Source organism: Rhinatrema bivittatum, chromosome 19, assembly GCF_901001135.1.
Source record: "Rhinatrema bivittatum chromosome 19, aRhiBiv1.1, whole genome shotgun sequence".
Classification (NCBI taxonomy): domain Eukaryota; kingdom Metazoa; phylum Chordata; class Amphibia; order Gymnophiona; family Rhinatrematidae; genus Rhinatrema; species Rhinatrema bivittatum.
The window spans coordinates 19,272,827-19,344,287 of record NC_042633.1 but is presented as its reverse complement, the minus strand read 5'-3'; the positions used below and the strand labels follow the sequence as shown (position 1 = coordinate 19,344,287).

The 71,461-nt window shown below is 49.8% G+C and overlaps 2 protein-coding genes across 5 annotated transcripts in view; both read right to left on the bottom strand.

The window, feature by feature from the left end:
* LOC115080861 (serine/threonine-protein kinase SBK2-like) overlaps positions 1-4,261 on the bottom strand; it is a 5,986-nt gene extending 1,725 nt beyond the window's left edge. The window contains exons 1-3 of one of the 2 annotated variants that reach the window (XM_029585316.1): positions 4,109-4,261; positions 1,423-1,604; positions 516-718 (exon numbers count right to left, since the gene is read on the bottom strand). In XM_029585316.1, coding sequence (XP_029441176.1) covers positions 516-718; positions 1,423-1,588 — 369 coding nt within the window. In that variant the 5' untranslated portion in view covers positions 1,589-1,604; positions 4,109-4,261. The remainder of the gene's footprint in view (positions 1-515; positions 719-1,422; positions 1,605-4,108) is intronic. The other variant, XM_029585317.1, reaches the window with a different exon arrangement.
* Positions 4,262-43,610: 39,349 nt separating this feature from the next.
* LOC115080854 (serine/threonine-protein kinase SBK1-like) lies at positions 43,611-68,621 on the bottom strand. Of its 3 annotated transcripts, none has more exons than XM_029585305.1 (6): positions 68,034-68,621; positions 64,047-64,132; positions 56,599-56,676; positions 46,894-47,093; positions 45,506-45,708; positions 43,611-44,727 (listed from the first exon to the last, which is right to left on the bottom strand). In XM_029585305.1, the coding sequence occupies exons 4-6, from the start codon at positions 47,057-47,059 to the stop codon at positions 43,639-43,641; spliced, it is 1,458 nt and encodes a 485-aa protein (XP_029441165.1). In that variant the 5' UTR covers positions 47,060-47,093; positions 56,599-56,676; positions 64,047-64,132; positions 68,034-68,621; the 3' UTR covers positions 43,611-43,638. The 3 variants fall into 3 exon arrangements, with proteins under 3 accessions (XP_029441165.1, XP_029441164.1, XP_029441163.1); XM_029585304.1 differs by lacking the exon at positions 56,599-56,676 and adding an exon at positions 49,437-49,610; XM_029585303.1 differs by lacking the exon at positions 56,599-56,676.
* Between the last annotated feature and the right edge of the window lie 2,840 nt (positions 68,622-71,461).

Here is a 71,461-nt window from a genome sequence, read left to right as displayed (position 1 = left end):
GGCAGTGGGGTTGCTGCATGTTCAAGATGGCCCATCCTACTTTTGGTCACCACATGCCTCCAGCAGTCTGAGGCAGGGGATAGATTCAATCAATTCTATTTGGGTGCATTTTGCTTCTTGGATTGGCCAGGGCCGAGTATACTTCTGAGGCAGCATTCTCAGCCAATCCCGCTCCCGCCCCTTCCCCCCCCCCCCCCCCCCCAAGGAAAGTGCGTCTCAGCCAATCCCCAACAACAGCAACTAGCTCAGCAACCAGACTTGTGGTGCTGTACATACTGGACTCTAGAAGGAGCAGCGGGTCGATGACCCTGGACAAAGACTGTTGCAGCACAGGCACTAAATGATGTGGGGAGGGGAATTACAATGGGCATTGAAGATTCATGGTACCCATAGCCCAGTAGCTGCTGGTTCCAACGTAGGGAGCTAGTAGGAGATTCCCATCAATCTGAGGCTAGTTGCTGGCCTCCTTGGGGCTCCTGGATCACTGCGGGGGACTGGGGCCCCCCCATACTCACCCTGGGTTTGATGATGGAGATGAGGTCGCTCTGCAGGGCAGCCTCATAGAGGAAACCATAGTGGGTCCCAGACTCAAAGGCAATCCCGAACATTCCGACAATGTTGGGGTGGGATGAGAGGAGGAGGGCCACGCAGTACTCGTACAGGAAGCCACGTAGGTCGGTGCTGGATTTGGGTAGGAGCTTCAGCGCCATGGGGGTGCCTGCAGAATAAAGAGATAAATAGAGGGGGGGGGGGGGGGACACACACATCACAGGTGTCAGGAACATATGATATTATTACAGCCCTGAGTATATGATATTTACATTTTTGAAATAATCCAGTCCTGTGTACATGTTTTATTATAATCCTGAATATTTATTTGACTAGATATTATTTATTTCTGTGTTAGCCATGTCTCTGGCTCTTCCTCCTCCCAGTTCATGTGCCCCTGTTTTATTGTAACTTTTGTTCACTTGTTCTCTCTTCACCTATTGTTCATGTTGATGTTAATGTTTTGCACCATTGTTTCTTGTAAACCAATATGATATGATTGGTATCATGAATGTCGGTATAAAAAAGCCCTAAATAAATAAATAAATGTGCTCCCTCTCTCCCTCCCCAGTCTTTCTGTCTTTCTTGGTCTCAGTTGCCATTTCCCATCCTGTTCTCTGTCTCTCTTGCCCTCCCTCCCTGTTCCTCCCTCCTTCCCTCCCTCTCCCCTCCCTTTTCCCACTCTCTCTCTTCCTCATCCTTCTTCTCTCCTTCACCTCCTCTCTCTGACTCTCCCTCCTTTTTTCTCTTACAACCTCTCTTTCTTGTCCTCCCTCTCCCCATTCCTCCAACCTTCTCTTTTACCCTCTCTATTCGCCATCCTTACTTCTTCTCTCCTGGTCCCCCTCTCCCTCTCAGTCCCCTTGGCATTACCTCTCTGGCGGTGCGTCACCAGTGACACCTTCCCATATTTGCCCTTGCCGAGCTCTTTGACGATCCGGTACTGATCCGCCACCTCCATGCGGGTCAGGTTCTGGGCAGTGAGCTGCATCATGTCCTGCAGCACCTCGGCCACCTCAAGGCCAGAGTTCAGGTTCATTGTCTACCCTTTCTGCCTGGTTGGAGAGAGGACTCACGTTGAGCATGGGAGGGGATGAAAGAGAAGTCTAACAATAGAGGGAAATCCCAATATTACATCAAAGTGCATCTTCACGTGGTGGCAGCTGGGGTCCCCATGACCCATCATCTCCTTGACCTTGTAGAGGTATTAGGTACCCGGAATTTCTGTGCAGGCCGAAGGACCCTTGATAATAGCATTCAGCACTGTACAAGGCCAGTCACACAAGGTCACTATGTCTCTGCTCCTTACAGATTGCCATATAAGATTAAGCATGGGCCAGTCAAAAGAGTTTCTGAAGGTGTCAGAAGTGGGATATGTCCAGTACTTTACTTGGGCTCCTGCCCTAGATGGGTTGAGTCTAGGGCCATTGTCTACAGGTTTGGGAGGGAGCATGGGAATAGGCCTGAGTGAGCATCACCATAACGTGATATCCACTAACCAACATGGGGTGGACGGGGGGGGCGCGGGGTGTACCTGCACCAAACTATGCATGAGGTAATTCTTTGGGCCCTGAGCTGAATGTGAGAGCTGGGCTGAGATAAAAAGACTGAGGCTATGGGTGAGGTGGGGATGGAGAGAATGGGAGAAGGAGGTGTCGGGCAAGCTTTGCCTGGGAGAGATCATCATGGCCGGGGAACAATATGAATACAAAAACAGAAAGCACATCTATGGTTACTGACCAGGGGGGGGGGTTTGGAATCCCCTTCTGTGTAAGGTGAGGCCGACTGCCACTCCTCTCCCGCTCCCATCATGGCTTCCCCAGGGAAAAATGCAGGAGAGCTGCTTAAGAAAGCTTTGCAGGATGGTAGTTGCTTCTTAGCAGTTTTTCTTTCACTTGGTTACTGCCTAGACTCAATGGCGGAGGAAGCTCAGGATGTGTTACGGCTTAAGCCAGTGTGTGACAGTGATCTGAATGGGTGATACCTGTGTAAGCGCGTCCCTTCCTTCCTTAACCCCACCCTCACCCCAGAAAATACCTGCCCCCTGCTCGCTGCTTCAACTTATTTTATTTTTCACAGAGAGGACATGGAAAAGAAAGGCCTTGGGCTGTACATCTCTCTCTCCCTCAAGCCACCTCCTGATGCTGTCGCTAAAGGCACGAGTGAGCAGCCAAACACAGCCCCAGCGTCCAATGTCAGCTTCTTTCAGCAGGAGCTAAGTGGAAAGTAAGCGAGCTCAGCTGGCAAACGGAGGGCGATCTAAATTGGCAGCCACAAGGTCTCACCCGTAAAGCCTGGGAGGGGCACAGAGGATCCTCAGGGGTGGGGGAGTGAGGGGTAAAGCCTGGGAGGGGCACAGAGGGATCCTCAGGGGTGGGGGAGTGAGGGGTAAAGCCTGGGATAAGCACAGAGGATCCTCAGGGGTGGGGGAGTGAGGGGTAAAGCCTGGGAGGGGCACAGAGGATCCTCAGGGGTGGGGGAGTGAGGGGAAAAGCCTGGGATAAGCACAGAGGATCCTCAGGGGTGGGGGAGTGAGGGGAAAAGCCTGGGATAAGCACAGAGGATCCTCAGGGGTGGGGGAGTGAGGGGTAAAGCCTGGGAGGGGCACAGAGGATCCTCAGGGGTGGGGGAGTGAGGGGTAAAGCCCAGGAGCAGCACAGAGGATCCTCAGGGGGAGGGGGGAGTGAGGGGTAGAGCCCGGGAGGGGCACAGAGGATCCTCAGGGGTGGGGGAGTGAGGGGTAAAGCCTGGGATAAGCACAGAGGATCCTCAGGGGTGGGGGAGTGAGGGGTAAAGCCTGGGAGGGGCACAGAGGATCCTCAGGGGTGGGGGAGTGAGAGGTAAAGCCTGGGAGGGGCACAGAGGATCCTCAGGGGTGGGGGAGTGAGAGGTAAAGCCTGGGAGGGGCACAGAGGATCCTCAGGGGTGGGGGAGTGAGGGGTAAAGCCCGGGAGGGGCACAGAGGATCCTCAGGGGTGTGGGAGTGAGGGGTAAAGCCTGGGATAAGCACAGAGGATCCTCAGGGGTGGGGGAGTGAGGGGTAAAGCCTGGGAGGGGCACAGAGGATCCTCAGGGGTGGGGGAGTGAGGGGTAAAGCCCGGGAGGGGCACAGAGGATCCTCAGGGGTGGGGGAGTGAGGAGTAAAGCCCAGGAGCAGCACAGAGGATCCTCAGGGGGAGGGGGGAGTGAGGGGTAGAGCCCGGGAGGGGCACAGAGGATCCTCAGGGGTGGGGGAGTGAGGGGTAAAGCCCAGGAGCAGCACAGAGGATCCTCAGGGGGAGGGGGGAGTGAGGGGTAGAGCCCGGGAGGGGCACAGAGGATCCTCAGGGGGAGGGGGGAGTGAGGGGTAGAGCCCGGGAGGGGCACAGAGGATCCTCAGCAGTAGGGCAGTGAGGGGTAAAGCCCTGAACGAAGCTGAGGAAGCTACAGATCTTTCTGCCGGAGTGTGATGGGCACCCTAGTAACTGAATCTCCCGTCTCTCACAAGCCTTCCTGGCACATGCATGACTGGGGTGGGGGTTATATTTACCTCTGCCTGCCGTAAGAGACCAGCACTTACCGCTTCAGAGAGAGGTAGAGAAAAAAGGGCTGTTGACCCGCAGGCAGACAGCTGGGCCGGATGGATCTGTGCTCTACGTTTGATTTTGCCAGTGTAGCTGGGAGATGGCTTGGCTGCTTTGCTGGCCGGGCTCTTGGACTCTCTCTGGCTTGGGTCGTGTTCTGCCTCTGGCTTTGACTTATAATGCCACGTGTGTGTGTGTGTGTGTGTGTGTGTGTGTGTGTGTGAGTGCAGTTTGGGACGCTGCCAGCTGAGTCTGGGGACCAGTTCCAGAGAGCAGCTCCTCCCTGCCCCCAAGCTGCTGCATGCAAGAACCACGATCTGCACCCACCCCACCGCCTAACTCATATTCAGAGCAGGGATTAGAACTCGCCCACTTCCCTAGTCGCTCCGATCCGGAAGCATTCCTTTTTTTTTGTGCAGGAATAATACATTAATACACTAATAATATTGCTGGCTTCAATAGGGCCTTGTTTCAGTTTTGTCTCCTCCTGTTTTTCCGCATCCCCTGAGTTTTATTCCTCCGATCTTTTACGGTTTCCGCGCTTCCCATAGCCGTAGGATAATACAGTATGTAAAGTGGCCTTTACCTGTACTTATCTCTAGGTCACAGCTTGCTTAATTTACCAGTATTTTCCAATGTACGTACCCCTTACCACTGTACCCTTAACATGTTATTTCCCCATTGTTCCCTCAAATTTGTACTGCTTTGGAATAGTTATTATTATCGTCCATATCCCAGGACAATATTTTTATCTTGATCTCATAAGAGCGTTTTTTCTTTCTTCACATAATAAGGTTACTCACCGCCTGTACCTTACAATGGTACTGTTCCTATCTTTTCGTCCTTAACTCGCTTATTTTCCCGGCTGCCGGTTTCCCTTTTCTCTTCTAGCCTGCTCCCCCTTTCCCCCTCCCTGTTCATGGTACTTTCCACTCTTTCCCAGTTTTATTTGTAAACCGGCGTGATGTTCCCACGAATGTCGGTATAAAAAAAAGTTTATAAATAAATAAATAAATAAATAAAGAAGTCAGTCGACGTCACCTTTTTTTAAATGACCGGACTCCGATTTTGTGTCCGGGATTTCAAGCCTGACCCTTAAAATCATTGGCTGTGCCTAAGATGGGCCACCTCAGCCCAGGTCAATCGAACAGGCTGGTCCGGGTCTGGCTTTGCCCCCATTGCATGTTGAGAGAGGAGACCAAGGGGGGGGGGGGGGGGGGGGAAGAGATCAGAACTACAAGTGCCAGCATGCAATGTGGGCCAAACAGTCACATTTGGAGCCGCTCGCTCGGGTGGACCCGGCATGAAGTGGCCACCCTAGCCACAGGCACAGATTGGCAGGGGGACCGGAGAAAGCGAGAAGGCTTAACTCCCGGAAAGCTAGGGGCGGACCAAGTGGGGCTTAAGCCCATCTGAAAAGGTCTCGCTTAGAGCTTGCTTGTTGACTTTTATTAGTCCTCTGTATTTAAGCGGATTACCACGGTGAGGCCCATTCAAGGACTTGGATTTGCAAGGCTTAAGTAGCACATGCGCCCCCCCCCCCCCCTTTTGCCCTTCTCCTCTCTGACCCATACAGAGATGCGGAGAGGGGGAGCACAGATCAATACACGAAGGCCTTGGCTTGCTGTTTTCCTCAGCGAGGCCTGCTGAGAGCCATCTATTGCCTTAATTGGCCAGGAAGCCTGCTTCATTCTTCTTCTGCAGGGGGACAGCTCCATGGCATGTATTTAATGCGCTGAGGGCAGCGTCTGCTGTGCCCTGACGCCCCCCCTCACCCTCCTTTCTTCCTCTGTCTCTCCAGAGTGGAATGCAGAGGCCCTTGTAACTCAGTACTCCGGAGATGAGCCGGGGTGGGGGGGGGCGCCAGGAGAGTTAAAGCTTCAGAAGGGATGAGTTTCCTGGCTGCCATGGAAATTGCATGACACGCGCTGTGGAGTCAAAGCGACACCCGGTGTCCAGCAAGAGGAGATGAGAGGGAGGCTCCGGTCTGGAAGATGGCAAATATCAACCCAGAGGGGGTAAGAAGAGAGCAAGGCAGTGCTGGGGGGTGGGGATCCTGTCACAGCGCAAAAAAGCTACCCCTGCCACCATGACCCTGTGCCAGTTTTCCCGCCAGTGCTTTGACTAACATTTGACAAGTGGGTTGCCACGTCACCCAGAACAGGAAGAGCTGGTCCAGATTTTGTCCCACCCGCCCCACTGCTTGGAAGGAATTGCCATTCTGATTTTTTTTTCCATTGATTTCCCTGGGAAAAATCTGAACTATGACTGTCCCCCCCCCCCCCCCCCCCCCCCCCGCATCCATTGCAACAAAACTAGGATCTGGCAAAGCCTGTTCAGTTGACCTGGCACGAGGGGGGCAATTCTACCTGGCAGTCTCTCGTAGACTTTAGCCAAGCCTGGGTCCAGCAGTTCATGAGACTTCAACACAGTGTCATGGGTTAAAGCCTTGATGAAGAGCAGTGCCAAGGTGCAAACATTGGGTTAATACAGCCATTGCTTCTGAGTGATAATTATGTGCCCAGAGTACGATGTGTGGATTTGCAGCTTAGTTAGTTGGCTGAGGGAAGCCAACGGAACACGTGAGTGCTCATCAATAATAGTTTTGTTCCAGCTTTACATTGTAGTCCGTTTCGTGGACAGATGACTTCATACATCAACCCTACTGCTTTCAACGTCATGCTGGAAGAGTATTCGGTTCCCATCTGAATAAAGATATCTGCTGTCACCTTAATCCGTGTATTTGGAGGGGATGGGATCTTTCATCGGACCCGTGAGACAAATTTATATGCTTCAGATGTCTCTGGATGTTTCACTGCTGGAATCTCTGGATACGTTTACAGTATATATCCATCGGCATTGTCCTCAGACACTTTTGATGGACTATTTCCCCCTGTTTTCCAATTTTCTTCAGCAATCTACCTTCCTTTACCCTCCTGCTCTATCCCAACCCCTCACCCTGCCTGCCTGCCCACCCACTAGCTCCCTTGGTTGCCCACCATCCAAGCCACAAAGCACCAACTGGCCCCAAAGCCCTGCTCTTGAAACCCCAGGCAGAATTCATTGGGCCCACTATCATAGTCTGCACTAGATTCCTGAATACCAGAGGAATACGTACCCAAGTCCCTGAAACATCACCAGGAAGCAACACAGTGAACCATTAATGAGGGAGATGGTTCTGATTTTCTAATATTTAAGAGGGAGACGCCATTGAGGTCTATGGGAGTGAATGATGTGGGGAAGAGATATTTAAGAGGGTGATACCATTGAGGTCTGTGGGGGTGAATGGCATGGAGAAGAGATAATTAAGAGGATGACACCATTGAGATCTATGGGATGAATAATGTGGGGAAGAGATATTTATGAGGGTGAGGCCATTGAGGTCTGTGTGGGTGAATGACATGGGAAAGAGAAATTTAAGAGGACAACACCATTAAGGTCAACGAGGGTGAATGACGTGGGGAAGAGATATTTAAGAACGATGTGGGGAAGAGATATTTAAGAGGGTGACGCCATTGAGGTCTACAGAGGGGAATGTGTGACTCTTTTTCTGAAAGAGTAATTTGAGAGATACATTAGAGGCAGCTGAAAAAGTTTGGAGATAATGGACACTTGATCCACACCAAATCTCATTTACCATGGTACTATCAGTGGATGGGAGGCACCCAACAGCACACTACATCCTTGATGAAACAGTGATTGATGGATTGTACAGGTCTGTGTTATTATCAGCCCCTTCCCTCTCATGCTGGCTAAGAGCTTTCACTAAAAACTGCATCCAGTCTTCTTTTGGCCTGACCCGGCATAGCACTTATGTTTTCCACTTGATCCTGACATCTGGAGCCCTGAGTAATGTTTCGGCAGGCTGTCAACCTAACCCATTGCGCCTTTCATCCCAGCGGCCCACAGCTGGGACCTCAATGGGCCATTCATCCCCTCACTACCTCATCCCAAGACATGTGGGAGAGTGGAATTCCTTACCTCATTCCAGCTGGTGCATCCCGACATTAACCGAGAGACGGCGGGGGGGGGGGGGGGGGGGGGAGGAATGAGGGGAGGTAGAAGATCATAAATCTTTTCCTGCACTCATCTACCATTCATCTCCTGCACGTCGGGCTTCTCCTGTGCGGCTGACTCTCTGACATCGAAGCCTTCCCAGCTCACCCAGTATAAAGTGCCGCGCTTGGGACTAACAATACATTTCTTGACTGGCGTTCGGGAGCTAATGCTCCCTTTCCTTGGGTCTGACCCGAGGAAGGGAATAATAGCTTCTTCTATATTTCCTGCTCATCCAGATCAACCCAAGTAGGCCGGTTCCAGTCCTGGGCTTTGCCCCACATCTCTGAGATAATTTGATCTGTGCATACAGTTGGGGCGGGGGTTAAAGTCTGGGCTGGATCGGTCTCTTTGGGTTGGCTTGGGTGAACTTGGTGACCCCCCCCCCCTGGTTGTCAAGGGGTGGGGGAGGAGAGGACAGAGGGAGAGCATGCCCCCTGCCCACGTCTCCTGGGCTTGCAGCTCACTTTGCGCCACGTTACGACTGGTTCCTCAGTTGGATTGCCGTGAAACGTCACACAACGATCGACCGCAGGCCTCTCCAGTAATCGCAGCCCGTGGCTTTGTAGGCAAAAGCTGGAACAGTTGCACAAACCCTCCCCCCCCCCCCCCCAACCCCCTCCGGGATTCTCCCATCCCTCTGGTACGGCAGGAGACGTTCGGAAAATGTTCTGGACTATTTCCCCAGGAAAGCGAGAGAAGCATTCTTTGCAATTCCATAGCACCCCAGGCACGTCTGGGGTAAAAAGCAGGAGAGTGCAGTTTATGTTACAGGTGATAAGTCTGGTATGGCGTCAGCAGTGAGAAGGTTTTGTGGGCTAGTTTAAATAGTCCCATCCTCAAACAGCTTACCCGCTGGGTTTGGCTATGGGGAAAGGGTTGGGGATTTTTTATTTTTATTTTTTGTCAGAATAAATAATTTATGAAAAGTAAAGCAAACGTTCGTGGTAGTGATCAGATTGGAACCAGGTCTCAGGTACCATATCTGTGTGCTCTAATCAGAGGATCACAGAGTGAGAGATGGTGAGAGAAGTGGGATTGGAACCAGGTCTAACTTCAGGGTATCGTGCTCTAACTTCAGGGTCAGACAAGGAGACCCTGGTGGCAGTGGCAGGATTGGAACCTGCATCTCAGGTATCACTTGCATGTGCTCTAACCACAGGGTCACACGATGAGGGGTGGTAGTAGGGATGGGATCGGGACGGGGGGGGTCTCCAGGAATCACCACTTTCTGCTCTGACAGTTTGCTACATAATTGCCAGCCTGAAGAGGCTCAAAGAGAGTCTGGATGGGCAGCAAAGCTCCTCTAATCCCCGCACTAAAGAGGACCTTTGAAAAGGCCCCTGAGCGGATTTGCATATGATTCACGAAGCACGCTGAAAGCAACTTTCGTTTGGCTTCATTTCTGAATAACTTGCCAGGGATCAGGTTCCACGCGGCTCATGGCTCGGATCCCACCTCTGCTTGTGTGGCTGCTGAAATAGAAGCCCAAAATCCTGCCCCCCCCCCCTCCTGCCCTCCCCCTCAGTGAGACCTGGGGTGCAGCAGGTCAGCGAGTTCCTGTGGTCCAAGCAGTCCCTTCTTCCCCCTCCCACCCCACTAACAACCCCAGTCAGCCTCACCACATTCCCCTTCCCCGCGTCCCGGTTTGACTTTCTTGTTCAGACCAGGGCGCAGCACCAGCCGGGGGGGGGCCACGGAGAGCATTCGTTTGGCTCGGAATGGAGTCTGTAGGGGCCCAGAACCGGAGGGGGGTGGGGGGGGCTGCCTTACCCCATTTCCAGCCATCATCGTTCACTTTATTTATTTATGCATTTATTTAGACATTTTATATACCATTTTATATACCATCATCCTCTAGACACAGATCCTTTATTGCATACTATGTAAATATTCACTGTAAATGCGTTTTACTATGTAAATATTCCTGTCCCTTTTCTCTTTTTTCCTCCTATCCCAGTTGTCAACTTCCTTGTTCATTGTAACTATTATTTTCTGCACCAGTTCAATACCTCTAGTTCTATGTTCAATGCACGACTTGTTAAATGTAAACCGACTTGATGCAACCTCTGGTAGTGAAAGCCGGTATAGAAAATAATAAAATAAATAAATAAATAAATCATTCCATGTCAAGATCACGATGGTTTACGAAAGTAACATTCATACTATAAATCAACAAATAACGGCTGGTTACAGTTTAACATCTATCAAATGAAATGTTCCAATCTTAATGGTCTACAGAGAATAGAATAATGTAACACATTTCACATTTTAGACAGTAAGGTTGAAATGATTCTTGCGTTCTCTCTTCTGGGAGAAACCTTTGATGGGTGGGTGGGCTCTTTATTTTATTTATTTATTTATTTAAAATTTTTATATACCGGCATTCATGTTGCAAACACATCATGCCGGTTTACATATAACAGGGGTGTACAGTAAACAATTCAATAACCTATTTGTGTAGAAGGAAGCAGTTACAAATAACAAGGTAATAGAACTGGGAGGAGAGAAGAAAAGAAAGAGAATAACATTAGGTATAGGTATTTACATTAGTAATAACATTTTTACATGTGGAAGTGGTAGAATCTGGCTGAATAACACGAACATGAAATCCTGCTTGGCTTACACAGCTTTCTGTGGAATTAAGGGCCTTCCAGACGCTGCGGTGGGGCGTAGCGAGAAAGAAAGGACAGAGCTGCAACCCTGGAGGCATGGTGTGACCTTGGGCAAAGCACTTAACCTCCCTGTCCGACCCTGGGGATTACCGTGCACAGTGCTGGGCAGGCATGTTTATTATATACAAAGCAGGGATGCTGAGGCAAGGGGGGGGGCAGGAGCTGAGAGCTGAGTGCGAATCGCACCCCCCCCCAGCACTTGTGTGACCTTGGGCAAAGCACTTAACCTCCCTGTCCGACCCTGGGGATTACCGTGCACAGTGCCGGGCAGGCATGTTTATTATATACAAAGCAGGGACGCTGAGGCAAGGGGGGGCAGGAGCTGAGAGCTGGGTGCGAATCGCACACCTCCCCCCCCCCAGCACTTGTGTGACCTTGGGCAAAGCACTTAACCTCCCTGTCCGACCCTGGGGATTACCGTGCACAGTGCTGGGCAGGCATGTTTATTATATACAAAGCAGGGACGCTGAGGCAAGGGGGGCAGGGGCAGGAGCTGAGAGCTGAGAGCTGAGTGCGAATCGCACCCCCCCCAGCACTTGTCATGACCTTGGGCAAGTTGCCTTCTCTCCCGTCACCTCTGCTACCTGATTAGATTGTAAGCTCTTGTGGGAAGGGTCTCCTTATAGAGTGGCTTGGTTTAGGGCAGTAAATTAAAAGCAAACCCCTTTCTGAATATTTCTTATTTTCTCTCTCTCATGTTTTTGTTGTTGTTTGGTTGTAATCTGCCTCCTCAGCTCTTGGGGTTCCGGGGGCCGCTGGAAAGCGCCCCCCCCCCCCCCCCGGCGATCGGCTCAGCTCCTCACCCTCCTACTTGCTGGCAGGGAGACTTGGAGCCCGTGTGCCTTAGGAATAGTACTGCGGACTACATCTCCCAGCAGGCACCGGGGGAAGGTGCTGCTGCATTATTTTTTTTTCTCTCCCGCCTGCCGCTGTTCTGGCGTCCCTTTTGCGCCACGGTTTCTGTGTCCCACCGCCATGGGGTGGCGGGTCTAACGATTCAGGCTCCGGCCCTCTAACCCCCAACCAATGAGCTTGGGGGAGAGGGGGGGTGTGAAGGAGGACTCGGCGCTGCTAGGGCGGTCACCTCAGCCCCGGGTCCGCTGACTAGGCCGAGCGGGGCCTGGTTTTGCCCCATTGCATGCTGGGAGATGTAGTTCCTGATTTTCTTAAAGGGGTGGGGGGGAGGGGGATTTCAGAACTACAGCTCCCTGAATGTAATGGGGAGGGAGGAAGGACGAGGCTGGATGAGCCTGTTGGGTTGGACCCGGGGTGAGCTGTCTCAGATCCTGAAGAGAGAGAGAGAGAGAGAGAAAGGAAAACGACTCCGATCCAGTCCTGGGTTTTCCAGCTTCCATCCAAGGAAGAGTCTGGTATCACTCCGCCCTGCGCACGGACCGCTGTCCCCCTCCCCACCTCCGCAGTAGGTGAATCACCACCAGCCGAGCCCCCCCCCCCCCCCCCCTCCGCCACCTGTGTGGCTGTCAGCACCCTGTCACTGGCACCCTCTCTGCTTTCCAACGCCTGGCCGCTTGGGGCTCATTATACCCCAGTTTACCTAGATACCGTCCTCAGCGGGATATCAACAAACCACCAATTATCGCTGCCGCCGGTATGTGCTGGAGAGCTGATCCCTCCTGAGCAGGGGGACCAGCTGTCCGGAGGCTTATTGGGGGGGGGGGGGGAACGTGGCATCTGCAGCTGGCTTCACCGTCAGCTGATCGGCGATGGCAGGGCTGGGATTAGAGCTCTGCAACCGTCCCTGCTGCTGACAAAACAGAAGTAAACCATTGCCTTAAAACAAAACAAAAAAAAAAAGCTTTGGACGAGAGCAGCACTTCTCTCACTTTTTGGCCAACCTTATTTCACATCTGCTGGTTTTCTGACTTTTAACGGCCTAAAAGTTGTGCATCTTTTATTACCACCAGGTCTCCTTATTTAAAACAAAACAAAACAAAAAACCCGCCCTCCAGCTGTAGGTGCTGCAGTGGCATAGCCAGAACTGATTTTATGGGTGGGCTGTAGGCATGCAGGTCTGAGACCTACTAGTTGTTTTCTTATTGATAAATAATGCCATTTACTGCACCCTACAGTGGCCTCCTTTGTAGGTTGCAAAAGCCATTATGCATCATGCCTGAAACTTTAAAACATTTTACCTCAATTATTTCAAGCCCTTACCAGCATTAAAGAAGTCCTTATTAATCATTTATTTTATATTTATTGCACTTTATAAATGCACAAGTATATCATGTAAAAAGCAATGTAATAAAACAAAACAGCAATGCATTCTTTCATGAGTCCCCTTTCCAGAAAGCCTGAAATCATCATAACTACAATAAAATAGCATTAATCATCAGAACAGGTGCAGAGCTGAGCTAGGACAATTCACAATACAACCAAAACAAAACAAAACAATTCAAATTCTGGTGACACCTCAGTAAAAAATATCCCTCCACTGCTAAACAATTTGTGAAGCAACACAAACTCCTGCAAAAAAAGAGACATCTAGAACCTTGCCATGCCATACAGTCACAGAACTGACTCTCAGGACTCAAATAACAGTAACCTTTGAAAAAGCAGCAATGCAAATACTACACCAGGCCCTAGAACATTAATACATCACCTACTGGAGTAACAGAACAAGCTGGACTGCTACAGAGAAACTGCACGCTAGCAGAAATACTGCACTTCAGTCACATACAGGCAAAACAGGGACGGAGCCATACCTAATGGCTCGCTCTCCCGCGATTTTTACTGTATCGGCTTGTATACAAGCCGATACAGTAAAAATCGCGGGAGAGCGTGTCCCTAGCGCCTCTTTTTTAACAGGAGCGGCGGCTGTCAGCGAGTTTGACAGCCGACGCTCAATTTTGCCGGCGTCGGTTCTCAAACCTGCTGACAGCCATGAGTTCGGAAACCAGACGCTGGCAAAATTGAGCATCCGGTTTTCGAGCCGCGGGCCGATTTAAAATTTATTTTTTTTAAAATTTTTAATTATTTTTAACTTTTGGAACCTCCGACTTAATATCGCTATGATATTAAGTCGGAGGGTGTACAGAAAAGCAGTTTTTACTGTTTTTCTGTGCACTTTCCCGGTGCTGAGAGAAATTAACGCTAGCCTTTGGGTAGGTGCTAATTTCTGAAAGTAAAATATGTGGCTTGGCTGCACATTTTGCTTTCTGAATCGCGTGGGAATATCTAATAGGGCCATCAGCATGCATTTGCATGTTGTGGGCGCTATTAGTTTCAGGGGGGTTGGACGCGCGTTTTCGACGCGCTATTACTCCTTACTGAATAAGGGGTAAAGCTAGCGCATCGAAAACGCGCGTCCAAACGCGGGTTAACAGTGCGCTCCGCCGGAGCGCACTGTACTGTATCGGCCTGATAGAAATAAGAGACCACAAATTAGAAACAGAAAGATGCACACAAAACCGAAATAGAAAGCCTGAGAAACAAGACTCTGAATAGTGAAATACTGAAGAAAGCAAAATACACAAATATGAGAAATGCACATTCCCAAAGGTGGCAGATTCCGATTGCTAAAATCTCAGTATATGTATTTTCTTACCTTTGTTGTCTGATCCTTATATTTTTCTAATCAGTTGGTCCCAGTCTCTTTTTTCCCACTCTTCCCTTGTTGGTCATGTCCTAATTCCTTTTTAGGGTCTCGTTCTGTTTCTTCTCCTACTCAGAGCATACTAAAAAGGGGGGGGGGTGGGTGCCATTGCTGCCAGCAGGAAGGTACTGCGATGGCACGGAACAGTGACGTGGCGCGGGAATGCCTGGAGACGGCGGCAAAGAACAGGTCCAGCATTGCCGCCAGCGCTCCCGGTGCCGGCGGCCGAAGAAGGGAGAGACTGGCCCTGTGAGAGTAAGTGCCGGTGTGTGTGTGTATGAGTGTGTGTGTGTGTGTGTGTGTGTGTGTGTGTGTATGAGGGGGGGTGGGGGTTGGGGTATGTGTGTGAGAGGGTGCCTGTGTGCGGGGGTGGGGGTGGGGATGAGAGAGAGGAAGCGTGTGTGTGTGAGTGTATGAGGGGGGTGGGGGTTGGGGTATGTGTGTGTTTGAGGGTGTTTGTGGGTGGGTGGGTGGGTGGCTGTGTATGAGAGGATGCCTGTGTGTATATGAGTCAGTGAGTGTATAGAAGATTGAGTGTGTGTGTGCCTGTGTATATATATGAGAGGGTGTCTGTAGGTGCGTATGTGTGAGAGGGTGCCTGTGTGCGGGGGTGGGGATGAGAGAGAGGAAGCGTGTGTGTGTGTGTGAGTGGGTGAGACAGGAATCGTGTGTGAGAGATACAAACGAAGCGTATATGTGGGTGGGGGTGGGGTTAGAGAGGAAGCGTGTGTGTGTGTGTGAGTGGATGAGACAGGAATCGTGTGTGAGAGATACAAAGGAAGCGTGTATGTGGGTGGGGGTGGGGTGAGACAGGAATCGTGTGTGAGAGATATTTACACTTTCGAATCATAGAAGGACTAGGGGGCATTCCATGAAGTTAGTAAGTAGCACATTTAAGACTAATCGGAGAAAATTCTTTTTCACTCAATGCACAATTAAGCTCTGGAATTTGTTGCCAGAGAATGTGGTTAGTGCAGTTAGTGTAGCCAGGTTCAAAAAAGGTTTGGATACGTTCTTGGAGGAGAAGTCCATTAACGGCTATTAATCAATTTTACTTAGGGAATAGCCACTGCTATTAATTGCTTAAGTAGCATGGGATCTTCTTGGTGTTTGGGTAATTGCAGGTTCTTGTGGCCTGGTTTTGCCTCTGTTGGAAACAGGATGCTGGGCTTGATGGACCCTTGGTGTGACCCAGCATGGCAATTTCTTATGTTCTTAGAGGAAGTGTGTATGTGTGAGAGAGAGACGGAGGAAACGTGTGTGTCTGTCTCTTTCACACACACACTCACACACTCAAGTTCCCTCTGTCTCTCACCAAGTGTGTATGTGTGCGTGAGAGACAGAGGGAGCATATTTGTTTGTGTCTGTGTGTGTGTGTGTACCCAATTTCATGACAATCTCAGGGTGACAGGAATGGAGAGTGGGGGATTTTTTAAATCCTTATTAATTTTAATTACTGGGTGTTATTTGATGTCTGCTGTTTTGAAATATTTTATCAATGATTAGGAAATTTTAAAAAATTTGGTACAGGAGCTTCTAATTATTGAATATTGAACCGATGTGATATTCATTTGAATGTCGGTATATAAAAGTTATAAATAAATAAATAAATAAATCAGCTGTTGTGAAATGTATATTTTTTAGTATGGTTTTACTATTCTGATTGATTTATATTTCTTGATTGTATTGTTTTGAGGAATAGTGATTTTCTGCTTTTCCATTGTTGCACTGCATACAGAATCTGGCTTGTGGTTTCCAGTTCAGTTTTTGTCTGCATGTGTGCGTGAGACAGAGAGAGAGATGGAGGAAGCATGTGTGTGTGAGAGCGACACAGAGGAAGTGTGTGGTGTGAAAGATACAGAGAAAGTGTGTGTGTATGTGTGAGTCTCACACACACACACACGTGCTCCCTCTGTCTCTCACCGCATGTATATGTGTGTATGAGAGAGAAAGAGCATATTGTGTGTGTGTGTGCAGGCGTGCCCCCAAATTACAACAATCTTAGGATGACAGATATGGAGAGCAGGAGATTTTTAAAATCCTTATTAGTTTTAATTACTGGGTGTTATTTGATGTGTCTGCTGTTTTGAAATATTTTATCGATGTGTAGGACATTTTAAAATTATATACTGGGGGGGGGGGAGTACCAAAGAAGTATCCGCCCCAGGTGCCAAATACTCTAGGTACGCTTCTGCTCTTACTGTCTTCTTTCCTTCCTCCCTCACACAAACACACACACACACAGGCTCATGCTTTCTCTCACAGACTCCCTCACACACACAAGCTCTCACTTTCATATGCTCTCCACCCCAAGCTCTCACTCTCACATTCTCTCTACACAACACACACACACACACACACATCAGAGCTCCTGCATGGAGCTCTGATGAAGATCTGCTCCTCAGCTGTCTGTGCTGTATTCATGCTTTATGTGTATGAGTGTGATGCTTGCATGGACCTCTGATGAAGATCTGCTCTTCAGCTGTCTGTGCTGTATTCATGCTTTACGTGTATCAGTGTGATGCTTGCATGGACCTCTGATGAAGATCTGCTCTTCAGCTGTCTGTGCTGTATTCATGCTTTATGTGTATCAGTGTGATGTCTGCATGGACCTCTGATGAAGATATGCTCTTCAGCTGTCTGTGCTGTATTCATGCTTTACGTGTATCAGTGTGATGCTTACATGGAGCTCTGATGAAGATCTGCTCTTCAGCTGTCCGTGCTGTATTCATGCTTTACATGTATCAGTGTGATGTCTGCATGGACCTCTGATGAAGATCTGCTCTTCAGCTGTCCGTGCTGTATTCATGCTTTACGTGTATCAGTGTGATGCCTGCATGGGGCTCTGATGAAGATCTGCTCTTCAGCTGTCTGTGCTGTATTCATGCTTTATGTGTATCAGTGTGACGCCTGCACGGGGCTCTGATGAAGATCTGCTCTTCAGCTGTCCATGCTGTATTCATGCTTTACGTGTATCAGTGTGATGCCTGCATGGGGCTCTGAGGAAGATCTGCTCTTCAGCTGTCCATGCTGTATTCATGCTTTACGTGTATCAGTGTGACGCCTGCATGGGGCTCTGATGAAGATCTGCTCTTCAGCTGTCCGTGCTGTATTCATGCTTTACGTGTATCAGTGTGACGCCTGCATGGGGCTCTGATGAAGATATGCTCTTCAGCTCTCAGTGCTGTATTCATGCTTTACGTGTGTATCATAGAAACATAGAAACATAGAAATGACGGCAGAAGAAGACCAAATGGCCCATCCAGTCTGCCCAGCAAGCTTCCCTCATTTCTTCTCCCATACTTATCTGTTTCTCTTAGCTCTTGGTTCTAATTCCCTTCCACCCCCGCCATTAATGTAGAGAGCAGTGATGGAGCTGCATCCAAGTGAAATATCTAGCTTGATTAGTTAGAGGTAGTAGGGGTAGTAACCGCCGCAATAAGCAAGCTACACCCATGCTTATTTGTTTTTACCCAGATTATGTTATACAGCCCTTATTGGTTGTTTATCTTCTCCCCTGCCGTTGAAGCAGGGAGCTATGCTGGATATGCGTGAGGTATCAGTTTTTTTCTTCTCCCCTGCCGTTGAAGCAGAGAGCTATGCTGGATATGCATCGAAAGTGAAGTATCAGGCACATTTGGTTTGGGTAGTAACCGCCGTAACAAGCCAGCTACTCCCCGCTTTGTGAGTGTGAATCCTTTTTTCTTCTCCCCTGCCGTTGAAGTTATGCTGGATATGCGTGAAGTATCAGTTTTTCTTTTCCCCTGCCATTGAAGCAGAGAGCTATGCTGGAAATTTGTGATGTATCAGTCTTTCTCCCATGCCGTTGAAGCAGAGAGCCATGCTGGATATGCGTCGAGAGTGAAGTATCAGGTACATTTGGTTTGGGGTAGTAACCGCCGTAACAAGCCAGCTACTCCCCGCTTTGTGAGTGCGAACCCTTTTTTCTTCTCCCCTGCCGTTTAAGCAGAGAGCTCTGCTGGATGTGTGAAGTAACAGTTTTTCTTTTCCCCTGCTGTTGAAGCAGAGAACTATGCTGGATATGCATTGAAGTGAAGTATAAGAATGGAGTGATCAAGCTAGTTGAAAGGCATCAGGAATAGAGGAAGGTGGAGGTAGTAATTTGGATATTTGGTTTGGGGTAGTAACCGCCGTAACAAGCCAGCTACTCCCGTCTTTGTGAGTGCAAATCCTTTTTTCCACATTTCCTCTTGCTGTTGAAGCTTAGAGTGATGTTGGAGTCACAGTAAGCATGTGTATGTTTATTGAATAAGGGTATTGTCTATTGTCTCCAGGCAGTAGCCATCATTCTGGCGAGTCACCCACTCTTCATTGGCGGCCTCTTGATTTTATGGATCCACAGTGTTTATCCCACGCCCCTTTGAAGTCCTTCACAGTTCTGGTCTTCACCACTTCCTCCGGAAGGGCATTCCAGGCATCCACCACCCTCTCCGTGAAGAAATACTTCCTGACATTGGTTCTGAATCTTCCTCCCTGGAGCTTCAAATCGTGACCCCTGGTTCTGCTGATTTTTTTCTTATGGTAAAGGTTTGTCGTTGCCTTTGGATCATTAAAACCTTTCAAGTATCTGAAAGTCTGAATCATATCACCTCTGCTCCTCCTTTCCTCCAGGGTGTACATATTTAGATTCTTCAATCTCTCCTCGTACGTCATGCGATGAAGATCCTCCACCTTCCTGGTCGCCCTTCTCTGTACCGCTTCCATCTTGTCTTTGTCTTTTTGTAGATACGGTCTCCAGAACTGAACACAGTACTCCAGGTGAGGCCTCACCAAGGACCTGTACAAGGGAATAATCACTTCCCTTTTCTTACTCGATATTCCTCTCTCTATGCAGCCCAGCATTCTTCTGGCTTTTGCTATCGCCTTGTCGCATTGTTTCGCAGACTTCATATCATTAGACACTATCACCCCAAGGTCCCTCTCCTGCTCCGTGCACGTCAGCCTTTCCCCCCCCATCGAATACAGTTCATTCGGATTTCCGCTCCCCATATGCATGACTTTGCACTTCTTGGCATTGAATCTCAGCTGCCATATCTTCGACCAGTCTTCCAGCTTCCTTAAATCCCGTCTCATTCTCTCCACTCCTTCCGGGGTGTCCACTCTGTTGCAGATCTTAGTGTCATCCGCAAAAAGACAAACCTTACCTTCTATCCCGTCCGCAATGTCGCTCACAAAGATATTGAACAGGACCGGTCCCAACACCAATCCTTGCGGTACACCACTTAAAACCGCTCTCTCTTCAGAGAAGGTTCCGTTTACCATCACACATTGTCTTCTGTCCGTCAACCAATTTGCAATCCAGGTCACCACCTTGTCACTCACTCCCAAGCTTCTCGTTTTATTCACCAGTCTCCTGTGCGGAACCGTATCAGTGTGATACCTGCATGGGGCTCTGATGAAGATCTGCTCTTCAGCTGTCCGTGCTGTATTCATGCTTTACGTGTATCAGTGTGATGCCTGCTTGGGGCTCTGATGAGATCTGCTCTTCAGCTGTCCGTGCTGTATTCATGCTTTACGTGTATCAGTGTGACGCCTGCATGGGGCTCTGATGAAGATATGCTCTTCAGCTGTCAGTGCTGTATTCATGCTTTACGTGTATCAGTGTGATACCTGCATGGGGCTCTGATGAAGATCTGCTCTTCAGCTGTCCGTGCTGTATTCATGCTTTACGTGTATCAGTGTGATGCCTGCTTGGGGCTCTGATGAAGGTCTGCTCTTCAGCTGTCTGTGCTGTATTCATGCTTTACGTGTATCAGTGTGATGCCTGCTTGGGGCTCTGATGAAGGTCTGCTCTTCAGCTGTCTGTGCTGTATTCATGCTTTACGTGTATCAGTGTGATGCCTGCTTGGGGCTCTGATGAAGGTCTGCTCTTCAGCTGTCTGTGCTGTATTCATGCTTTACGTGTATCAGTGTGATGCCTGCTTGGGGCTCTGATGAAGATCTGCTCTTCAGCTGTCCGTGCTGTATTCATGCTTTACGTGTATCAGTGTGATGCCTGCTTGGGGCTCTGATGAGATCTGCTCTTCAGCTGTCTGTGCTGTATTCATGATTTTATGTATATCAGTGTGATGCCTGCATGGGGCTCTGATGAAGATCAACACATACGTCTTCCTCCGTTCCTCCTCGAATTTACTTACATACATAACGGTGAGAGCAACCATATAACAGGTGCTTTCAAATGCTTCAAACATTCGGGCCGATACAGAGCGCACTGTTAACCCGCGTTTGGACGCACGTTTTCGACGCACTAGCTTTACCCCTTATACAATAAGGGGTAATAGCGCTTCGAAAACGTGTGTCCAACCCCCCCAAAACTAATAGGGCCATCAACATGCAAATGCATGTTGATGGCCCTATTAGTTATTCCCGCGCAGTACAGAAAGTAAAATGTGCAGCCAAGCTGCACATTTTACTTTCAAAAATGAATGCCAGCCTTTGGCTGGCGTTAATTTCTGCCGGCACCGGGAAAGTGTACAGAAAAGCAGAAAAAACTGCTTTTCTGTACACCCTCCAACTTAATATCGTAGCGATATTAAGTCGGAGGCCCCAAAATGAAAAACAAAAAAATTTAAATCGGCCGGTGGCCCGTGGGTCGGCAGACGGACGCTCAATTATCCTGTAGCTGTCAGTGGGCTCGAGAACTGAGGCCGACAAAATTGAGCAGGCGCTCGCCGGCTCTCCCGCACTTTTTTCTGTATCGGCTCGATTGACACTAGGTCAGGAGTCAGCTAAAGAGGGGGAGGGGGCATCTTAGTCATTTTGTGGGAACCACATACTGCTGAAGATAGCAAGCAGACGTTTTCTTGGTCAGTTGTTCTGAGTGAGGAGCTACTTGAAGTGGCCACAAGAGGGTGGGACAGCGCAGGCCGTACGTGCTCCTGGGATGCAAAGGTCGCCGTTCCCATCCAGTCGTCTCAAGAGATGATCCGACCTGCCACGCAGCATTTCCACTCCGAGCAGGTGAACGTTCCCACATATTTAAAGTGTCGGGAAAAGTTTCCCAGGAAAGTATTTTACAAGGAAACATAAAAAAAAAAAAACCTCCTTAAAAATCAGTCTCCTATGTTCTAAAACCCCCCCCCCCCCCCACAGAAATAAAAAATGACAACAAAAGAAACATGTGAGGTGGTTCCTTTATATTGGACTAACTGAGACCGGGCAGTTCTTTTTCTCATTTAATTTTTTCACTCTGTATCTTGCTTCTTCTTTCTCCTGTAGGTTTGGATTTAATTCTGTGGGTCCCGAGCTCCAAATGTCCCAGCTATTACAATTTGTACAGGACCGCACTGGCAGATGTGATGTATTGCCCGTATGCCCAACACCTCCCCCGCCCAGGCCCGATCACCGATGCCACATCTCAGAAATACGGCATTGGCGCCCAATGTGGGGCCAGAGGCGGGTGGGGGTGCAGTAACCAGGTGGTGAGGATGGCTTCTACGGCCCAAGTCCCAAAGCAATGAACATCAAGCAGCATTACCTGAATCATGAAGAAGACTGCTCATTCAGTACAAATGTTGCTAGCAGTCACTTATGGGTTTGACAGTTGCTTGGTTCTGCTTGATGGTAAATATTGCTACCCATATCATAAGGCTTGGGGGCAACTGCACAGAGCAGAAGTTACTACCCCTGAGAGAAACATGGGGTAACCTTCACAGAGCAGAAGACGCTACCACGGGAGGCTTACAGACTGGATGGGCCTTCTGGTCCTTTTCTGCCGTCATTTTTCTGTTATTATGTTACATGGCTGTGACAGATGGGATGGGCCTCGGCTGTGATATTCGCAGGTGATCGTTTTGAAAATGCGAGTTTGGCGTTTTCAGCAAGAAATGAAATGGTTCTGGAAGAGCTTTTACGCATTTCCTCTGAACAGCTGAGAGAGGGGTGAGGTAGGCCATCATCATCATCAGAACTGCACAGCTCCCTTTGTAAACAGTGTTTCGGAGATCTGCTTACTCATCTTGAAGTCTCCTTCACCTGCACCTCCCCTTTCCAACTGCGAGCACTGTCTATGGTTTGCAAAAAGGTTCAACCTCACCTGAAGCTGTGAATAGGAAAAGTTTCAGACGGTTCTGGTGTCAGGTACTTTGAGACCCCAGGGAGGTTCCTGAACGTCTGACTTCCTTAGGAAGCCACCGGGACCTGCCGCTTTCACCTCCAGGATGCAGCCAGTGCTTGAGTTTAGTCTCCTAAAACGCCCTCTGGTGACCCAAGCCATTAGTGTGCAACTTCCAGTTCAGATCGGTTCCACCTGCGTGGTGATGTCTCTCAGTTTCTGCACAGGGAAGATCGAATAGAAAGCTGGAGATGTGTTCTTTCCTGCGGCTCGCGCCAATCACATTACAGGAAAAGTCCGTGCAGTGATTGAAAATGCAAGGAGGGTGATTTGAATCTGAGTTCTGAATGTACACTCTGATTTTGTCAAAGGATGCTGAAGGGAATACGGATATGGGACAGCCACATAGAAGAGAAGGTGGAAGGTCCTGAGAGTGACAGAAATCCTGGGATGAGCAGCGAGGATCCTTTGGTGCGAGGGGTAATGTCCTGGGGTAGGCTTTGTGCTATTGCATCAAGAACAGGCAGAAACTAGGTGGCTCAGATTCTCCATGTGGTTAGGAGCAGGGACCCAGTGAATTATCTTGCCCTGAGCTGGATACCCTTCAAGGCCAAATCAACAGGTTTATCCAGTAGCTTCGGCTACGAGGGCTTACCTCTAGTGGGCACAAGAGGGCACCCCCCACCACAAAACCCTAGTACAGGCTTGGAGGGAGACTGAAGCTTGGTAGCTGCATTGGCTGTGAATACATGTACACACACAGACACACACACACACACGGACACACACAGACACACACACAGACAGACAGACACACAGACAGACAAACAGACACAGACACACACACACACACGGACACACACAGACACACACACAGACAGACAGACACACACACACAGACACACACACACACACGGACACACACAGACACACACACAGACAGACAGACACACAGACAGACACACACACACACAGACACAGACACACACACACACACGGACACACACAGACACACACACAGACAGACACACACACACACACGGACACACACAGACACACACACAGACAGACAGACACACAGACAGACACACACAGACACAGACACACACACACACAAGATGAGAGGTCTTGGATGGCATTTTGGGGGCTCTAGAATATTTTGGGAACATTTCAAAAACAAGAGTTATATGGATTGAGCAAAACTGGAGAGTCCCGAAAGGGCGTTCTCAGCTTGCTGACCTGATTTCAAAGCAGGCACGCCAAGGTGTCAATGTCCTGCAAATTGTGGAAATGAGAACTAATCTTAGAGAAAAGATTGCACATACAAAAGCTCTTTCTCCTTCCCAAGGAGCACAGCCCGAGCAGAGGGCAGGTCTCCTTTACACAGGGCACAGGGTCACTGCCCGAGCAGAGGGCAGGTCTCCTTTACACAGGGCACAGGGTCACAGCCTGAGCAGAGGGCAGGTCTCCTTTACACAGGGGACAGGGTCACAGCCCGAGCAGAGGGCAGGTCTCCTTTACACAGGGCACAGGGTCACAGCCCGAGCAGAGGGCAGGTCTCCTTTACACAGGGCACAGGGTCACAGCCCGAGCAGAGGGCAGGTCTCCTTTACACAGGGCACAGGGTCACAGCCCGAGCAGAGGGCAGGTCTCCTTTACACAGGGCACAGGGTCATTGCCTGAGCAGAGGGCAGGTCTCCTTTACACAGGGCACAGGGTCACAGCCCGAGCAGAGGGCAGGTCTCCTTTACACAGGGCACAGGGTCACAGCCCGAGCAGAGGGCAGGTCTCCTTTACACAGGGCACAGGGTCACTGCCTGAGCAGAGGGCAGGTCTCCTTTACACAGGGCACAGGGTCACAGCCCGAGCAGAGGGCAGGTCTCCTTTACACAGGGCACAGGGTCACAGCCCGAGCAGAGGGCAGGTCTCCTTTACACAGGGCACAGGATCACAGCCCGAGCAGAGGGCAGGTCTCCTTTACACAGGGCACAGGGTCACAGCCCGAGCAGAGGGCAGGTCTCCTTTACACAGGGCACAGGGTCATTGCCTGAGCAGAGGGCAGGTCTCCTTTACACAGGGCACAGGGTCATTGCCTGAGCAGAGGGCAGGTCTCCTTTACACAGGGCACAGGGTCACTGCCCGAGCAGAGGGCAGGTCTCCTTTACACAGGGCACAGGGTCACAGCCCGAGCAGAGGGCAGGTCTCCTTTACACAGGGCACAGGGTCACAGCCCGAGCAGAGGGCAGGTCTCCTTTACACAGGGCACAGGGTCACTGCCCGAGCAGAGGGCAGGTCTCCTTTACACAGGGCACAGGGTCACAGCCCGAGCAGAGGGCAGGTCTCCTTTACACAGGGCACAGGGTCACAGCCCGAGCAGAGGGCAGGTCTCCTTTACACAGGGCACAGGGTCATTGCCTGAGCAGAGGGCAGGTCTCCTTTACACAGGGCACAGGGTCACAGCCCGAGCAGAGGGCAGGTCTCCTTTACACAGGGCACAGGGTCACAGCCCGAGCAGAGGGCAGGTCTCCTTTACACAGGGCACAGGGTCACTGCCTGAGCAGAGGGCAGGTCTCCTTTACACAGGGCACAGGGTCACAGCCCGAGCAGAGGGCAGGTCTCCTTTACACAGGGCACAGGGTCACAGCCCGAGCAGAGGGCAGGTCTCCTTTACACAGGGCACAGGGTCACAGCCCGAGCAGAGGGCAGGTCTCCTTTACACAGGGCACAGGGTCATTGCCTGAGCAGAGGGCAGGTCTCCTTTACACAGGGCACAGGGTCATTGCCTGAGCAGAGGGCAGGTCTCCTTTACACAGGGCACAGGGTCACAGCCCGAGCAGAGGGCAGGTCTCCTTTACACAGGGCACAGGGTCACAGCCCGAGCAGAGGGCAGGTCTCCTTTACACAGGGCACAGGGTCACAGCCCGAGCAGAGGGCAGGTCTCCTTTACACAGTGCACAGGGTCACTGCCCGAGCAGAGGGCAGGTCTCCTTTACACAGGGCACAGGGTCACAGCCCGAGCAGAGGGCAGGTCTCCTTTACACAGGGCACAGGGTCACAGCCCGAGCAGAGGGCAGGTCTCCTTTACACAGGGCACAGGGTCACTGCCCGAGCAGAGGGCAGGTCTCCTTTACACAGGGCACAGGGTCACAGCCCGAGCAGAGGGCAGGTCTCCTTTACACAGGGCACAGGATCACAGCCCGAGCAGAGGGCAGGTCTCCTTTACACAGGGCACAGGGTCACAGCCCGAGCAGAGGGCAGGTCTCCTTTAAACAGGGCACAGGATCACAGCCCGAGCAGAGGGCAGGTCTCCTTTACACAGGGGACAGGGTCACAGCCCGAGCAGAGGGCAGGTCTCCTTTACACAGGGCACAGGGTCACAGCCCGAGCAGAGGGCAGGTCTCCTTTACACAGGGCACAGGGTCACAGCCCGAGCAGAGGGCAGGTCTCCTTTACACAGGGCACAGGGTCACAGCCCGAGCAGAGGGCAGGTCTCCTTTACACAGGGCACAGGGTCACTGCCCGAGCAGAGGGCAGGTCTCCTTTACACAGGGCACAGGGTCACAGCCCGAGCAGAGGGCAGGTCTCCTTTACACAGGGCACAGGGTCACAGCCCGAGCAGAGGGCAGGTCTCCTTTACACAGGGCACAGGGTCACAGCCTGAGCAGAGGGCAGGTCTCCTTTACACAGGGCACAGGGTCACTGCCCGAGCAGAGGGCAGGTCTCCTTTACACAGGGCACAGGGTCACAGCCCGAGCAGAGGGCAGGTCTCCTTTACACAGGGCACAGGGTCACAGCCCGAGCAGAGGGCAGGTCTCCTTTACACAGGGCACAGGGTCACAGCCCGAGCAGAGGGCAGGTCTCCTTTACACAGGGCACAGGGTCACAGCCCGAGCAGAGGGCAGGTCTCCTTTAAACAGGGCACAGGATCACAGCCTGAGCAGAGGGCAGGTCTCCTTTACACAGGGGACAGGGTCACAGCCTGAGCAGAGGGCAGGTCTCCTTCACACAGGGTCACAGGGTCACAGCCCGAGCAGAGGGCAGGTCTCCTTTACACAGGGCACAGGGTCACAGCCTGAGCAGAGGGCAGGTCTCCTTTACACAGGATCACAGCCCGAGCAGAGGGCAGGTCTCCTTTACACAGGATCACAGCCCGAGCAGAGGGCAGGTCTCCTTTACACAGGATCACAGCCCGAGCAGAGGGCAGGTCTCCTTTACACAGGGTCACAGGATCACAGCCCGAGCAGAGGGCAGGTCTCCTTTACACAGGGTCACAGGATCACAGCCCGAGCAGAGGGCAGGTCTCCTTTACACAGGGTCACAGGATCACAGCCCGAGCAGAGGGCAGGTCTCCTTTACACAGGGTCACAGGATCACAGCCCGAGCAGAGGGCAGGTCTCCTTTAAACAGGGCACAGGATCACAGCCCGAGCAGAGGGCAGGTCTCCTTTACACAGGGGACAGGGTCACAGCCCGAGCAGAGGGCAGGTCTCCTTTACACAGGGCACAGGGTCACAGCCCGAGCAGAGGGCAGGTCTCCTTTACACAGGGCACAGGGTCACAGCCCGAGCAGAGGGCAGGTCTCCTTTACACAGGGCACAGGGTCACAGCCCGAGCAGAGGGCAGGTCTCCTTTACACAGGGCACAGGGTCACAGCCCGAGCAGAGGGCAGGTCTCCTTTACACAGGGCACAGGGTCACTGCCCGAGCAGAGGGCAGGTCTCCTTTACACAGGGCACAGGGTCACAGCCCGAGCAGAGGGCAGGTCTCCTTTACACAGGGCACAGGGTCACAGCCCGAGCAGAGGGCAGGTCTCCTTTACACAGGGCACAGGGTCACTGCCCGAGCAGAGGGCAGGTCTCCTTTACACAGGGCACAGGGTCACTGCCCGAGCAGAGGGCAGGTCTCCTTTACACAGGGCACAGGGTCACAGCCCGAGCAGAGGGCAGGTCTCCTTTACACAGGGCACAGGGTCACTGCCCGAGCAGAGGGCAGGTCTCCTTTACACAGGGCACAGGGTCACAGCCCGAGCAGAGGGCAGGTCTCCTTTACACAGGGCACAGGGTCACAGCCCGAGCAGAGGGCAGGTCTCCTTTACACAGGGCACAGGGTCATTGCCCGAGCAGAGGGCAGGTCTCCTTTACACAGGGCACAGGGTCACTGCCCGAGCAGAGGGCAGGTCTCCTTTACACAGGGCACAGGGTCACAGCCCGAGCAGAGGGCAGGTCTCCTTTACACAGGGCACAGGGTCACAGCCCGAGCAGAGGGCAGGTCTCCTTTACACAGGGCACAGGGTCACAGCCCGAGCAGAGGGCAGGTCTCCTTTACACAGGGCACAGGGTCACAGCCCGAGCAGAGGGCAGGTCTCCTTTACACAGGGCACAGGGTCACAGCCCGAGCAGAGGGCAGGTCTCCTTTACACAGGGCACAGGGTCACAGCCCGAGCAGAGGGCAGGTCTCCTTTACACAGGGCACAGGGTCACAGCCCGAGCAGAGGGCAGGTCTCCTTTAAACAGGGCACAGGGTCACAGCCCGAGCAGAGGGCAGGTCTCCTTTACACAGGGTCACAGGGTCACAGCCCGAGCAGAGGGCAGGTCTCCTTTACACAGGGCACAGGGTCACAGCCCGAGCAGAGGGCAGGTCTCCTTTACACAGGGCACAGGGTCACAGCCCGAGCAGAGGGCAGGTCTCCTTTACACAGGGCACAGGATCACAGCCCGAGCAGAGGGCAGGTCTCCTTTACACAGGGCACAGGGTCACAGCCCGAGCAGAGGGCAGGTCTCCTTTACACAGGGCACAGGGTCACAGCCCGAGCAGAGGGCAGGTCTCCTTTACACAGGGCACAGGGTCACTGCCCGAGCAGAGGGCAGGTCTCCTTTACACAGGGCACAGGGTCACAGCCCGAGCAGAGGGCAGGTCTCCTTTACACAGGGCACAGGGTCACAGCCCGAGCAGAGGGCAGGTCTCCTTTACACAGGGCACAGGGTCACAGCCCGAGCAGAGGGCAGGTCTCCTTCACACAGGGCACAGGGTCACTGCCCGAGCAGAGGGCAGGTCTCCTTTACACAGGGCACAGGGTCACAGCCTGAGCAGAGGGCAGGTCTCCTTTACACAGGGCACAGGGTCACAGCCTGAGCAGAGGGCAGGTCTCCTTTACACAGGGCACAGGGTCACTGCCCGAGCAGAGGGCAGGTCTCCTTTACACAGGGCACAGGGTCACAGCCCGAGCAGAGGGCAGGTCTCCTTTACACAGGGCACAGGGTCACTGCCTGAGCAGAGGGCAGGTCTCCTTTACACAGGGCACAGGGTCACAGCCTGAGCAGAGGGCAGGTCTCCTTTACACAGGGCACAGGGTCACAGCCCGAGCAGAGGGCAGGTCTCCTTTACACAGGGTCACAGGATCACAGCCCGAGCAGAGGGCAGGTCTCCTTTACACAGGATCACAGCCCGAGCAGAGGGCAGGTCTCCTTTACACAGGGCACAGGGTCATTGCCCGAGCAGAGGGCAGGTCTCCTTTACACAGGGCACAGGGTCATTGCCCGAGCAGAGGGCAGGTCTCCTTTACACAGGGCACAGGGTCACTGCCCGAGCAGAGGGCAGGTCTCCTTTACACAGGGCACAGGGTCACAGCCCGAGCAGAGGGCAGGTCTCCTTTACACAGGGCACAGGGTCACAGCCCGAGCAGAGGGCAGGTCTCCTTTACACAGGGCACAGGGTCACAGCCCGAGCAGAGGGCAGGTCTCCTTTACACAGGGCACAGGGTCACAGCCCGAGCAGAGGGCAGGTCTCCTTTACACAGGGCACAGGGTCACAGCCCGAGCAGAGGGCAGGTCTCCTTTACACAGGGCACAGGGTCACAGCCCGAGCAGAGGGCAGGTCTCCTTTACACAGGGGACAGGGTCACAGCCTGAGCAGAGGGCAGGTCTCCTTCACACAGGGTCACAGGGTCACAGCCCGAGCAGAGGGCAGGTCTCCTTTACACAGGGGACAGGGTCACAGCCTGAGCAGAGGGCAGGTCTCCTTTACACAGGGGACAGGGTCACAGCCTGAGCAGAGGGCAGGTCTCCTTTACACAGGGCACAGGGTCACAGCCTGAGCAGAGGGCAGGTCTCCTTTACACAGGGCACAGGGTCACAGCCTGAGCAGAGGGCAGGTCTCCTTTACACAGGATCACAGCCCGAGCAGAGGGCAGGTCTCCTTTACACAGGGTCACAGGATCACAGCCCGAGCAGAGGGCAGGTCTCCTTTACACAGGGTCACAGGATCACAGCCCGAGCAGAGGGCAGGTCTCCTTTACACAGGATCACAGCCCGAGCAGAGGGCAGGTCTCCTTTACACAGGATCACAGCCCGAGCAGAGGGCAGGTCTCCTTTACACAGCACCCAGGATCACAGCCTGAGCAGAGGGCAGGTCTCCTTTACACAGGGTCACAGGGTCACAGCCCGAGCAGAGGGCAGGTCTCCTTTACACAGGATCACAGCCCGAGCAGAGGGCAGGTCTCCTTTACACAGCACCCAGGATCACAGCCCGAGCAGAGGGCAGGTCTCCTTTACACAGCACCCAGGATCACAGCCCGAGCAGAGGGCAGGTCTCCTTTACACAGCACATAGGATCACAGCCCGAGCAGAGGGCAGGTCTCCTTTACACAGCACCCAGGATCACAGCCTGAGCAGAGGGCAGGTCTCCTTTACACAGGGTCACAGGATCACAGCCCGAGCAGAGGGCAGGTCTCCTTTACACAGCACCCAGGATCACAGCCTGAGCAGAGGGCAGGTCTCCTTTACACAGGGTCACAGGATCACAGCCCGAGCAGAGGGCAGGTCTCCTTTACACAGCACCCAGGATCACAGCCTGAGCAGAGGGCAGGTCTCCTTTACACAGGATCACAGCCCGAGCAGAGGGCAGGTCTCCTTTACACAGCCTCCATTGATATGAAAATAGCGGACTGCTGAAAAATCCATGCCTGCTCCCGTTCATACTTGAAGGCCTACAGATTTGGTGGGGTCAGCTTTGTGGTCCCCGAGTCCCATTTAATTTAAATACTGAATCGCGCGCACAGGCAAGCAGGCATTTGCCCGCTCTCCCGCGGACTTTACTGAATTGGCCTGTTTGTTGGCTGCCAGGCTCGGTGTACAGCCTGACGGTAGGCCTGCAGGTAGCTTCCTGAGGCCACTAATTAATGCCACAAGGAGCTGCTCGAGACTGGCTGGTGGCAACCGGACCCAACTGACTGGTAACAAACAGAGAGCCCTCCGACCCAAAGCCACGGGCTAAGAACATAAGAGCATGCCATACTGGGTCAGACCGAGGGTCCATCAAGCCCAGCATCCTGTGTCCAAGCCAGGTCACAAGTACCTGGCAGGATCCCAAGGGGTAGAGAGATTCCAGGCTGCTTGTTATGCCAGTCTTGGCAATTTGCAGATATGTAAAAAAGGGAAGGGACTTTAGAGTTAGGCCTGCCTGTTTCTCTGAAATTCCTGCATTTCTGTGTAGAACTTAAGAGCTGACCTTTCCCACCCCACTAATTGGTTTTTTTTATCTAGACTTTTAAGATGCCTCATTATTTGCAGCTTTTTGCAATTAAAGTTGACCTCAAGCAATTAGCCCTACCTTTACCCACCTGCTTTGCGTCTTCCCTATCATGGCCTTGCTGTTTTACGTCAAAGCCTCTTATTTGGGGGTTTTGTTTTTGGGCTGTGTGTCTTATCCATGTGCCTCATCTACACTGTCAGCTCCAAGCAGCAGGGCCTGCCTCTTTCTGTGTTTCTGTACAGTGCTGCGTACACGTGGTGGCCCTAAGACAAATGACAATCTAGTCTATACAAATGTGATGGTGTCCGTCCGTGATGTTTCAACAGCGTCAGCCCAGGACGCTGTCTGGATGGGGCTTATGGGTTGGAGCTCGGGCTGTACTGCCCAGCCGGAGCAGGCCACGGTAGAGCGGCAGGGTGCAGAGAGGTGAAAGGGGGAACCGCCGGGGGAGGCCCCAGGCGAGCGACCCGGATCGCCGACAGGAAGGCGGACCGACACGGTTACCTGGAACATCTACCAGCTTAGCTCCTAGGCAGGGGGAGCTCCAGGGCCCTTGTTCTCAGTTCTCTCTCAAGCTGACAGTGGTGTGTGCTAGCATAGTAACATAGTAATGACGGCAGAAAAAGGACCAAAATGGGCCATCCAGTCTGCCCTGCAAGCTTCCCAAGACAGTCACTGCCGCAACCTCGATGATTTCTATTAAAAAATATGGACGCAGGGCGGTGGGGAGCTCGCTGCAGTTGCACCTTATTTCCACAAGGCCTTGGCAATTTTCACAAGAAATGTTTGCTAACATTTATGTATATATCTCTCTCTATATATATATCTTTACCATATGTGAGAACAGTGGCAGCAAATTCTTTGAAAGACATTTGTGAAGGGAGCAACATACAGGTTCCCCCATCTATCTCCAACTCCCTCCCACATCGCCACACATCCACATCTTCGCTCGCTCCTGCACCTCTCATCGAGCGGCAATTTCTTTCCCTAGAAGGTCATTATCGACTCATCCGGTGCTTTCTGGTGAGCCAGATGGGTGCGGACTCTGAATGTCCAGTCAATAGAAGATACGGGGTCGTGTGTGTCCCCCCCCCCCCCCCCCCCCCCCCCCACAAGCCCTCCCATTACATGCGCTGCCTTCTAGAGAATTCTAGGGGAAGGGAAAAGGTTAATAGGATCCCGGCCATATGAGATGACTTGTTAGGCCCAGCGTGGGTGTTTGTTGCTTCCCCACCAGGCCAGTGTTGTTAGGAACAGTCTTAATCAGTCCCCCCGGCCTCGACTCCTTTACTCCCAACAGCTGCAGAGCCCGAGATAATTTCTGACCACCGGGTGGCAAGAAAACAAGTTCCTTTGTTTACAAGGTAACCTTCGTTGACCGCATTAGTGGGGATTAGCCAGCCGTCCCTGAGGGGCTAGTCATGGATGACTCAGTGGGCCTAGAAAAGGGGAAGCCAACGTGAGACTCACTGGACGGTTGAGGATGAGCAGGTGGCATGTCTATCCATCCGATGGCTTCTCCGCCCCAATTGTGTAGCTCCTTCCCCAATGGAAGGCACAGGTCAGAGGTGCCTACCCCCATCCTAGGAGCTCTCGGGGGGGCTCAGCAGGCTGAAGCCCAGCCAGACGACCTTGGGCGATGCAGAAAGATGGGGAAGGGGACGCTCTCCCCTCTCAGCCAGCACTGACCCAGGGCCCCAGCCTGGTGTTAGGGGACGCTCTTCTGAAGTCTTTTAAACAAAAAACAACAAACTTTATTGAAACAAGACATGATTACGACCACAGGTCCAGCATAACAAAGAACAAGTATTCCCCATACAACTGTGCAAAGTTAAGTTCTTAGAGCCTCCTCGCCCTCGTCAGGTTCAATACGGAGACCAGATGTCCTGCTAGATGTCCAGTTGATCTCTAAGACCATAGGTCAGCTGTTCTAGCATGGCGATTTTAGCAACTTTATTCCTCCAGCACGTAATGGACGGAGAACGCTTCCACATTTGCGTGATGGTCAAACGCGCAGCATGAAGGAGTCAACTGGTCAGCTTCCTCCACCCTCTCATAGCTGATCTATTAGAGCAAAGACCCAGAAGGCAGAGAAAATGATCTATATGTGATTGTTGCCCATATAGAGAGGATATATGGTCCATAAACTGAGAACAAAAGGATTGTACCTCATGGCATTCCCATCACATATGCAAACAAACATTGGCCAATGCATGATTTGTATCTTTCCAGCAGTACATCTGAAAAGCCGATAGGGCTACCCCTTCTGAAGTCATTTTGTTAAGGTGTTTAGCCTGTAGATGTCAAGGACACCCCATAGGCACTTTTCCCACAAATGGCAGAATTGAATTCGGGCGGGGAAGGGGGGGGGGATCATGGGATTATCGCTAATTTGCATTGCGGGATGAGGTGGCTGAAATGACCATAGCCAAAAGCTCCCTGCTAATCTGCCTCGTATCCCTCACTCTTATTATGATCGATGATCCGGGGCCTCATTTCTGTCATCGGTACCATCGTTCAATATCGTCTCTTCTTCATTCCTCCTTCAGTCACGATACATTCCCCTTTCCTGTCCACCTCCCCTAAAGGATCAGGCTCTCACCAGATCCTCTCATCTTACAAACAAGTTGATTTATACTCCAGCAGGAGGACGCACGCCAGCTGGCATCCCTGCCCGGGCAGAGGCTGGGAGCGCTGATCTATGCCGGCCCGAGTACATTACGTGGGGTAATCAGATGAAGTGGGGGTGGATGGGTTGTGGAGGGGGTGGAATTTTCCCTTCTCTGGCTAGCGTGGCTGTTCCCGAGAACAGGAAGAAGAGGGAAGAGCTGTGGAAAGGATTTGAAAACCAATGGCTTTTCATCAACATTGGGCAAGGTATCCCTGCCTGGGCTATTGAGTGAGGCAGAAATACTTCATAGAAACATAGAAGTGACGGCAGAAGAAGACCAAACGGCCCATCCAGTCTGCCCAGCAAGCTTTCACACCTATTTGTTTTCATAATCTGTTACTCTGACCGCTGAGGTCAGGGCCCTTATTGGTAACTTTTTGGTTCCAATTCTCTTCCACCCCCACCATCGATGCAGACAGCAGTGCTGGAGCTGCATCTAAGTGAAGTATCTAGCTAATTGGTTTGGGGTAGTAACCGCCGTAATAAGCAAGCTACTCCCGTTTGTTTACCCTGCATGTGCAATTCAGCCATTGTTGGTTGTCTGAATAAAAATCCTCTTTACTTAATTCCCTCTGTTGCTGAAGCAGTGAGCTGCGCTGGATACTTATTCCAAGTCAAGTATCATGCTTAATTGATTCGGGGTAGTAGCCACCGTAACAAGCAAGCTACACCCATGCTTATTTGTTTACCCAGACTATGTAATTCATTCCTTGTTGGTTGATGCTGATATAAATCATCTTTTCTTCATTCTCTCTGCCGTTGAAGCAGAGAGCTATGTTGGATGTGCATTGCAAGTGAAGTATCAGGCTTAATTGATTCGGGGGTAGTAAGCGCCGTAACAAGCAAGCTACACCCATGCTTATTTGTTTACCCAGACTATGTAATTCATTCCTTGTTGGTTGATGCTGATATAAATCATCTTTTCTTCATTTTCCCTGTCGTTGAAGGAGAGAGCTTTGCTGGATGTGCATTGAAAGTGAAGTATCAGGCTTATTTGATTTGGGGTAGTAACTGCCGTAAAAAGCCAGCTACTCCCCTGCTTATTTGTTTACCCAGACTATGTAATTCATTCCTTGTTGGTTGATGCTGAATATAAATCATCTTTTCTTCATTTTCCCTGCCGTTGAAGGAGAGAGCTATGCTGGATGTGCATTGAAAGTGAAGTATCAGGCTTATTTGGTTTGAGGTAGTAACCGCTGTAACAAGCAAGCTACTCCCCTGTTTTTTTGTGGATGCAAATCCTTTTTTCCACATTTCCTCTTGCCGTTGAAGCATAGAGCAATATTGGAGTCGCATTAACTTTGTGTATGTTTATTGAATAAGGGTATTATCTCCAGGCAGTAGCCGTCATTCCCGCAAGCAAGCCACCCCTTGCCTCTTCTCTTCATTCACATCCTCTAGACTTTATGGATCCACAGTGTTTATCCCACGCCCCTTTGAAATCCTTCACAGTTTTGTGCCAGAGAAGGTAGTGGTAGGGGTGGTGGGGGGCAGCTGCCTGAAAAGGCAGAAGTGTTGGAGAGGGGGAGAGAAAGAGGGTGGAAGAAGGCCTCATAGGTCATGACAAGCAGGATAAAGATGACCAGAAATGAATAAAGGCAGATTTTAGGAAGAATTCCTGAACCATGGTTTAGCTGCAGAATACTCTCAGGCCTCCTATGTCCTCCCCCACTGGCTGTGCTTCAGATCACTGTCAGAACACACCCAAAAATCAACAGTAGTGGCCTGAGTGTGAGTGGGCTCTACAGTGGGATCGTATGGTACCATGAGGTCAACATGTGACGGCTGGACTCTACAGTGGGGCTGTATGGTACCATGAGGTCAACATTTAATAACTGGACTCTACGGTGGGGTCATATGGTACCCTGAGATCGACATGCGATGACTGGACTCTATGGTGGGGTTGTATGATACCATGAGATCAATATTTAATGACTGGACTCTATGGTGGGGTTGTATGTTATCCTGAGATCAATATGTAAACTGAACTCTACAGTGGGGTCATATGATACCATGAGATCAACATGTGATGACTGGACTCTTCAGTGGGGCTGTATGGTAACATGAAATCAACATATATTGACTGGCGTCTACAGTGAGGTTGTATGGTACCATGAGATCGACATGTGATGGTGGCTTTCCAACCCTTACTAAACATTTTCCCTGTTGATTTTTGCATCTTGGAGATCCCTCTTGTTTCTGACTTCCCCTTCTCTGGATGGGCTTAGGGGGACCTATATATTCTTCTGAGCATGCTCAGCTGCGTTGGAGAGGAGGTTTCTCTGGAGGTGTTGATGCTTGGTGGGCCTCTCGGCTCATCAGAGGAAGCAGTTGAAGTAGAGGAAGATTCTGGAGGATCTTCTGAGCGATTCTGAGAGTTTTTGTGATTTTTGGCCAGTTCTTGGCAGAGGGCTGTTTTCCTCTTCTGGAAGGGCTGGTTTCAACCTGCGACCAGTTAACAGGGGGCAGATACTACTGGGTGAGAGAAGTTGGGTATCCAGGTTAGAAGCAAAGGGTTTTCCCCCCTTTTTTTCAATTTTATATTGTTTAGTACGATTATGGTTGAGGAGACCTTTCCTACCCTCTATGGGGAAGGAATAGTGGACATTGATTCAGACCAAAGGAAGACACTGGGGATAAAGTGTGCCATGGACAGAGAGACTCTAGCCTTGGGGGTTATTATCCTTCTATTTTTGTTTATGATTTTTACAATTTTGGCTTGGATTCTGGTTTTCAATATCAAGTAAGTTTTGTTCGTTTTGGTTGAACACCACTATCTGCCTCTCTGCTGTGTTCTATTGAACTCCCATTTGTATCATCTTGGCGCAGTACCCAAGAAGTGGCTGAGACTGAGTGATGGTGTTGAGCATCCCCACCCCGCACTAAGGATCCCAGAGTTTGTACCTCCTCCCCCACTGGTAGAGCCTCAGCATCCCAGGAGCTACGAGAGTGGGAGAATGGCAAAGAGATTCAGAGGTCCAGGATAGTCTCCTGGGAACTTGTGTGGCCCTTGGATTCACTTTTTAAAATGAATGGGGAACTCCAGCCCTTGAGGGCTACAAACTGGTCAGGTTTTCAGGCTAGCCCTAATGAATATGTGTGAGAGAGATTTGTATGCACACTGCCTCAGTTGTATGCAAATCTAGGCCATGCATATTCACTGGGGTTATCCCAAAAGTCAGACTGGTTTGTGGCCCTAGGAGACCAGAATTGTGTGGAAACATTTATTTGTATTTACGACAAGCATCATGTGGTTGCTTCAGTATTTATTCAATGTAGTTTACAGAGTGAAGTAAAAAAAAAGCATACACACTAAGGAAAGAGAACCATAAACACAGTCAAATTCAGTTTCCAGTCCATATGAAAGGAGCAAACAGAAAGCGAGATTATCTAATCTCATTAAGGAGAATATTTCACTGCAAAAAATTATTTCTATCAACCAAGGTGTCTTTTGTGCAAAAAAACTAACAGATCCAGGAGAAACTCAACAAGTATGAGTAGGAGTCCCAAAGGAAGCGGTCTTCAAAGAGTGTTGGCTAGGTGATATCCTTTGATTGCTGGTGGCCATTTTGGATTCTGGCAAAGAACAGCTTTATTTTGTTTTGGTTTAAAATAAATAATCAATGAAAAAAGCAGGCACATTTTAACTGTTTTATTGCTTTGTTTCAGAGTGTGATTTTTAGTACATATATTTCAAATTTTTCAGGCTTTAATTTTCAGTGCATTAAGCAAAGTTGCTTCCCTGCACAAATCCAAGATGGCTTCCATCGTTACATTCACCAATCAATTTAACTCAGATTTTTTTTAGGCTGGCCTTAGACAGTCCTGTTTTGTTCAACTTTGTTTCCTTTGCATTTTAGGGCTTTTAGAACAGATATTTTGTTGATAAAAAGTACTACAGCCACTCAGAATGTAATGGGGGAAAGATTAACAAAGCAGGGTTTAGGCCTCAATTGTCTAACTTGGTAACCCAAGTTAATGCAGACTGTAGACTGATGTGACTTAACTCGGCAGCCAGGAAAGTGACAATTGTTAACGCTTTGGGGACACCGTAATACATTGGCCTCAGATATTTCTAATACCATCCACGTCCACAACACTAAGTTGAAATCATGTAACTTCAAGGGCCTTTCCCCTAAAGGGTTTACAATCTGTGCAGGATAAGTGTCTCATTCAAGGTCACCCAGGGAAAGAATGGATCTCCGTGTTTTACCCTACAAGCTGCTGTACCTTTATCCTGGCAGCAATCAAGCAAAAGCGTATCCCCACCCCCTCCACAAACGAATAAAGTACCAAATCACCCTAGGCCAGCCACAGATTAGGAGTAAGACTGTAACCCCTCCTGTTTAGGCTCCATGGGATTGCAGACTGTACCCCTGAATTCTTTTTCTAGTTTGACCTTGGTCATCCAAGACTTTTAACACCAAACACCATTAAGCAATAGAAGCCCCTTAACAATTAGTGCAAGTGCTTAACTCCCCAACTTCTAAAAAAAAAAAAAATTGCAAAAAATATGTTAAAAAATATTGAAAAGAACAAGTAATTTAGAAATTAAAAAACAAACAAACCAAGTACAAGAGAAATACAGTACAAAGTGCGAGAAGAAACAGCAAAAAAAACCACAAAAAACAACCAAACAAAATACTCCTGGGAAAAAAACCCATAAAATAGTGACCAAAAGAAAAAGACTGGGAAAGACACAACAGCAATATCAAAAGCAATTGGGAAAAAAACAACTCAAAGAACAAATCAGAAGAAAACAATGAAAAGAAATCTATTAGTAAAAAAAACAATGCCCTTCAAACCAGAGCTCAATACATCAGAGACTACACAAGAGTCATGCAAACAGAACTACATGAGGACCCAGTTCCAGGGTTACAACCTGGGGAAAAAAATCAGCAGAGCTGCTACAAGGCACTGTGTGGTGAGTTGTGGGAAATCAGTCTTAAAGCAGCAGTACTTGCAAGCTTTTCTGGGTAATCAAACTAGTAAGCAAAAGCAAAGAAAAACATACAGCACAGACAGCTGAAGCACCCCATGCAGGTGTTACACTGATACACGTAAAGCATGAATACAGCACAGACAGCTGAAGAGCAGATCCTAATCAGAGCCCCATGCAAGTGTCACACTAATACACGTAAAGCATGAATACAGCACAGACAGCTGAAGAGCAGATCCTAATCAGAGCCCCATGCAAGTGTCACACTAATACACGTAAAGCTTGAATACAGCACAGACAGCTGAAGAGCGGATCTTCATCAAAGCCCCCTGCAGGTGTCACACTGATACACGTAAAGCATGAATACATCATAGACAGCTGAGGAGCGGATCTTCGAGCCCCATGCAGGTGTCACACTGATACATGTAAAGCATGAATACAGCACAGACAGATGAAGAGCAGAACTTCATCAGAGCCCCATGCAGGAGTCACACTGATACACGTAAAGCATGAATACAGCACAGACAGCAGATTTTCATCAGAGCCCTGTGCATAAGAACATAAGAACATGCCATACTGGGTCAGACCAAGGGTCCATCAAGCCCGGCATCCTGTTTCCAACAGTGGCCAATCCAGGCCATAAGAACCTGGCACGTACCCAAAAACTAAGTCTATTCCATGTTACCATTGCTAGTAATTGTTGCAACAAGTAATAGCAGTGGTTATTATCTAAGTCAACTTAATTAATAGCAGGTAATGGACTTCTCGTCCAATAACTTATCCAATCCTTTTTTAAACACAGCTATACTAACTGCACTAACCATATCCTCTGGCAACAAATTCCAGAGTTTAATTGTGCGTTGAGTGAAAAAGAACTTTCTTTGATTAGTTTTAAATGTGCCACATGCTAACTTCATGGAGTGCCCCCTAGTCTTTCTATAATCCGAAAGAGTAAAAAAACGATTCACATCTACCCGTTCTAGACCTCTCATGATTTTAAACACCTCTATCATATCCCCCCTCAGCTGTCTCTTCTCCAAGCTGAAAAGTCCTAACCTCTTCAGTCTTTCCTCATAGGGGAGCTGTGCCATTCCCTTTATCATTTTGGTAGCCCTTCTCTGTACCTTCTCCATCGTAATTATATCTTTTTTGAGATGCGGCGACCAGAATTGTACACAGTATTCAAGGTGCGGTCTCACCATGGAGCGATACAGAGGCATTATGACATTTTCCATTTTATTCACCATTCCCTTTCTAATAATTCCCAACATTCTGTTTGCTTTTTTGACTGCCGCAGCACACTGAACCGACGATTTCAATGTGTTATCCACTATGACGCCTAGATCTCTTTCTTGGGTTGTAGCACCTAATATGGAACCCAACATTGTGTAACTATAGCATGGGTTATTTTTCCCTATATGCATCACCTTGCACTTGTCCACATTAAGTTTCATCTGCCATTTAGATGCCCAGTTTTCCAGCCTCACAAGGTCTTCCTGCAATTTATCACAATCTGCTTGTGATTTAACTATTCTGAACAATTTTGTATCATCTGCAAATTTGATTACCTCACTTGTCGTATTTCTTTCCAGATCATTTATAAATATATTGAAAAGTAAGGGTCCCAATACAGATCCCTGAGGCACTCCACTGGCCACTCCCCTCCACTGAGAAAATTGTCCATTTAATCCTACTCTCTGTTTCCTGTCTTTTAGCCAGTTTGTAATCCACGAAAGGACATCGCCACCTATCCCATGATTTTTACTTTTCCTAGAAGCCTCTCATGAGGAACTTTGTCAAATGCCTTCTGAAAATCCACTACACTACATCTACTGGTTCACCTTTATCCAAATATTTATTAACTCCTTCAAAAAAGTGAAGCAGATTTGTGAGGCAAGACTTGCCCTGGGTAAAGCCATGTTGACTTTGTTGCATTAAACCATGTCTTTCTATATGTTCTGTGATTTTGATGTTTAGAACACTTTCCACACTGATACACGTAAAGCATGAATACAGCACAGACAGATGAAGAACGGATCTCCATCAGAGCCCCATGCAGGTGTCACACTGATACACGTAAAGCATGAATACAGCACTGAGAGCTGAAGGGCAGATCTTCATCAGAGCCTAGTGCAGGTGTCACACTGATACACATAAAGCATGAATACAGCACAGAAAGATGAAGAACGGATCTTCATCAGAGCCCCATGCAGGCGTCACACTGATACACGTAAAAGCATAAATACAGCACAGAGGGCTGAAGACCAGATCTTCATCAGAGCCCCATGCAGGAGTCACACTGATACACGTAAAGCATGAATACAGCACAGACAGCTGAAGAGCAGATCTTCATCAGAGCTCCATGCAGGAGTCACACTGATACACGTAAAACATAAATACAGCACAGAGGGCTGAAGACCAGATCTTCATCAGAGCCCCATGCAGGAGTCACACTGATACACGTAAAGCATGAATACAGCACAGAGGGCTGAAGAGCAGATCTTCATCAGAGCCCCATGCAGGAGTCACACTGATACACATAAAGCATGAATACAGCACAGACGGCTGAGGAGCAGATCTTCATCAGAGCCCCATGCAGGAGTCACACTGATACACGTAAAGTATGAATACAGCACTGAGAGCTGAAGGGCAGATCTTCATCAGAGCCTAGTGCAGGTGTCACACTGATACACATAAAGCATGAATACAGCACAGACAGATGAAGAACGGATCTCTATCAGAGCCCCTTGCAGATGTCACATTGATACACGTAAAGCATGAATACAGCATGGACAGCTGAAGAGCAGGATCCAGGCACAGAGATATATCTATATATGTTTTTAAAGCATTGTCTGTGTGGTCATAAGGAAAATGTCTAAATATTACCAGGAAATTGCATTAGCACAAGAAAGGTAGGAAACCTGCAGGGGAAGGCCTCTCACCTTCCAAGGGCTCCACAGAGTGCCGCTGCTGTAACCTAGGAAGTGAAATCCCATGTGTGTCTCCCACTCCTATCCTCTGCTCTGCATCCCCTGCTCGAGGCTGCCTCAGCAGGGCGCACTGCGGCCTCACATACCATCGGCGGGCCCGCGGGGGGGATGAAGCCGGGGGCTAGTCCAGCTTCCTGCATGGTGACTGGAAAACAATTTATGGGACTTGCTAAGTAGAAGGGGCTGAAATTGGGGGCCGAGGGGAGGTGGGGGATGAGGATGAAAGGAAGGGATGGGAAGGCTGGAGTGGAGAGAGAAGGACTGGAGAGAGGAGATGAAGGGGGGAGAGAGAGAAGGGGAAAGGTCGGAAGGAGAAGGATGGAAGGGGAATGGAGAAGGGGAAGGGGAAAGTAGAGAAGGGGAAGGGGAGCGAGAACGGGAGGGTTGGGGGTGGGGGTGATGAGGGATGGGAAGGTGAGGTGAAGAGGAGGCAAGAATAGTCCAGGAAGATGAAAAACGGGATGGGGGAGTACAGAGAGGAAGAAGGGGAAAATAGAAGGAATATGGAAGGGAAGGAGGGAGGTCTCCCACCCAGTGCCTTGAATGCGCCGAGCGGCTGAATGAGCAACATCCCAGCCTGAAGTAGAGGCAGCAAAGGCCATCAGGCCTGCAATCACTGTGACTAAGAACTCAGCAGGCGGGAGGAAATCATTCACCAAATGGAGGCCCCGGAGGGCCCGCGTGCAATACTGTGATGAGAACCCAGCAGGAAGCCCTTGGTCTGCCACGGGCCGTTCATTGTCCCAGGACATGGCCATGAAAAGCGATGGGGAGGGAAAGGGGGCGGAGGCCACCTGTCCCACATGTTTGCTACAAGGCAGACCTGTGGAGAGAACAGAAGACCTAAGGAACAATGGCCACCGGCCATGCCTACTAGCCCCTTTCATCATAAGCGCCACGATGGAGGAAGCTGTTGCATAAAATTCTGTTTATGAGCCACCTATAAATCTGAAGCTTGTTGGAGGCATGCTATAAATAGATATCTGATAGCTTCGCAATGCTCCTTCATTTGACAACTCCCCAGCAACCTCCCCTCCCCTCCCCAGGCAAGGAAAGGCACACAGATTAGCCCCAATGAGAATCGGTCTTCATTAGAAAGGACAGAAGGAAGACCTCATAATGTCTGTCCTGTGCAAGGACCCTATTTAGGATCAGCCAGCTAAATAAAGCATACCACATAGTCCACTGGTAATCCTTGCCCAAATCAGGACCTCAGGCGTCAAGTAATTCACTTTCAGCGTCCACGAGCACTGTACTCTCAGTGTTTTTCCAGTGCGCACCCTGAGAACTTGTGCGCCAACACTGTATTTATCAACCCTTGTGTATACTCAAGAATATTACCCCCAGGGTTGCCATGACAACCCAAAGAGGGTGATCCAGGTCTGGTCTTACCCTTACTGCAGTTCCAATTTCTCTAGGAAAGGTGAGAAATTACAAATTCAGAGATGTAACGGGACAAAGCCAGACCTGGATCAGCCTCTAAGGGTTCAGCTTGGTCAGGTGGCAACAGTTTCCATGTGACAGCCATTGAATCGAAGAAGGCCTTCTTGGGAGAGATTTTCAACCATAAAGGATGCAGGGGGGCCAAATACTAGTGGAGAGGTTGAAAAATCCACCTCATCGGGTGCACATTTATCCCAAAGGATGCTCATTGGGTATACCCTGAAAATATTGGCCCTGAGGGACTGGAAGTGGCCATTAAACTGACATTACAAGCTTTTGGGTGCTTGGACAACTTGGTCTTCTACTGGCCTCTAACTGCCGGATTCCATGTTTCCATCATGTACATACAGTAGCAGTTCATGTTCAAGATGTTTTGCTTTCAACAGAGTCCCTGGTGCATCTGCCGAGGCATTTGCCCCTCATTGCGTCCTTCTTCACTAGCAGCATACATCTCATCTACTAATTTCTCATGAAGCTTCAGGCAGAACATGGCAGATATTCTTAGCAGATAAAGGAAGCTCTAGTTGAATGGTAGTCATTAAACACCCTCACTTAGAAACCCAAGATCCTCTTCGTCTTCCTGAAGGAGGGAGATGTCATCTATCTCATTGCACAGCTCCTCAAGGCTAAGCCTACTTTCCGCCCATCTCTCCTCTGGCACCAAGCTGCTGAAGGAGCTGGGACATCTGGAAGAGTATTCACTGGATGGCATCTTTGAACAGGGCCTCTTGTCCTCCATCCACTTCTCCTCTGACACCATACTGGTGAGAGACCCTGGACATGCTGAAGAGCATGTATCACACAGCACCATGGAACACGGACTTTTGCCCTCTGTCACCAAGCCATCAAGGGAGCTAGAACATCTTGAGTTGCCTTCATTAGACAGGATCTTTGAGTGAGAATTCGGAGTCTCTACCATCAAGTTGGCAAAGGAAGTAGAGCATTCTGAAGAAGATTTGCTGTTCGGCATTCTGGAGCAGGCATCCTTGATCACCCTACATTCAACACTGGCTTTAACTTTGAGGAAACTCATGTTGTCCACCTTCTCCAGGTACTGAGAGTTATCCAGTAGATCTGCTTTATTGTTTTGGTTGCTGACTCTCCATGGAGTCTCCAGATACTTCAGGGCTTCAATGGCTGGACTCCTTTTGTCAGGATTAAGAGCCAGAAGTTTCCGGAACATTTCCAGAGTTTCGGCAGTGAATGCTTTCCACTGAGAAGGGGTACACAAATAATCCTGATTGTTCTGCCAGCTGGCAAATTCTTGGTACTGTTTGTCCGAGTTCAGAGCCACGTCCCAGGGGAAATATCCCGTTGAAAGGCAGAAGAGAAGCACACCAAATGCCCAGACATCCAGACTGGGATCAAGATCCAGTGTGTCCCCCGTCTCCAGGCTGCAGAGTTCAGGGGATGTATAGGGAAGGGTCCCTGACATTGGAGAGATGGGGAAGCTCTCCAAGCGGGTAAGTCCAAAGTCTGCAAGCTTTATAAGACGGCAGCCCTTGTCAAAGAGAAGAATATTGTCGAGTTTTATATCTCGATGGACCAGTGCTTTGTTGTGCATGAAGTCCAAGGCATCAGCCAGCTGCTTGGTGCATCGCTTCACCATCAGCTCAGGGAGTCCCAGCTGAAACACAGAGAGTGACACTCCTTTATTATTCGCAGAATGCACGCCACAGGAGTTAATAAGAGGTACTGGGAGGTGAAGTGGACAGAGAAGGGAAGAGAGGGAGGGTGAATGAGATGGTGGATACATGGATAAGGTGTCCTCCCTACAGCCCTCTTGCCTCTCTGCCCATGAGCGTTCTGAAATCCCCAGCAATGAAACATCTTGTCCATGAACCCCCAAACCGCAATAAAGTAGGCCTTGGAACAGATCTGTGAACCCTCAGTCCTTTGGCAAAGAATATCACTGGAGGGGTGACCCTCCTTAGCCCCTCCTCCACCACCCTGAGCGGGAAGGAAGCATGCACAGACAACTCTATGCTTCACCAGCCCTGAGCGATTCCACCAACCATACAATGTTAGACAGCATCGCAGCGCCTACCGGCAGGGGTCCCACTTAGAAGTCATTCACACGGCAGCGCTACCAGCGATTGATATAAGAAACAGGTTCTAACCATGCAGGGTCTACCCCTCCGGAGATGACCAACATGGCAGGGGAATGAAAGCAAACGCATAAGGTCTGGGCCATCTAGGTCTTTGCCCATAAAAAAAAAAAGGACCTAACATTTAGTTAGTGGTTATAGAACAGTTGAACCAGGCAGGCAGCACTAGACGCTGAGATTCCCTGTTCACCCACAGGAGAGGTAGAGCATGGGCAGTAGTAGGGCAGGCTTCCCTTACACACACACGTGCGCGCCCACTGCCAGCCCCTGTCCCACCTCCAACACACACAAACATACCCCCGGCTCTAGAATAGAGAAGAGATCGCCCGCCGGGGCCAGCTGCTGCACGAAGACGAAGTGCTTCTTGGTCTCAAAGGCAATGCCAAAGGTGCCGATGACGTGGGGGTGGGAGGCCAGGCAGAGTGAGACACAGTATTCGAGCAGGAAGGCCGTCCGCCGCGTCTCCTTCTTCTCCATTAACTTCAGCGCCATGGACTTGCCTGAGACATGGGTGGGAAGAGGTTTTAGAAGTAATACTCATCACTCTAACAGTGCTTTGAGAGGGTTCTCTGTGAAGCCAGACTAGTTTGGAGGCAGTGCAGAAACAGACAGATAATAACAGCATAATCACAGCACAGTGAGCTTGCACTGGTCAGACGTGTTGAAATAGTCAAAGTTGTTGAAATGCTAAAGTATGCTATAGGTTAGCCAGTATGTTAAAGATCAACAGTAAGCTTTGTTTCTCTCTTCTGGGCTTAACTTACAAGAAATCATATGACTTATAAGAATGCAAATCTTATTAACCTACATGAGATAAAATAGTAATGTTAACCAGTTGGAAAATGTTATGCAAACAAAATAACCCATTGGTTTGTAAGGTTAGGAGTGGTGATGTATTTCACTGAATGGAATGGCTTGGGAGTTCTGAGCGGAGGGTTTACTCTGCATTGTTTAGTAAGCTGCACTTCTCCTTATAAGATATCTGAAAATAAAACTAAAGATTTATTTTTCTCTTACTGGCTGTTGGTATTCGGTGTTTACTAGCACCCTCTACACCGATTTGGGACTGTACAGAGCTGTATACTTAGATGTCATCTTTGCTCTGTGACTATACAGCTTTTTGTCAACATTAAGAAAGGACAATCCTTCTTCTGCCGTTCCCCACCCTCCCCCCCAACCCCCATTTCCTCAAGGAGCCCTCGACACCTCACACAGGTTCAACTGAAAACGCTGATCCAGTTCCTCGTTTTTGTCCCCATGGAATAAGGGGATTTGCAGATCTGAATTTGTTAACCAAGCAAGGAGGGGGAAAGTCAGAACTACAAGTCCCAGCATGCAATGGGGTAAAGCCAGGGACTGGATGAGCCCATTTGGTTGATCTGGGTTGAGGTGACAGCCTACTCCACACACCCGTGCTGTGTACGGCATAGAGGCAGGAGTCTCCTAAGTTGGATGAGGGACACCCCCCCCCCCCCCGACTTTCCAAGCTCTCATGGAATGTAAGGAATAGTAACCTTATCTCCCAAAGAGAAGGACTACATTCAACAGCCTCGCTCAGCCAGCCTCTCATGGCCTGGGTCCACTAATAATCACAGCTCTAAGGAAGTTCAAGCTATTTCCTGAGGATTATGGTGCTCTAGCCTAGTCTGATAATGCTGCAGAGAAATTCGACTCATGGGACTCACCTCGTTGGCGGTGCTCTGCCAGCAGCACGTGGCCATAGGAGCCGCTGCCCAGCTCCCGGATGACCCGGTAATGTTCATTCAGCTCCATTTGGGGCATGGTCTGGGACGTCAGCTCCATCATCTCCTGCAGGATCTCCTCGTTTTCAGCCATCTCGTTCAGGTTCATGACCAGCCAAGGCCTTGTCTCCCCGGCACCAGTACTAAGGGGCAATCACATAAATCGTCATCACACAAGGGACGCCATCACACAGAGCTTGACACCTCTAGGACTGGAGGGATCAGGGGATGGGAGCAGGGTTAAAGAGCCTGTCACCTCTAGGACTGGAGGGATCAGGGGATGGGAGCAGGGTTAAAGAGCCTGTCACCTCTAGGACTGGAGGGATCAGGGGATGGGTGCAGGGATACAGAGCTTGACACCTCTAGGACTGGAGGGATCAGGGGATGGGAGCAGGGTTAAAGAGCCTGTCACCTCTAGGACTGGAGGGATCAGGGGACAGGTGCAGGGATACAGAGCTTGACACCTCTAGGACTGGAGGGATCAGGGGATGGGAGCAGGGTTAAAGAGCCTGTCACCTCTAGGACTGGAGGGATCAGGGGATGGGTGCAGGGATACAGAGCCTGTCACCTCTAGGACTGGAGGGATCAGGGGATGGGAGCAGGGATACAGAGCCTGTCACCTCTAGGACTGGAGGGATCAGGGGACAGGTGCAGGGATACAGAGCTTGACACCTCTAGGACTGGAGGGATCAGGGGATGGGAGCAGGGTTAAAGAGCCTGTCACCTCTAGGACTGGAGGGATCAGGGGATGGGTGCAGGGATACAGAGCCTGTCACCTCTAGGACTGGAGGGATCAGGGGATGGGTGCAGGGATACAGAGCTTGACACCTCTAGGACTGGAGAGCTCAGGGGATGGGAGCAGGGTTAAAGAGCCTGTCACCTCTAGGACTGGAGGGATCAGGGGATGGGTGCAGGGATACAGAGCCTGTCACCTCTAGGACTGGAGGGATCAGGGGACGGGTGCAGGGATACAGAGCTTGACACCTCTAGGACTGGAGAGCTCAGGGGATGGGTGCAGGGATACAGAGCCTGTCACCTCTAGGACTGGAGGGATCAGGGGATGGGTGCAGGGATACAGAGCCTGTCACCTCTAGGACTGGAGGGATCAGGGGATGGGTGCAGGGATACAGAGCCTGTCACCTCTAGGACTGGAGGGATCAGGGGATGGGTGCAGGGATACAGAGCCTCTCACCTCTAGGACTGGAGGGATCAGGGGATGGGTGCAGGGATACAGAGCCTGTCACCTCTAGGACTGGAGGGATCAGGGGACGGGTGCAGGGATACAGAGCCTGTCACCTCTAGGACTGGAGGGATCAGGGGATGGGAGCAGGGTTAAAGAGCCTGTCACCTCTAGGACTGGAGGGATCAGGGGACGGGTGCAGGGATACAGAGCCTGTCACCTCTAGGACTGGAGGGATCAGGGGATGGGTGCAGGGATACAGAGCCTCTCACCTCTAGGACTGGAGGGATCAGGGGATGGGTGCAGGGATACAGAGCCTGTCACCTCTAGGACTGGAGGGATCAGGGGATGGGTGCAGGGATACAGAGCCTCTCACCTCTAGGACTGGAGGGATCAGGGGATGGGTGCAGGGATACAGAGCCTGTCACCTCTAGGACTGGAGGGCTCAGGGGATGGGAGCAGGGATACAGAGCCTGTCACCTCTAGGACTGGAGGGATCAGGGGACGGTGCAGGGATACAGAGCCTGTCACCTCTAGGACTGGAGGGATCAGGGGATGGTTGCAGGGATACAGAGCCTGTCACCTCTAGGACTGGAGGGCTCAGGGGACGGGCGCAGGGATACAGAGCCTGTCACCTCTAGGACTGGAGGGATCAGGGGATGGTGCAGGGATACAGAGCCTGTCACCTCTAGGACTGGAGGGATCAGGGGATGGGGGCAGGGATACAGAGCCTGTCGCCTCTAGGACTGGGGGATCAGGGGTTGGGTGCAGGGATACAGAGCCTGTCACCTCTAGGACTGGAGGGATCAGGGGTTGGGTGCAGGGATACAGAGCCTGTCACCTCTAGGACTGGAGGGCTCAGGGGATGGGAGCAGGGATACAGAGCCTGTCACCTCTAGGACTGGAGGGATCAGGGGATGGGTGCAGTGATACAGAGCCTGTCGCCTCTAGGACTGGGGGATCAGGGGTTGGGTGCAGGGATACAGAGCCTGTCACTTCTGGGACTGGAGGGATCAGGGGATGGGTGCAGGGATACAGAGCCTGTCACTTCTGGGACTGGAGGGATCAGGGGATGGGTGCAGGGATACAGAGCCTGTCACCTCTAGGACTGGAGGGTCGGGGGACGGGGGCAGGGATACAGAGCCGGTCACCTCTAGGACTGGAGAGTCGGGGGACGGGTGCAGGGATACAGAGCCTGTCACCTCTAGGACTGGAGGGATCAGGGGATGGGTGCAGGGATACAGAGCCTGTCACCTCTAGGACTGGAGGGATCAGGGGATGGGAGCAGGGATACAGAGCCTCTCACCTCTAGGACTGGAGGGATCAGGGGATGGATGCAGGGATAGAGAGCCTGTTGCCTCTAGGGCTGGAGGGCTCAGGGGATGGGTGGAGGAAACATGTTACATCTTGGTCACTGCATCAAATCTGGTAATGATCTTTCCACGTTCCCTCCTCTGGAATCATTTGCCCTGGCGTTCACCTACCAGGTAAGAAAAGCAATGAATTTGTGGGTGGGTTTTTTGGGGTTTTTTTGCCATAGTGCCACTCTCTTTCTCAGTGATGATATTTAACTGTGGTCCTTACAAAATTGCACTCCTCTGCCACCAGTAATGCAAGCCTTCTCCAGTTACAGTGATTATCACCGTTGAGATTTTATTTCATGGACTCTTGCTGTTTAAGCAATTGTGAGAATGATGAGATCTAATTATAGGCTGAGAAGGGGGCACGGTGGTGACCCTTGCACCCTCACCCAATCACAGGAGCCTGAGGTGGACCAAGCACTGATTAGAGGACTCGAAGGGCTAAACCTGTCCTGCCATTATCTGTAACCAGAGCTCCTCAAGCTTGATTTGGGCAACAGGATGGATACTGAGGATAGGACAAGTGATGGTGACAGATGGGTCTGCTGTCCTGGACTGCTCTGTAGATGTACAGATAGAAAAAAACAGACCAACCAGGCCTTCCCTGCCATTTCCAGCCCCTGCGCTCTCTGCATTTTGCTGGAGTCTCCTCTGGTATTTCCAGCCCCTGCGCTCTCTGCATTTTGCTGGAGTCTCCTCTGGTATTTCCAGCCCCTGCGCTCTCTGCATTTTGCTGGAGTCTCCCTCAGGTATTTTCAGCCCCTGCACTTTCTGCATTTTGCTGGAGTCTCCTCTGGTATTTCCAGCCCCTGCGCTCTCTGCATTTTGCTGGAGTCTCCTCTGGTATTTTCAGCCCCTGCGCTCTCTGCATTTTGCTGGATTCTCCTCTGGTATTTCCAGCCCCTGCGCTCTCTGCATTTTGCTGGAGTCTCCTCTGATATTTCCAGCCCCTGCGCTCTCTGCATTTTGCTCTAGTCTCCTCTGGTATTTTCAGCTCCTGCACTCTCTGCATTTTGCTCTAGTCTCCTCTGGTATTTTCAGCCCCTGCGCTCTCTAGATTTTTTGCTGGATTCTCCTCTGGTATTTGCAGCCCCTGCGCTCTCTGCATTTTGCTGGAGTCTCCTCTGGTATTTTCAGCCCCTGCGCTCTCTGCATTTTGCTCTAGTCTCCTCTGGTATTTTCAGCCCCTGCGCTCTCTGCATTTTGCTGGAGTCTCCTCTGGTATTTCCAGCCCCTGCGCTCTCTGCATTTTGCTGGAGTCTCCTCTGGTATTTCCAGCCCCTGCGCTCTCTGCATTTTGCTGGAGTCTCCTCTGGTATTTCCAGCCCCTGCGCTCTCTGCATTTTGCTGGAGTCTCCTCTGGTATTTCCAGCCCCTGCGCTCTCTGCATTTTGCTGGAGTCTCCTCTGGTATTTGCAGCCCCTGCACTCTCTGCATTTTGCTGGAGTCTCCTCTGGTATTTCCAGCCCCTGCGCTCTCTGCATTTTGCTGGAGTCTCCTCTGGTATTTCCAGCCCCTGCGCTCTCTGCATTTTGCTGGAGTCTCCCTCTGGTATTTCCAGCCTCTGCGCTCTCTGCATTTTGCCAGAATCTCTCCCTGGTATTTTCAGCCCCTGCGCTCTCTGCATTTTGCTGGAGTCTCCTCTGGTATTTCCAGCCCCTGCGCTCTCTGCATTTTGCTCTAGTCTCCTCTGGTATTTTCAGCCCCTGCGCTCTCTGCATTTTGCTCTAGTCTCCTCTGGTATTTTCAGCCCCTGCGCTCTCTAGATTTTTTGCTGGATTCTCCTCTGGTATTTGCAGCCCCTGCGCTCTCTGCATTTTGCTGGAGTCTCCTCTGGTATTTTCAGCCCCTGCGCTCTCTGCATTTTGCTCTAGTCTCCTCTGGTATTTTCAGCCCCTGCGCTCTCTGCATTTTGCTGGAGTCTCCTCTGGTATTTGCAGCCCCTGCACTCTCTGCATTTTGCTGGAGTCTCCTCTGGTATTTCCAGCCCCTACGCTCTCTGCATTTTGCTGGAGTCTCCCCTGGTATTTTCAGCCCCTGCGCTCTCTGCATTTTGCCGGAGTCTCCCTCTGGTATTTCCAGCCCCTGCGCTCTCTTTATTTTGCTGGAGTCTCCCTCTGGTATTTCCAGCCCCTGCGCTCTCTGCATTTTGCTGGAGTCGCCCTCTGGTATTTCCAGCCCCTGCGCTCTCTGCATTTTGCTGGAGTCTCCCTCTAGTATTGCCAGCCCCCTGCGCTCTCTGCATTTTGCCTGAGTCTCCTCTGGTATTTGCAGCCACTGCGCTCTCTGCATTTTGCCGGAGTCTCCCCTGGTATTTTCAGCCTCCTGCCTTCTGGAGGTACATAATATTTTCATTTGCTTGGCCTGTGTTATCACACTGCAGGGAATAAGCAGGACCGCAGTCTGGATCAGGGAAGTCGTTTTGAGGTCTCCAGCACCTCTGGATGATTCTTCAGCAGGTGTGATGACCTTGGATCGCAGCGCGCCCAGCCTCCAGGACTGGTGCAGTCCTTTTTTTTTGCGCTGTGTTATAAAGGAACAAGTCGCCCCCCCATCCCCCACACACACAGCCCCATAATGCAGTCGATTCCTGGCACCGAAGTCTGGGCTCCTTTCTGGGTGCTGGAAGGAAGGAGGGAGACACGGAGAGGGCCTTGGGATCAGTTTCAGCTCCAAACTCTTATCTCTATAAACCCCCGGGCAGGATGCTTTAAATGAAACAGGAGTCAAGGTGAGCTTTGCAGATGGCTATTTTGGGCCTGCAATATCACCAGTAATCTAAGACAGCTCCCAGGATCTCTGCAAAGGGACAAGGGAGAGTGACTTAATGGGATTCCCTCCTATTGCCAGCAAAATTTACCAACAGGTACCCCCCAGCCTCACTTCTAATCCCCGGCTCTGTCACTGACTCTCTGTGTGTGACCCTTGGGAGAGTCACTTTATCTCCCTGTGCCTCAGCTCTAATCCCCAGCTCTGTCACTGACTCTCTGTGTGTGACCCTTGGGAGAGTCACTTTATCTCCCTGTGCCTCACTTCTAATCCCCAGCTCTGTCACTGACTCTCTGTGTGTGACCCTGGGGGGAGTCACTTTATCTCCCTGTGCCTCACTTCTAATCCCCGGCTCTGTCACTGACTCTCTGTGTGTGACCCTTGGGAGAGTCACTTTATCTCCCTGTGCCTCAGCTCTAATCCCCAGCTCTGTCACTGACTCTCTGTGTGTGACCCTGGGGGGAGTCACTTTATCTCCCTGTGCCTCAGCTCTAATCCCCAGCTCTGTCACTGACTCTCTGTGTGACCCTGGGGGAAGTCACTTTATCTCCCTGTGCCTCAGCTCTAATCCCCAGCTCTGTCACTGACTCTCTGTGTGTGACCCTGGGGGAGTCACTTTATCTCCCTGTGCCTCAGCTCTAATCCCTGGCTCTGTCACTGACTCTCTGTGTGTGACCCTGGGGGAGTCACTTTATCTCCCTGTGCCTGAGCTCTAATCCCCGGCTCTGTCACTGACTCTCTATGTGTGACCCTGGGGGAGTCACTTTATCTCCCTGTGCCTCAGCTCTAATCCCCAGCTCTGTCACTGACTCTCTGTGTGTGACCCTGGGGGGAGTCACTTTATCTCCCTGTGCCTCAGCTCTAATCCCCAGCTCTGTCACTGACTCTCTGTGTGTGACCCTGGGGGGAGTCACTTTATCTCCCTGTGCCTCAGCTCTAATCCCCGGCTCTGTCACTGACTCTCTATGTATGACCCATGGGGGAGTCACTTTATCTCCCTGTGCCTCAGCTCTAATCCCCGGCTCTGTCACTGACTCTCTGTGTGTGACCCTGGGGGAGTCACTTTATCTCCCTGTGCCTCAGCTCTAATCCCCGGCTCTGTCACTGACTCTCTGTGTGTGACCCTGGGGGAGTCACTTTATCTCCCTGTGCCTCAGCTCTAATCCCCGGCTCTGTCACTGACTCTCTGTGTGTGACCCTGTGGGGAGTTACTTTATCTCCCTGTGCCTCAGCTCTAATCCCCGGCTCTGTCACTGTCTCTCTGTGTGTGACCCTGGGGGGAGTCACTTTATCTCCCTGTGCCTCAGCTCTAATCCCCGGCTCTGTCACTGACTCTCTATGTATGACCCATGGGGGAGTCACTTTATCTCCCTGTGCCTCAGCTCTAATCCCCGGCTCTGTCACTGACTCTCTGTGTGTGACCCTGGGGGAGTCACTTTATCTCCCCTGTGCCTCAGCTCTAATCCCCAGCTCTGTCACTGACTCTCTGTGTGTGACCCTGGGGGAGTCACTTTATCTCCCTGTGCCTCAGCTCTAATCCCCGGCTCTGTCACTGACTCTCTGTGTGTGACCCTGGGGGAGTCACTTTATCTCCCTGTGCCTCAGCTCTAATCCCCGGCTCTGTCACTGACTCTCTGTGTGTGACCCTGGGGGGAGTCACTTTATCTCCCTGTGCCTCAGCTCTAATCCCCGGCTCTGTCACTGACTCTCTGTGTGTGACCCTGGGGGAGTCACTTTATCTCCCTGTGCCTCAGCTCTAATCCCCGGCTCTGTCACTGACTCTCTGTGTGTGACCCTGGGGGAGTCACTTTATCTCCCTGTGCCTCAGCTCTAATCCCCGGCTCTGTCACTGACTCTCTGTGTGTGACCCTGTGGGGAGTTACTTTATCTCCCTGTGCCTCAGCTCTAATCCCCGGCTCTGTCACTGTCTCTCTGTGTGTGACCCTGGGGGGAGTCACTTTATCTCCCTGTGCCTCAGCTCTAATCCCCGGCTCTGTCACTGACTCTCTATGTATGACCCATGGGGGAGTCACTTTATCTCCCTGTGCCTCAGCTCTAATCCCCGGCTCTGTCACTGACTCTCTGTGTGTGACCCTGGGGGAGTCACTTTATCTCCCTGTGCCTCAGCTCTAATCCCCAGCTCTGTCACTGACTCTCTGTGTGTGACCCTGGGGGAGTCACTTTATCTCCCTGTGCCTCAGCTCTAATCCCCGGCTCTGTCACTGACTCTCTGTGTGTGACCCTGGGGGAGTCACTTTATCTCCCTGTGCCTCAGCTCTAATCCCCGGCTCTGTCACTGACTCTCTGTGTGTGACCCTGGGGGAGTCACTTTATCTCCCTGTGCCTCAGCTCTAATCCCCGGCTCTGTCACTGACTCTCTGTGTGTGACCCTGGGGGAGTCACTTTATCTCCCTGTGCCTCAGCTCTAATCCCCGGCTCTGTCACTGACTCTCTGTGTGTGACCCTGGGGGAGTCACTTTATCTCCCTGTGCCTCAGCTCTAATCCCCGGCTCTGTCACTGACTCTCTGTGTGTGACCCTGGGGGAGTCACTTTATCTCCCTGTGCCTCAGCTCTAATCCTGTCACCATACTACCACCAGTACTGCTACCAGCATTTCCCTCAAATTTGTCATCACCCACTTTTTGACAGCAATCGCTGCAGTAGAGAGAGGAAGGGGAGCAGGCCGTGTTCGCAGGCAGTCACCAAGAGTTATAAAAGCCGGGATAGGGTGGGAAAAAGAAAAGCCGAACCCGGTTTAAATTTCCTGGCGCGTCTTTCTCTGAAGCCGCCCAGGAGGGGCGTTCTGCCTCGTTAACCTCTGGCCGAGACTCCTGGCTCCCGGCCTGCACATGTTCTGTCCTCAGGGTGGGATCAGAAAACGCAGACACATGCCTTTCTCAGTCCTGAAAGTTAACCTCCAGAACACCATTCCCCTTCTTCCTTTTTTCACATTTCACAAGTCTCTCTCTTGATTGCCCTTTTTGATCTAAAGAGAGAAAAGTGAAACTCAGACAGGGAGCAAAGAAGAAAAAACAAACAAACCCTAACTTGTAATCCAAGCACTGGGGCTATTGCCAGGCAGGCACCAGGGACAGTAGGGTTTCAGATTTGTTACAAGGTAGAATCGCCTCTGCCTCAGGCCGTGGCCCTCTGCACAGCCCAGGGACACTGCTGACATCAGATGCATCAGGAAGAGCTATCCAATGGGCCGATAAAGTACAGGCCCTCGGTTGGACGTGCGTTTTCGATGCGCTAGCTTTACCCCTTATTCAGTAAGGGGTAATAGCGCGTGGAAAACGCGCGGCCAACCCTCCCACCCCCCCACACCCCCCCCCCCCCGAAACTAAATGCATGTTGATGGCCCTTTTAGTTATGCCCGCGCGATTCAGAAAGTAAAATGTGCAGCCAAGCCGCACATTTTACTTTCAGAAATTAGCGCCTACCCAAAGGTCGGCGTTAATTTCTCTCTGCACCGGGAAAGTGCACAGAAAAGCAGTAAAAACTGCTTTTCTGTGCACCCTCTGACTTTATATCATAGCGATATGAAGTCGGAGGCCCCAAAAGTAAAAAAAAATTAAAAATCTGCCCGCGGCCCGCGGGTCAGAAGACGGACGCTCAGTGTAGCCTCTTTTTACCGCGGGCCCTCATTTGCATCTTCTTCCCGCCTGAATCACGCGCAAGAGAGACTTTTACTGAATCGGCCTGCAAGTGGTGGGATCACCTCTAGCTGGGAGCAGAGCGAAAACAGGGGAGGTCTGGTGGGGAAGACGGGGTTCTGCTTTGATAGTCCTTGGGGGTTGTCAGAGCACAGTCACGAAGCGCGGGTAGAAATGTTTGGAATCCGAGTTGGCGCATCCCTCGAGCTGGGGGCGAGCGGCGGATTGGGCCTTGCCTGGGAAATCTGCGGTCAGAGGAGCCAGGATCCTCCTGGCATGCAGTGGAGATGGCACTCAGGGTCTTGGACCCTCTCTGTCAGGGATTAGATCCACCATCAGCATGCACCCCCCCCCCCTTCCCTCTCACTATCTTGATATCCTGGGGGATCGGACCAGGCATTTGAGACCTATTTGGAAAATCCCCTCTTTTCTGCGCAAACCTGCCCGTATTTCCTGTCTGACTCCCGGTCATCTGAAGATTCCCACCCCTTTGCAGAAATCCAAACTGATTCCAAGAAATCCAGGGATTTTCATTTGGATGGAACGGGCAGGGGGGGAAAGGAGAACTTAACCTCCCCCCCCCCCCTCCCATCAGAATATGACTCAGAGTGACTCTGGTTCTCTGAGGGAAACCAGGCCGGGATTTGAACCCGGTTGGGAAAGGCTGTATCCATTTCTTACCAGTTGTGTTACTTTCTTGCGATGCCCTTAAGAAAATACTGGCTTCTTCCTGTAGGGGATCAGCACGGGGAGTGAAGGCTGAAGAAAGGGGGGTTAGGATAACATAAAGAATAAGAACATAAGAAATTGCCATGCTGGGTCAGACCAAGGGTCCATCAAGCCCAGCATCCTGTGTCCAACAGAGGCCAAAACCAGGCCATAAGAACCTGGCAATTACCCAAACACTAAGAAGATCCCATGCTACTGATGCAATTAATAGCAGTAGCTATTCCCTAAGTAAACCGATGGGACAGTGCTATACCAGGGTACAAATTATATCGCAATGACAGAGAGGAGCACTCGGGAGGAGATGTGGCGCTTTATGTCCGGGATGGCATAGAGTCCAACAGGATAAACATCCTGCATGAGACTAAATACAAAATTGAATCTTTATGGGTAGAAATCCCATGTGTGTTGGGGAAGACTATAGTGATAGGGGTATACTACCATCCACCCGGTCAAGATGGTGAGACGGACAGTGAAATGCTAAGAGAAATTAGGGAAGCTAACCAAATTGGTAGTGCATTAATAATGGGAGACTTCAATTACCCCAATATTGACTGGTTAAATGTATCATCGGGTCACGCTAGAGAGATAACGTTCCTGGATGGAATAAATGATAGCTTTATGGAGCAATTGGTTCAGGAACCGACGAGAGAGGGAGCAATTTTAGATCTAATTCTCAGTGCAGCACAAGACTTGGTGAGAGAGGTAACGGTGGTGGGGCCGCTTGGCAATAGTGATCATAATATGATCAAATTTGATTTAATGACTGGAAGAGGAACAATGTGCAAATCCAAGGCTCTCGTGCTAAACTTTCAAAAGGGAAACTTTGATAAAATGAGAAAAATTGTTAGAAAAAACTGAAAGGAGCAGCTACAAAAGTAAAAAATGTCCAATAGGCATGGTCATTGTTAAAAAATACCATTCTAGAAGCACAGTCCAGATGTATTCCACACATTAAGAAAGGTGGAAAGAAGGCAAAACGATTACCGGCATGGTTAAAAGGGGAGGTGAAAGAAGCTATTTTAGCCAAAAGATCTTCATTCAAAAATTGGAAGAAGGATCCAACAGAAGAAAATATGATAACGCATAAACATTGGCAAGTTAAATGTAAGACATTGATAAGACAGGCTAAGAGAGAATTTGAAAAGAAGTTGGCTGTAGAGACAAAAACTCACAGTAAAAACTTTTTAAAATATATCCGAAGCAGAAAGCCTGTGAGGGAGTCAGTTGGACCGTTAGATGATCGAGGGGTTAAAGGAGCACTTAGAGAAGATAAGGCCATTGCGGAAAGATTAAATGATTGATTTGCTTCGGTGTTTACTGAAGAGGATGTTGGGGAGGTACCCGTAATGGAGAAGGTTTTCATGGGTAATGATTCAGATGGACTGAATCAAATCACGGTGAACCTACAGCAGAAAATGTGTGGAAAGAGCTAAAGAACCTGAAAGTGGACAAAGCCATGGGGCCTGATGGGATTCATCCAAGGAAATTGAGGGAGCTCAGAGATGTTCTGGCGGGTCCGCTGTGTGACCTGTTCAATAGATCCCTAGAAACGGGAGTGGTGCCGAGAGATTGGAGAAGAGCGGTGGTGGTCCCGCTTCACAAGAGTGGGAACAGGGAGGAGGCTGGCAACTACAGGCCGGTTAGCCTCACTTCGGTGGTGGGAAAAGTAATGGAGTCTCTGCTGAAAGAGAGAATAGTGAACTATCTACAGTCCGGAGAATTGATGGACCAGAGGCAACATGGATTCACCAGGGGAAGATCCTGTCAGACAAATCTGATTGACTTTTTTGACTGGGTAACCAAGGAATTGGATCAAGGAAGAGCGCTCGATGTCATATACTTGGATTTCAGCAAAGCTTTTGATACGGTTCCGCACAGGAGACTGGTGAATAAAACGAGAATCTTGGGAGTGAGTGACAAGGTGGTGACCTGGATTGCAAATTGGTTGACGGACAGAAGACAATGTGTGATGGTAAACGGAACCTTCTCTAAAGAGAGAGCGGTTTTAAGTGGTGTACCGCAAGGATCGGTGTTGGGACCGGTCCTGTTCAATATCTTTGTGAGCGACATTGCGGACGGGATAGAAGGTAAGGTTTGTCTTTTTGCGGATGACACTAAGATCTGCAACAGAGTGGACACGCCGGAAGGAGTGGAGAGAATGAGACGGGATCTAAGGAAACTGGAAGAGTGGTCGAAGATATGGCAGCTGAGATTCAATGCCAAGAAGTGCAAAGTCATGCATATGGGGAGCGGAAATCCGAATGAACTGTATTCGATGGGGGGGGAAAGGCTGACGTGCACGGAGCAGGAGAGGGACCTTGGGGTGATAGTGTCTAATGATATGAAGTCTGTGAAACAATGCGACAAGGCGATAGCAAAAGCCAGAAGAATGCTGGGCTGCATAGAGAGAGGAATATCGAGTAAGAAAAGGGAAGTGATTATTCCCTTGTACAGGTCCTTGGTGAGGCCTCACCTGGAGTACTGTGTTCAGTTCTGGAGACCGTATCTACAAAAAGACAAAGACAAGATGGAAGCGGTACAGAGAAGGGCAACCAGGAAGGTGGAGGATCTTCATCGCATGACGTACGAGGAGAGATTGAAGAATCTAAATATGTACACCCTGGAGGAAAGGAGGAGCAGAGGTGATATGATACAGACTTTCAGATACTTGAAAGGTTTTAATGATCCAAAGGCAACGACAAACCTTTACCATAAGAAAAAAATCAGCAGAACCAGGGGTCACGATTTGAAGCTCCAGGGAGGAAGATTCAGAACCAATGTCAGGAAGTATTTCTTCACGGAGAGGGTGGTGGATGCCTGGAATGCCCTTCCGGAGGAAGTGGTGAAGACCAGAACTGTGAAGGACTTCAAAGGGGCGTGGGATAAACACTGTGGATCCATAAAGTCAAGAGGCCGCCAATGAAGAGTAGGTGACTCGCCAGAATGATGGCTACTGCCTGGAGACAATACCCTTATTCAATAAACATACACATGGTTACTGTGACTCCAACATCACTCTAAGCTTCAACAGCAAGAGGAAATGTGGAAAAAAGGATTTGCACTCACAAAGACGGGAGTAGCTGGCTTGTTACGGCGGTTACTACCCCAAACCAAATATCCAAATTACTACCACCACCTTCCTCTATTCCTGATGCCTTTCAACTAGCTTGATCACTCCATTCTTATACTTCACTTTCAATGCATATCCAGCATAGTTCTCTGCTTCAACAGCAGGGGAGAAGAAAAATTGTTACTTCACACATCCAGCAGAGCTCTCTGCTTAAACGGCAGGGGAGAAGAAAAAAGGGTTCGCACTCACAAAGCGGGGAGTAGCTGGCTTGTTACGGCGGTTACTACCCCAAACCAAATGTACCTGATACTTCACTCTCGACGCATATCCAGCATGGCTCTCTGCTTCAACGGCATGGGAGAAAGACTGATACATCACGAATTTCCAGCATAGCTCTCTGCTTCACGGCAGGGGAAAAGAAAAACTGATACTTCACGCATATCCAGCATAACTTCAATGGCAGGGGAGAAGAAAAAAGGATTCACACTCACAAAGCGGGGAGTAGCTGGCTTGTTACGGCGGTTACTACCCCAAACCAAATGTGCCTGATACTTCACTTTCGATGCATATCCAGCATAGCTCTCTGCTTCAACGGCAGGGGAGAAGAAAAAAACTGATACCTCACGCATATCCAGCATAGCTCACTGCTTCAACGGCAGGGGAGAAGATAAACAACCAATAAGGGCTGTATAACATAATCTGGGGTAAAAACAAATAAGCATGGGTGTAGCTTGCTTATTGCGGCGGTTACTACCCCTACTACCTCTAACTAATCAAGCTAGATATTTCACTTGGATGCAGCTCCATCACCGCTCTCTACATTAATGGCGGGGGTGGAAGGGAATTAGAACCAAGAGCTAAGAGAAACAGATAAGTATGAGAGAAAAAATGAGGGAAGCTTGCTGGGCAGACTGGATGGGCCATTTGGTCTTCTTCTGCCGTCATTTCTATGTTTCTATGTTTCTATGTAAGATGTGGTAGGCCTGATTGACAAACTGAAGAGTAGTAAATCACCCGGACCGGATGGTATACACCCCAGAGTTCTGAAGGAACTAAAAAATGAAATTTCAGACCTATTAGTAAAAATTTGTAACTTATCATTAAAATCATCCATTGTACCTGAAGACTGGAGGATAGCAAATGTAACCCTAATATTTAAAAAGGGCTCCAGGGGCGATCCGGGAAACTACAGACCAGTTAGCCTGACTTCAGTGCCAGGAAAAATAGTGGAAAGTGTTCTAAACATCAAAATCACAGAACATATAGCAAGACATGGTTTAATGGAACAAAGTCAGCATGGCTTTACCCAGGGCAAGTCTTGCCTCACAAACCTGATTCACTTTTTTGAAGGAGTTAATAAACATGTGGATAAAGGTGAACCGGTAGATGTAGTATACTTGGATTTTCAGAAGGCGTTTGACAAAGTTCCTCATGAGAGGCTTCTAGGAAAAGTAAAAAGTCATGGGATAGGTGGCGATGTCCTTTCGTGGATTGCAAACTGGCTAAAAGACAGGAAACAGAGTAGGATTAAATGGACAATTTTCTCGGTGGAAGGGAGTGGACAGTGGAGTGCCTCAGGGATCTGTATTGGGACCCTTACTTCTCAATATATTTATAAATGATCTGGAAAGAAATACGAGTGAGATAATCAAATTTGCAGATGACACAAAATTGTTCAGAGTAGTTAAATCACAAGCAGATTGTGATAAATTGCAGGAAGACCTTGTGAGACTGGAAAATTGGGCATCCAAATGGCAGATGAAATTTAATGTGGATAAGTGCAAGGTGATGCATATAGGGAAAAATAACCCTTGCTATAATTACACAATGTTGGGTTCCATATTAGGTGCTACAACCCAAGAAAGAGATCTAGGCGTCATAATGGATAACACATTGAATTCGTCGGCTCAGTGTGCTGCGGCAGTCAAAAAAGCAAACAGAATGTTGGGAATTATTAGAAAGGGAATGGTGAATAAAACGGAAAATGTCATAATGCCTCTGTATCGCTCCATGGTGAGACCGCACCTTGAATACTGTGTGCAATTCTGGTCGCCGCATCTCAAAAAAGATATAATTGCGATGGAGAAGGTACAGAGAAGGGCTACCAAAATGATAAGGAGAATGGAACAGCTCCCCTATGAGGAAACACTAAAGAGGTTAGGACTTTTCAGCTTGGAGAAGAGACGACTGAGGGGGGATATGATAGAGGTGTTTAAAATCATGAGAGGTCTAGAACGGGTAGATGTGAATCGGTTATTTACTCTCTCAGATAATAGAAAGACTAGGAGGCACTTCATGAAGTTAGCATGGGGCACATTTAAAACTAATCAGAGAAAAGTCCTTTTCACTCAGCACATAGTTAAGCACTGGAATTCATTGCCAGAGAATGTGGTTACAGGAGTTAGTGTAATTGGTTTAAAAAAGATTTGGATAAGTTCCTAGAGGAAAACTCCATAAACTGCTATTAATTAATAAGCAATAGTAGCTTGATATCTATTTAATGTTTGGTTACTTGCCAGGTACTTGTGACTTGGCTTGGCCACTGTTGGAAACAGGACGCTGGGCGTGATGGACCCTTGGTCTGACCCAGTATGGCAATTTCTTATGTTCTTATTTAAAAAATGCTTAAATACCATGAATACAACCAAAGCAGTTTACAATAAAACATTCATAAATTGTACAAAAAATCAAACAATACAAAATCCATAAATGACTTCGTTTAAAATCGCAAAATAACTAATCAAATATACAAAATATATCATAAAACATAAAAACAATTAATCATTAAAATCTTGCTCTAAAACCTCTTAAATCTCTGAACTATTTAAGAGAGCTATCTCCCTTAAATTGAAACTTCATCACCCAAACATCCTTCCCCTTACCATGAGAATCAACTCCAGTGTAAGGTTTAATGCCTCTGAGGTTAGCATGCCCTACCATACAAACTCTGGCAAAACAAATAGACCACAGGGATTGAAGATACCAGAGGGGAATCCAGCAAAATGCAGAGAGCGCAGGGGCTGGAAATACCAGAGGAGACTCCAGCAAAATGCAGAGAGCCCATGGGGCTGGAAATACCAGAGGGAGACTCTGGCAAAATGCAGAGAGCGCAGGGGCTGAAAATACCAGAGGGAGACTCTGGCAAAATGCAGAGAGCGCAGGGGCTGAAAAAGCAGAGGAGATTCCAGCAAAATGCAGAGAACGCAGGGGCTGGAAATACCAGAGGAGACTCCAGCAAAATGCAGAGAGCGCAGGGGCTGGAAATACCAGAGGAGACTCCAGCTAAATGCAGAGAGCGCAGGGGCTGGAAATATCAGAGGAGACTCCGGCAAAATACAGAGAGCGTAGGGGCTGGAAATACCAGAGGAGACTCCGGCAAAATACAGAGAGCGCAGGGGATGGAAATACCAGAGGAGACTCCGGCAAAATGCAGAGAGTGCAGGGGCTGGAAATACCAGAGGAGACTCCGGCAAAATACAGAGAGCGCAGGGGCTGGAAATACCAGAGGAGACTCCGGCAAAATACAGAGAGCGCAGGGGATGGAAATACCAGAGGAGACTCCAGCAAAATATAGAGACCGCAGGGGCTGGAAATATCAGAGGAGACTCCAGCAAAATGCAGAGAGCGCAGGGGCTGGAAATACCAGAGGGAGACTCCAGCAAAATACAGAGAGCGCAGGGGCTGGAAATACCAGAGGAGACTCCAGCAAAATGCAGAGAGCGCAGAGGCTAGAAATACCAGAGGAGACTCCAGCAAAATGCAGAGAGCGCAGGGGCTGGAAATCCCAGAGGAGACTCCAGTAAAATGCAGAGAGCGCAGGGGCTGGAAATATCAGAGGAGACTCCGGCAAAATACAGAGAGCGCAGGGCCTGGAAATATCAGAGGAGACTCCGGCAAAATACAGAGAGCGCAGGGGCTGCAAATACCAGGGGAGACTTCGGCAAAATGCAGAGAGCGCAGGGGCTGAAAATACCAGAGGGAGACACTGGCAAAATATAGAGAGCACAGGGGCTGGAAATACCAGAGGAGACTCCGGCAAAATACAGAGAGCGCAGGGGCTGGAAATACCAGAGGAGACTCCGGCAAAATACAGAGAGCGCAGGGGCTGGAAATACCAGAGGAGACTCCGGCAAAATGCAGAGAGCGCAGGGGCTGAAAATACCAGAGGAGACCAGCAAAATATAGAGACCGCAGGGGCTGGAAATATCAGAGGAGACTCCAGCAAAATGCAGAGAGCGCAGGGGCTGGAAATACCAGAGGAGACTCCAGCACAATACAGAGAGCGCAGCCTCTTGGGGAGGCTATACAGATATGTAACATCACGTATTACCTTTCTGTAGGCGATGTTCAGGTTTTTGCCGCTGTGTTAGTCCAAGTTATTCTGCATGGGGGCTGTTCTTCCTGAAACATTGCATCCTGCATGAAACAGAACAAATCAGAAGTAAATCCTGGGAAAAGCAAGGGCCTCATGGTGAGAAACGCATTAGATCTTTTTAAGATGTACGAATTTCGGGCTGGCTTTTCTCTTGCCCTTGACATAGGGAGGGGATTTGGGACTCCCATCTGGAGTTTTACAGATGTGGAGTTTGGTCTCCATCGCACAAGACTGGAAAACAGGAATCCGGCTTTGATTTTGTCCAGATTAGACCACACCAGTTTGGTGTCCTTGTTAAGCGGATTCACAAGTTCCAGCTTGCGGAAAGTTCGAGCTGGGACTAAGCACCGTGGCCCTTCCAAGCACCTGCTTGGAAGGGCCACGGTTGTCTCCACAGGGTGGGCAAGATGGGTGGCCGCCCGGGGCGGCAAGCCGAGGGGGGGAGGGGGGGCACGGGTAGTGAGAGGAAAGCAGAGCCAGGCGCGCCCCCCCCCAGCCCTGCTTCTGGATAGTCCCCCGACCCCTCTCTATGTGGGGCTGCACCGCATGGTGGCAGGGAAGGGGGTCGCCGGGAGGTGGTACAGAAGGCGCCAGTGGCAACCGGAGGTGCCCACTGTGCCCGGCGGCAGCCCCGTTGAAGACCCGAGATGGTGCAGGTGTCCATCTTGCTTTCCTGCTATTTTCCCTCCAGATGGCTCAGATCTTCGCCCGGATACATCCGTGTGCTGCGCTGAGGTCGCCCGTGACCATTTTTGTTTTTTTTAGCAAGGTTCTGCGGCCTTGTCCCTTTTGGACCAGCATGTGAAGGATGTTTTACGACTGCGGTATACCTTATATGCCGCGCTATGTGGTTTTTAATCGTGACTCTTTAGTCTCTTATTGTCCTGCTGTTTTGTATTTTCTTGCAGGTGCTTTGTTTCTTGATGAACGGATGTATGTTGTTTTTTTTTATGGTAATTATCTATTACTGGATATGTTTATTTTATGTTTTTTTTCTTTTCTGCCCTGCCTTGGGCAGGTTTTGCTCCTGGAAAAGCGAGCAATAATTCTGACAAATAAGTATGTTGCGGGGAGTGGGGAATGCTTCGGATAAACAAGATACATAGAGGATACATAAGAAACCTGAAGAAATGGTATGTAAGCAAACAGAGATTATATCACCCAGTGCTATATATACACAATACAATATAAATGCACACAAACAATATTACATAAACAGAACATTAGGTATACACATATATACACATACAATAATATATGTACACACTCACATGGACATACACATGGACACAAGTATATATACACATTAAATACGCTCACTTTATTTATACACACAGGCAATGTTCTATATACATAGAAACATAGAAACATATATACACTTCTATGTACACAAACAATATATACACATTGCATATAGTGTATGCACATACAATAGTATCTAATCACTCAGAATACTAGAAACACACAGGCAATGTTCTATATACACTTCTATGCACACAAACAATATATACACATTGCATATAGTGTATGCACATACAATAGTATCTGATCACTCAGAATACTAGAAACACAAAGGCAATATTCTATAATCTATATACACTTCTATGTACACAAACAATATATACACATTGCATATAGTGTATGCACATACAATAGTATCTAATCACTCAGAATACTAGAAACACACAGGCAATGTTCTATATACACTTCTATGCACACAAACAATATATACACATTGCATATAGTGTATGCACATACAATAGTATCTGATCACTCAGAATACTAGAAACACACAGGCAATGTTCTATATACACTTCTATGTACACAAACAATATATACACATTGCATATAGTGTATGCACATACAATACTATCTGATCACTCAGAATACTAGAAACACACAGGCAATGTTCTATATACACTTCTATGTACACAAACAATATATACACATTGCATATAGTGTATGCACATACAATACTATCTAATCACTCAGAATACTAGAAACACACAGGCAATGTTCTGTATGTACACAAACAATATATACACATTGCATATAGTGTATGCACATACAATAGTATCTGATCACTCAGAATACTAGAAACACACAGGCAATGTTCTATATACACTTCTATGTACACAAACAATATATACACATTGCATATAGTGTATGCACATACAATAGTATCTGATCACTCAGAATACTAGAAACACACAGGCAATGTTCTATATACACTTCTATGCACACAAACAATATATACACATTGCATATAGTGTATGCACATACAATAGTATCTAATCACTCAGAATACTAGAAACCACAGGCAATGTTCTATATACACTTCTATGTACACAAACAATATATACACATTGCATATAGTGTATGCACATACAATAGTATCTAATCACTCAGAATACTAGAAACCACAGGCAATGTTCTATATACACTTCTATGTACACAAACAATATATACACATTGCATATAGTGTATGCACATACAATAGTATCTGATCACTCAGAATACTAGAAACACACAGGCAATGTTCTATATACACTTCTATGTACACAAACAATATATACACATTGCATAGAGTGTATGCACATACAATAGTATCTGATCACTCAGAATACTAGAAACACACAGGCAATGTTCTATATACACTTCTATGTACACAAACAATATACACACATTGCATATAGTGTATGCACATACAATAGTATCTGATCACTCAGAATACTAGAAACACACAGGCAATGTTCTATATACACTTCTATGTACACAAACAATATATACACATTGCATATAGTGTATGCACATACAATAGTATCTGATCACTCAGAATACTAGAAACACACAGGCAATGTTCTATATACACTTCTATGTACACAAACAATATACACACATTGCATATAGTGTATGCACATACAATAGTATCTGATCACTCAGAATACTAGAAACACACAGGCAATGTTCTGTATGTACACAAACAATATATACACATTGCATATAGTGTATGCACATACAATACTATCTAATCACTCAGAATACTAGAAACCACAGGCAATGTTCTATATACACTTCTATGTACACAAACAATATATACACATTGCATATAGTGTATGCACATACAATACTATCTAATCACTCAGAATACTAGAAACACACAGGCAATGTTCTATATACACTTCTATGTACACAAACAATATATACACATTGCATATAGTGTATGCACATACAATACTATCTAATCACTCAGAATACTAGAAACCACAGGCAATGTTCTATATACACTTCTATGTACACAAACAATATATACACATTGCATATAGTGTATGCACATACAATAGTATCTAATCACTCAGAATACTAGAAACCACAGGCAATGTTCTATATACACTTCTATGTACACAAACAATATATACACATTGCATATAGTGTATGCACATACAATAGTATCTGATCACTCAGAATACTAGAAACACACAGGCAATGTTCTATATACACTTCTATGTACACAAACAATATACACACATTGCATATAGTGTATGCACATACAATAGTATCTAATCACTCAGAATACTAGAAACCACAGGCAATGTTCTATATACACTTCTATGTACACAAACAATATATACACATTGCATAGAGTGTATGCACATACAATAGTATCTGATCACTCAGAATACTAGAAACACACAGGCAATGTTCTATATACACTTCTATGTACACAAACAATATATACACATTGCATAGAGTGTATGCACATACAATAGTATCTGATCACTCAGAATACTAGAAACACACAGGCAATGTTCTATATACACGTGTTCTGCATACACAGAATTTACCCACAATATGCACACACATGCGTTTGTATATCTTTCCCGAGACACAGACAGATTCCTATGGACGCCCATACGAATCTCCCCAGCCGGCTGCTCTTACCTCGCCGGACGGCTGCCCCTGTAGTTCGAGCCCAAGACCCCAGGGCATCTCGGGAGCACCCTGCGCTGTGCTGCGTGTCCATGCCAATCCTGCTGCTTTAACAAGGGGGGAAACCCCTGGGGAGGGCTTAGTGCGCTGGTTCGATGCCCGCCCTTCCCTCCCCCCCCCCCCCCAAAAAAAATTGCAGTGGGTTTCCCAGCCGGAGCCTTGGCAGGGTGGGGTTCCCCCCTCGCGATACCACTCGCTGGCACGGTCTCTTACTGCCTTGCCCGTCCCCGTGCTGGATTCATTTGCACAATTTTGCACGCCCACGCACTCTCCTGCGCTCTCGTGCTTAGATTCCCTCATGCAGGATCCCTAACACACCGAACATGCTTCCTCCATCTCTGCCACTCTCACTTCTGCACGCTGCAGAGCCCTCTGGCAGCTTTCCCCTTGCCAGTACTTCCCAATGGATGCACCACCTGCTCCCTCTCTCTCTCACTTACAAGCTGCCCTTCCCATATCTGCCAATGCACCTCACTCCTGCCCTGCAGCACCCCCTGCTATTCCAGTACTGAGACCCTCACACACAGCTCTGCCAATGCACCTCACTCCTGCCCTGCAGGACCTCCTGCTATTCCAGTACTGAGACCCTCACACACAGCTCTGCCAATGCACCTCACTCCTGCCCTGCAGCACCTCCTGCTATTCCAGTACTGAGACCCTCACACACAGCTCTGCCAATGCACCTCACTCCTGCCCTGCAGCACCTCCTGCTATTCCAGTACTGAGACCCTCACACACAGCTCTGCCAGTGCACTTCACTCCTGCCCTGCAGTGCCTCCTGCTATTCCAGTACTGAGACCTTCACACACAGCTCTGCCAATGCACCTCACTCCTGCCCTGCAGCACCCCCTGCTCTTCCAGTACTGAGACCCTCACACACAGCTCTGCCAATGCACCTTACTCCTGCCCTGCAGCACCCCCTGCTCTTCCAGTACTGAGACCCTCACACACAGCTCTGCCAATGCACCTCACTCCTGCTCTGCAGCACCTCCTGCTATTCCAGTACTGAGACCCTCACACCCAGCTCTGCCAATGCACCTCACTCCTGCCCCGCAGCACCCCCTGCTATTCCAGTACTGAGACCCTCACACACAGCTCTGCCAATGCACCTCACTCCTGCCCTGCAGCACCTCCTGCTCTTCCAGTACTGAGACCCTCACACACAGCTCTGCCAATGCACCTCACTCCTGCCCTGCAGCACTCCCCTGCTATTCCAGTACTGAGACCCTCACACACAGCTCTGCCAATGCACCTCACTCCTGCCCTGCAGCACCTCCTGCTCTTCCAGTACTGAGACCCTCACACACAGCTCTGCCAATGCACCTCACTCCTGCCCTGCAGCACCCCCTGCTATTCCAGTACTGAGACCCTCACACACAGCTCTGCCAATGCACCTCACTCCTGCCCTGCAGCACCTCCTGCTATTCCAGTACTGAGACCCTCACACCCAGCTCTGCCAATGCACCTCACTCCTGCCCCGCAGCACCCCCTGCTATTCCAGTACTGAGACCCTCACACACACAGCTCTGCCAATGCACCTCACTCCTGCCCTGCAGCACCCCCTGCTATTCCAGTACTGAGACCCTCACACACAGCTCTGCCAATGCACCTCACTCCTGCCCTGCAGCACCTCCTGCTATTCCAGTACTGAGACCCCCACACACAGCTCTGCCAATGCACCTCACTCCTGCCCTGCAGCACCCCCCTGCTATTCCAGTACTGAGACCCTCACACACAGCTCTGCCAATGCACCTCGCTCCTGCCCCGCAGCACCTCCTGCTATTCCAGTACTGAGACCCCCACACACAGCTCTGACAATGCACCTCACTCCTGCCCTGCAGCACCCCCTGCTCTTCCAGTACTGAGACCCTCACACACAGCTCTGACAATGCACCTCACTCCTGCCCCGCAGCACCCCCTGCTATTCCAGTACTGAGACCCTCACACACAGCTCTGCCAATGCACCTCGCTCCTGCCCTGCAGCACCCCCTGCTCTTCCAGTACTGAGACCCTCACACACAGCTCTGACAATGCACCTCACTCCTGCCCCGCAGCACCCCCTGCTATTCCAGTACTGAGACCCTCACACACAGCTCTGCCAATGCACCTCACTCCTGCCCTGCAGCACCTCCTGCTATTCCAGTACTGAGACCCTCACACACAGCTCTGCCAATGCACCTCATTCCTGCCCTGCAGCACCCCCTGCTATTCCAGTACTGAGACCCTCACACACAGCTCTGCCAATGCACCTCGCTCCTGCCCTGCAGCACCTCCTGCTATTCCAGTACTGAGACCCCCACACACAGCTCTGCCAATGCACCTCACTCCTGCCCTGCAGCACCCCCTGCTCTTCCAGTACTGAGACCCTCACACACAGCCTCTGGCAATGCACCTCACTCCTGCCCTGCAGCACCCCCTGCTCTTCCAGTACTGAGACCCTCACACACAGCTCTGCCAATGTACCTCCCTCCTGCCCTGCAGCACCTCCTGCTATTCCAGTACTGAGACCCTCACACACAGCCTCTGACAATGCATCTCGCTCCTGCCCACAGCACCCGTCTGTTTCAATCACAGCTCTTGCATGTTGCTCCTGGATGTCATCCCAGCTATAAGAAGCCTCCATTATCAGAGCGTTCTCAGCTTATCTGTCCTCTGAGCTATTTTTTCTGAGAAGTCTCTCCACTTTTGCATGTCACATTCTGCTGTTTCGCCTCATTATGGACGTCACTAATGCTGGGAACATATGGACAGACTTAACATGGGGAGCTGGGACCGTGACCCTAACCGCGTCTGATTCCCCGTAACCAGATATCCCACCGCACAAGCCTCCCACAAAGCTCGGGAAAAGAGACAGCACCAAAACCTTTGCTAATTTCCTGGACAGACTGACTAGGCAAGCTACAAAATCAGTTATGAATGTTTCTCTTTCCTCTCCAGAGACAGCTGTTCTTTCTCCCCAGAAAGTTACTGTCCCTAACACTATACTGGGATACTGGGTCAGTGCTAGCTAAGAGGGAAGAGTGTCCCCTGACATTCTGCACCAACACTGACTGATTACTTCCCCCACAGTGCACCCTGCACCAACACTGACTGATGATTCCTTCGCAGTGCACCCTGCACCAACACTGACTGATGACTATACCCACAGTACATCCTGCACTGACTGATGATTCTCTCACAGTGCACCCTGCACTAACACTGACTGATGACTTCCCCCACAGTGCACCCTGCACCAACACTGACTGATGACTATACCCACGGTACATCCTGCATTGACTGATGATTCTCTCACAGTGCACCCTACACTAACACTGACTGATGACTTCCCCCACAGTGCACCCTGCACCAACACTGACTGATGACTATACCCACGGTACATC

Coding starts and splice junctions, on each gene's coding strand:
- LOC115080854 (XM_029585305.1), bottom strand. CDS start 47,059: ATGAACCTGAACGAGATGGCTGAAAACGAGGAGATCCTGCAGGAGATG. Junction 45,709..46,893: donor GGCAGAGCACCGCCAACGAG/GTGAGTCCCATG, acceptor CCCATGTCTCAG/GCAAGTCCATGGCGCTGAAG. Junction 44,728..45,505: donor TCTCTATTCTAGAGCCGGGG/GTATGTTTGTGT, acceptor TCTGTGTTTCAG/CTGGGACTCCCTGAGCTGAT.